At 34.8% G+C, this 72,089-nt stretch overlaps 2 protein-coding genes across 3 annotated transcripts; both read left to right on the top strand.

Annotated features, from left to right (window-relative positions):
- Positions 1-30,456: 30,456 nt before the first annotated feature.
- LOC131158428 (probable inactive receptor kinase At4g23740) lies at positions 30,457-39,277 on the top strand. Of its 2 annotated transcripts, XM_058113290.1 has the most exons (4): positions 30,505-30,676; positions 31,287-31,889; positions 31,986-32,624; positions 38,419-39,277. In XM_058113290.1, exons 2-4 carry the CDS (start codon positions 31,391-31,393, stop codon positions 39,039-39,041), a joined length of 1,761 nt encoding a protein of 586 aa, XP_057969273.1. In that variant the 5' UTR covers positions 30,505-30,676; positions 31,287-31,390; the 3' UTR covers positions 39,042-39,277. The 2 variants fall into 2 exon arrangements, with proteins under 2 accessions (XP_057969272.1, XP_057969273.1); XM_058113289.1 differs by having other exon boundaries at positions 30,457-30,676; positions 31,287-32,624.
- A 4,175-nt stretch (positions 39,278-43,452) lies between these two features.
- LOC131158427 (ubiquitin-conjugating enzyme E2-17 kDa-like) lies at positions 43,453-54,400 on the top strand. The gene is made up of 5 exons (XM_058113288.1): positions 43,453-43,736; positions 43,813-43,897; positions 45,204-45,331; positions 52,910-53,014; positions 54,012-54,400. The coding sequence occupies exons 2-5, from the start codon at positions 43,828-43,830 to the stop codon at positions 54,153-54,155; spliced, it is 447 nt and encodes a 148-aa protein (XP_057969271.1). The 5' UTR covers positions 43,453-43,736; positions 43,813-43,827; the 3' UTR covers positions 54,156-54,400.
- Positions 54,401-72,089: the final 17,689 nt, after the last annotated feature.

Here is a 72,089-nt window from a genome sequence, read left to right as displayed (position 1 = left end):
TCTATAAGTTATTTTTGAAAACCATGAATATTGAGTTTGTGACTTTAGGTGAAATCCTATAAACTCATGTGTCCTAGTATGCACACATTTGCTCAACTATTACTCAGAAATCATGCAAGAAACACACCCGCAAGAGTTACAAAATGTTCCTACCTCACACAGCTCTTATTACATATAATTTAACAATTAAACTTTCATTGGTTGTGCTTGAGTCTTTTTCAAGTGAGTGTCCATTTGATTTTTCTTATTCGAACTTCTATTGGGTCTAATATTTGCCTTTGATTAAGTACTTCATGTATTCGTCACTAGAACCTATACTAAACATGATTTGCAAAAATGAAATGCACTAAGAATAACATATAGGCTAATATCATCAAAACATATAAACCATGATTATGTAGCCCCCAAGGCTAATAATATCCTCATTTTTTATGATGTCTAACCTATTAAGAATTTACTTAATCTTTGCATTTGTGTTTATATTTACCATGACTTATTATGTAAAGATAAGTTCACCTAGAACCACTAATGGGTTGTTATCATCAAAATAAGACAATTAAGAACATGTAACCCTAAGGCTAACAAACTAAATCTTGTTATTAATTCCAATTAGAACATATGATTATCACATGAATTTATGTTAAAAATATCACTAATAACTAAATTAAAAATTTTAGTTTATTTAATGTTCTTTCTAAATTTCTATATGGTTTTTTTTTCTTCATTCTAGGATTCAATCATATTTTATTAATAAGTAATAGTTATAATGCGTGGGAAAATAATATATGATTAATTTTTAATTAAAAATTTAATTCATAATTACAGTAACCTTTATTTTTAATTAATATTCAGTACTTTTTAAAGTTAAAATAGTATAATATTATTATTTTTTTATTAACAATAATCTTATTCTTAATTTATATTTATAACATATGATTACAATATTAATTTATGTTAAAATAATATTACTAATTAAATCAAAATTTTTAATTTTTAATATTATTTAAATTAATAAATGATTCTTCTTCTTTGTTCCAAAAATGAATTATGTTTTAGTAATAATTAATATATTATTAAATAAAATAATATAATATATGATTATATTCTACTCTATTTTTAAAATTATAAAACAACCACTAAATTCTCTTATACTTACAAAATTGATTCCGCGAACAGTTTCACTTATAAGTGGTGAAAAAGTTGTTTTAAATTACTTCTCAAAATTCACTTAAACAATGCTCAAAAAGCACTTTTTGCAATTACTAAGCTAAATGCCGTTTTTTTTTTTTTTTTTTTCCGTAAAAGTACTTATTTTATGCTATAAGTGCTATAAATAATTTTTTTTTTTTAAAGGGTTTCCAAACGGGGGGTAATTGATCCACTCTAGCTCTATATAGAATAAGAGGAAGTGGCTAAAAAGTCCAATCACTAATGTTTATGCACACATGCTTGGTGATGGCTGTTGGGGGTCCTCACTAGAAGAGATGAAGCAGAGGGGGTGGGGGTTGCTGCCCTGCAGGGGAGCCAGATTGACCCCTGGGAGCTTTGGATTTGCCTAAAATCCCTAGAGAACATTCCACACGTGTGGGACACCACAAATGAAACCAACTCAAAACCCTAAAATGAAAGAATAATCTTAGCAGCCATTTATTGAGTGCTGCATAAGCCCACCACGCTTTCGTTATGCCACTCCGATAGTTTATTTTATGTGTTGATAAAATCCATATATCAAGAAAAATAAAAATACGGTGGTCCCGAAAAGCATATCATGATTTTCCGGAAGGATATTTCCGAACTTAAAGTAATTTGAATTTTAAAATTTTAATGATGAATAAAATATGATTTCTTTCATTAATTTATTACTATGTATCACTTTTTTTTTTTTGTTCTTTTTTTTTTTTTGAAAATTGAATGCCCAAAAAAAAAATTCTTTCATCCTTTCTCCCTTTTTTCTTCATATTTTTTTCAAGTTTTAAATAATTTAAATACTTCAAAATATTTTGGATCCAATAATATGCAATTCTTTTGATGTTTTATTCAAATTGTTAATAATATCTAATTAATTTGACTAAAGTTGTTGAACGAAACTTTAAGATGACTAAGGTGGTCAATTGCCATTATGTTATATTTGGTAGCATAAATTTTGAGTTTTTCATTTATCAATTTTAATATTATACAATTTTAGGTCCATTTTAAATATTTTTTTGTCGGTTTTGATGACTTATTTGAAAAACAAATGAGATTACTTGCATGTAACTCCATAAAAATTATTTATTCCTTAAAAACTTGTGTGAAACTCCAAAAATATAAGAGGAATAAAAGAAAAACATATAAAATCCACTTTTTTCCTTATTTGGTTATCAAGAAAAGTAAATATATTTATTCCTTAAGAACCTATTTGAAACTCTGAAAATATAAGAGAAATAAAAGAAAAACATATAAAATCCACTTTTTTTTGGTTATCAAGAAAAATAAGAAAGAAAATAAAATGTATAACTAATCAATTAACAAAATTTTAATTTTACATATAAGGAATTTTAATTTTAATTTTAATTTTTTAATTTTGCATCATATTAGAATAAATTTTCATTTTCACTACTATTTGATGTAGATAATTTTTATTTTTATTTTTATTTCTTTTATCGGTCTTTTTAATTTAATTTGCCACTTAACAGGAACCCTATCAAGAAACCTGTGTATATCCTCATCTGCAAAAGACCCTGCAGGCAAAAAAAACCAAACATTAATTTATACCAAACAGGGCACATGATGAATAAAGGAGATGAAGAGGTCCAGAAGTAGGCATTCTACGTGACCACACACTAGGGCCATTTATGTTCAATCATTTCCCCAAAGGTGATAAGCTAATTTCAAATTTCAATATTCCCCATCTAAACATGTGCTAATAAACTTCCCAAATCAAAATTGAGGTTTTAGATTTTTTTTTTTTTTTTTTTGTTGTGTGAAGCTTCAATATATGCTATATATTGGAGTTTTAAGTATTTGAGTAATTTTGACATCCAATATACTCATGTTTGATTTAATAGATTTTTTTTTTTTTTGCTTATAGAAATAAATTTTAAAGTCGTAGAAGTAAAATCTTAATTTTTATTTGGTTTTATTGCTATGTGTTGTAGTATATCACTCATATTAAGTGGAACACATATGCAGAGAAAGCATGCTAAGAAAAAACAAGCAAGCTAAGCTGCAGGAAGAGGAAGGACGTACGGTGTTCTAAGTGCAGGCAAAAAGGGCATATAAAACCAAATTTTCCAGATAGGAATAAAGAGAATGAAAAAAAATAAAGAGGGTTCATCAAAATCTGCGAATGTAGTGGAAGAAGGATACTAAGAGAGCGGTGACGGGGATATGCTTTCTGTATCGTTTGGTTCAAATCTTTTCACAGATTCTTGGATCTTAGATTCGGCGTGTTCCTATCACATGACATCAAACAAAAAGTGGTTCACCACCTACAGGTTGGTAAATTCTGGTTTTATTCTAATAGGAAATTGTGTTTTATACAAAATTGTCAGAATAAGGAATATCATAATCAAAATGTTTGATGGTGTTGTGAGAACATTGTGTGATGTTAGGCATATACCGGAGTTAAGGACGAATCTTATTTTATTGGGCACTTTAGATTGTAATGGGTTTAGTTACAAGTCTAAAAGATGGATAATGAAGGTGAGTAAAGGTGTCCTAACTATGATGAAAGGGTAGAAATTACCAAAGAATATCTATATACTGTTAGGTACCACTATTGTAGGTGGAGCTACAGTTGTAGAGTCTGAATCAGATAGTACTGTCTTGTGGCATATGTGATTAGGGCATATGGGTGAGCGTGAGATGATGGAGTTTCATAAGAGAAATATTTTGAAGGGTGTCGAAACATGCAAGATGAATTTCTATAGGTATTGTGTGCTTGGGAAATAGAATAGGGTGCAGTTCATAACAGTCATGCACAAGATAAAGGGAATTCTTCACTACATTCATCCATATGTTTGGGGGCCAGCAAGGGTAGTATCACGAGGAGGACATATGTATTTCGTGATTTTTATTGATGATGACTCACCAAAGGTCTAGGTGTATTTCATGCGGCACAAGTCAGATACGTTTGCCAAGTTCAAATTGTGGAAATCTGAAATGGAAAATCAGACGAGGAAAATCAAATGCTTCAGGTCTAACAATGGTACTAAGTACACAGATACAAGGTTCATGGAGTTGTGCGAGCAGCATGACATTAGGAGACATTTCACAGTACGCGAGACACTACAACAAAATGGTGTGGCGGAGAGGATGAGCAGAACAATTGTTGAAAGAGCTCGGTGTCTCAGGTTCAATGCAGGGCTTGCAAAGAACTTATGGGCAGATGCAAAAAATAGGGCGTGTTTCATGATTAACAGATCATCAAAGGCACCACTAGATGAGAAATTTGCAGAGGAGGTGTAGACAGGCAATGCGGTAGACTACTCTGGTTTGAGAGTGTTTGGACGTACAACCTATGTACATGTTTATAGTGAGAAGATGCAACGTACTCAAGAAGAAGAAGAGATACATATGGCAGAAAACTGCAGCAACAATGAGCATGTAGTGTAGTTGGAGTTAGAGACTTATGGCAGAGATGAAAATATTCAAAATGTAGGGAGTCCTAACTCAGGAGACCACCAGTAGCATCACAGTATAGCTATAGACAGGCCTAGATGCACTATCAGGCCACCTCCTAGGTATGGATTTGATGATATGATTTTTTATGCACTCATGACTAGTAGCGGGTATCCTACTACTTTTCAAGAGGCGGTGCACAGTCAAGAGAAAAGTATATGGATGGCTATTATGGTGGAAGAGATGGAGTCTTTACATAAGAACTAGACATGGGAGTTAGTGAAGCTTTCAAAGGGGAAGAGAGCGATAGGTTGCAAATGGGCATATAGAAAGAAAGAAGCGGTATCAGAAAAAGAAGGAGAAAAGTTAAAGGTTCGGTTAGTAGCAAAGGGTTGCTCACAGAGGAAAGGGATTGATTATGATGAGATCTTCTCCTCTGTGGTCAAAACATGTCCATCAGGGTAGTGTTAGGATTGGTAGCGCATTTCAATATGCATTTGGAGCAAATAGACATAAAAACAACGTTTTTCGTGATTTAGAGGAGCTGATTTACATGGAACAACCAGAAGGTTTCAGTCAACCTGGATAGGAATATTGGGTATGAAAACTGAGGAAGTCACTTTACGGACTAAAGTAGTCTCCGAGGTAGTGATACAAGCGGTTTGACTCCTACATGATCTAGATTGGCTATAGGAGATGTAAGTATGATTGTTGTGTTTATGTGAAGAACGTTGATGATGGTTCATTTATTTTTCTATTACTTTATGTGGATGACATGTTGATTGCTACAAAAAGTATAACTAAGGTCAACAAGTTGAAAACTTTGTTGAGCCAAAAATGTAGCGCCCCGAATCCGGTGGGGCTCAGAGTGCTATCTACCTACGTATATCTTTGAAACCATAACTATACCGACCCATACCCAAAGTGGAGTACTGGGACACCTGTCCATATCTCATATTAAACAACATGGCAAAAGCATGCATATATATATATATATATATATATATATATATACACAAACCCCAAATACAATACCCGAGTTCTAATGTCACCATAATTACATACATAAATCCCAAAAAATCCTGAATACATCCCAGACACACATAACATAAAACATGTACACATTAGAGTCTCACCAGCACTAACTTCAAACCAAAAATAAATAGTTCTACCCCGGAGCTCCCTAAACTCGGCTCCCTAGATTTTATGAAATGTTAGAATTATAGGAGTGAGAAACTTCTCAGTAAGACGGAATAGATTATCGCCAGTGTGTGGCAACATGAGTTTTAGTGTATCATAAACATATCCTATAAATGGTTAACTTTAACTGATATATCATGTAAATTTGTACTCGTATATATATGTTTGGAAAATACATACTTTTCAACATAAGCATACTACATCGTAGTAAGTTTCTCTATATATGTAAATCATATGTTATATCTATACATAAAAGAATTTTCCCCTGAATGGACAATCATATAATATCATGTAATAACCCCACATGATCATGTTGTGTGGCCCGTAGGTGGGACTTAGCAATGGTTGGCCTACCACGCTAAGCCAAACATAACGCATCTGTAAGTACGATTGGCCTACCCAACCTAATCCGGACTACCAGGAGGGGTACAGTACTCTTCTCTGGGCACAATCGACTATCCATACACCAACACTCTATCTGAGTAGTATGGTGATACTGACTGATCTGACTAGCAACGATACTTTGCTCTGAATATAATTGGTGCATCAAGGTTCTTATATCATATAATACTGTTTATATCTAAGAAAATTATAACTGGATCGCATTTTCATAAGTCTGTATAAAATCTGACAGGTCATATTTATGTATAAAACTGTCATTTCATATCTCGGCATAAGTCGTTTGAATTGAATTCGGTATTAAGTCATCTAAACGGAATTCGGCATAAAGTCATCTGAACTAAATTCGGCATAAAGTTGTATGAACTGTTATTTCATAACTCTATAAAAATCTATCATATCATAATTCTGTGTAAAACTATACTTTGCTGTATATTTTCATAAAATATTTTAACAGGTTTATTTATTCTGTAACATATTCATTACTCATGCCACACAATTTGAGTGATAATTCATAACATAATAATCTGCCTGGGATAACTATATTCATCTGCTGAAAATAATGGTATAATCATCTCTAGGGTTTTTCTGAAACTCAAATACTCGGTCTTTCCCAAAACATACATATAATAATAATTTCAAAATTTCTATTTCCATATGTCTGAATACTCAGAAAATTATATGTATTATTCTTGTAATCAAATACTACAATTTAATCGGTTAAATTTTCTGAAAATAACTGACATAATCTATTCCCCTTACCTTATCTCTGGAGTGGTGCCTAGGATCCCCAAACCATGAATCTGCTCCAGTTAAACCGCTAAGGATCGAATCTAGGATCCCGAAATGGCATCTAATTGTCGATTTAGCTGAAATTTGAGGGAGAAATTGAAGAAAGAGAGAGAGGGTATTCACAGCGCAGAGAGAGTTATGATTTTCCAAAAAAAAAGAGATGAAAACCTATTTATAAGCTACTACCCCAGACAAAACCATCGATGGTTTCATGATTTGGTTTTTAACCAAACCGATTTTTACCATTTTACCTTTACTAAGCCCTAGTAATTTCAAAACCGTCGACGATTTTCTCTAAGCTTACCAAACCGTCGAAGGTTTGGTCCTGCACCAAACCAGTTTCTCATTTTTCTTTTATTATTATTATTATTATTATTATTATTATTATTATTATTATTATTATTATTATTATTATTATTATTATTATTATTCGAGTCTTTACATCCTCCCCTCCTTATATAAATTTTGTCTTCGAAATTTGCTAAGTAGCACTCTTTCCATCTATGGAATTCTATTAAATGGTAACCTCGCACTGTAAAAGAGCTGACAGCCACCCATATAGCTACCCCATCCTAATTTTATTAATTATCCTCACTTATGGCGGAAGAATACCGTGGTTACATATACGGGCTTTGGGAGATTACAAATAGTCAAACAAAAGTTCTCCCAAAACCATTTAAAATTAAATACCACATACATAGAGATTTAAACTAAACAACTTATCCTAAACAAGTCTTAATCATACAACCAAAATACTTACCTACCTCGTGCTAGGCGTAACTGAATAAGTGTGGGTATCTCTAGTGTATTTCTTCCTCTAATTCCCATGAAACTTCCTCAACTGCATGATTACGCCAGAGTACTTTCACCAATGGGATCTTTTTAGTACATAGTTCATGTTTCTTCCAGTCTAAGATCTGAACTGGCACTTCATCATAGGATAAAGTATCTTTGATTTATAAAGATTCATAACTAATCACGTGTGAAGGATCTGGGGCGTACTTTTTCAACATTGACATGTGAAATACATCATGAATCCTTAATAGTGCCGGGGGTAACGCTAACCTATAGGCAACTAGACCAATTCTTTCCAATATTTTGAATGGCACAATATACCTAGGGCTTAGCCCTATTAGGGACAAGAACAAGTCCATTATATATTCTTACTCATGTTACAATTTTATTGACCAAATGATTGGGAATTATTCTTTTTTACTTTCAAATTTAAATTATAGACTCCAATCAAACGGTCATCCAATTAATGTTCTTTTATTTGTAGGCAAATAATATTTTGCTGGGACCAAGAGCCAAAAATAAAATGGATGAGGGCAGTCATATAGCATACACAATCATATTGGAGGCAAGTCTTTTGCGAATTTCTTATTTAAAATACAATAATTCTATGTAACAACAGCCAAAGTAATTTATTTAAAGAGTAAAAAGGAAAAAAAGGAGTTCAATCTGCTATCAAAAAATAGGTATAAATAGAATTCACTAGCCTTTGTATGGAAATCTCCTAAATATAGACATATATAGGCTGAACTATTTCTTCCGGAGAGATTTTTCAGATACAACTCCTGAACAATTAAGAAAGGGATGGCCATGGTGTTAACTATATATGCTCCATCGAGTTTTTTCTCAGTTTATCTTTTTTTTTTAAATATATTAAATAATACCTTTTTTGGGAAAATAATTTCTGGAGTAACTCTGACATTGTTGGAATTAGTGTGATCCTAAGAGGGGGGGGGGGTGAATTGGGTTTTAAAAACTTTTCGACTAATTTAAGTGTATCCTCAATTCACCACATATCATATCTCATTCAATATTAAACGTGTGTATATAAAAAAATTAAGTTATTTGGTTCATGCATACATGTATATCTCATTCAAAGTAAATGTGTGCATGCAACTAAATATAACAGTAAATAAATAGGCATACACATACTGAATTTAAAGTGCAGTAATTTAAATGAGACAGGGAGAGAGACACAAGATTTGTTATTAAGGTTCGGCCAAAACAGCCTACATTCCCGCCTTGGGCATACCCCCAAGGATTACACTAACCCAGAGCAGAAGCCTTTTACATTCTCTCCTTATGGAGTGAGAAAAACCTCAGTTCAATTACTAGGCTGAGCCAAACTAGTCTCACATATGGGGCTGAGACTCTCCAGTTCAATTTTCGGGCGGAATTGAACCAGTCTCACTTACAAGTTGAGACTTCCCAGTTCAATTCCAGGCTGAACCCAACCATTACAATAAAAACCATTTTCGTACATAATACTATGCTTCTAAATACAAGCAAAATGTACACATTTAGGCTTAAATGCAAACACTCTAATATGATATGAAATGTATGCTTAAAAGAGTAAGAGTGTGTTTCTCAAAATATTTTTCCAATTTTTGAACATAATATGTATGATGAAGACTTCAAAGATTTAAACCCTAAATCAAATATTTCTCCAAAAATAGTTTCAATAAGACATAGGAGAACCTAGGGTTATAGTTTCAAAAACTTTGCACAAAACAAAATATATGCATTTGAAGATCTATGTGCAAATCAAAGCAAGTAAAAGCCCAAATAAAATATATGCTCTCTTTGAAAAGATTTTCTTAAGAATAATAAAGAGAGATTCAGAGAGTAAAAGATTTGCCCCAATGAAAGAGTTTTTGCAATAAGAATGTTTTTGGGGGAACTTTGATTAGGATAAAATTAGAAAGAAAAAATGGCTAATCAAAGTTATTGATTTTGACAAATGAAGGGGTTATAGTTTTTCTAAAAATTATGACTGTTGGGGACCTATTGGTAATTTTGGAAATATTTTAATTGAGTTTTAACCTTAATTACCCTAGTAAAAAATTGGCAACCCGAGAGTTTCAGTCGACTGAGCTATATGTTCGGTTGCCCGAACAGACACAAAAGAAAAAGATAATTTTTGAACTTCGAGTGCCTGAATATGGGATTGGTTTGCTAAATCAAAGGCAATTTCAAAAAACCGCGATTTGGTCACCCGGTCTAAAGTTCGGTATGCCAAACTTCAACTTTCGGTCGCCCGAGGCATACTTGAACATGAAGTTTGGGCGCCCGAGGAAGGTGAAAAGTGATCGCTCAAGGATTCGGTCGCCCGGGGACACTCAGTTCAATTTGGTTTGGTCACCCAAACCAAGTCGAACTTGTTGACCAGTCAGCCATTCAGTCGATCGAGGTGTTTTCAACGCACACAATTTGATCATTCGAAGCCCTTTCAAACTTGAGATTTTTTCTTGATTTTTAGCAAAATTATGTGCAGGGACCTAGGGTCAATCTAAGGTCTAGACTTTTTTATTTTACCCCAAAAAACATGGCATCAATCGACCGAAGATAGCCCTAAGGTCTGTCTACGGTTCTGTCTGAGCATTCAAATCGTTTCATGCATATGCATGCATTATTACATACCAGAATAATAAAAATTAAAATGCATAAACAAATTGAAACAAATGTCTTTTTCTTCTTCTTCTTTGCTCTCCTGTCCTTATGAAATATGCCAGATAATATCGCTCTTCAAGTTCTTCTGGCATCCATCTATCGGTATCTTATGTTCGTGTCGAATTGGAAACATGTTCACACACTAAATGCACATATAAGATACTGGTGGTTTGTTAGCATCAAAATAGAGATTGGACTCAAAAAGCCTACAAACGTAATCTCGCTACTTAGTTGAGTGAGATTTAAACAAATCTCGCTGAACCAAGTAGCGAGATTTGCCATGTGTCACGTCCAAGATAAACATAGGCAAATCTCGCTACTTGGTCTAGCGAGACTTGCTTGCCACACGTCTAGACCATATTGGGCTGCCATTTAAATCTCGCTAGTTGGTGCAGTGAGATTTGCTTAAATCTCGCTGCACCAAGTAGCAAGATTTGCTGTGCATATGAAATTTTTTGTGTTCTCCTTATTTATTTATTTATTATAATAATGATTAATTAAATTATTGGAGGGAATTTATTATAATAATGATTAATTAAATTATTGGAGGGAAGAATCATTTATTAATTTAAATTTTCACATGGAATAAATTACATTTTTGTAATTTAGTTAAAAATATTATTTTTATCATAAATTAATATAACAGTCATACATTATAGATATACACTAATAGCAAGATTATATTTAATTAAATAGGAAAATCTTCTATTATTTTATTGAGTAGAAAATATTTAAATATTAATTAAAAATAATTATTATTGAAATTGTTAACTAAGAATCTTAATAATTCTAATTTGTTTTCTTTTTTTATTTCTTCTGACTTCCTTCCCTTCCACAAAATCTTGGATGCAAATAGAGTCTAACAGTTTTGTCTATTCTACAAATCTACAAAATTATCCAAGAAATGACCCTCATCTGAGAATTTTTTGAAATCTTTAGTTTTAGATTCTAGTGCCCATTTATTTGCATGGTTAAGAGGAACTTATCGTCATCCCTTTTCTTTGTAACAGCTTGCACCATGCAAGACAACCCCCCACCAGGCAAAAGGAACTAGCAAACAACATCAATACTACCTTACTCTACCTTAAGAATACCATTCCAACTATCACTTGGAAATCATCCATCGGCACTATGAAATTTGCATGTCCCACTCACTATCCAAGCTTCATAGTCACTTGCTTGGCTACTTCTAGAGTACGTTGAGCCGTGGAACTGACCACTTTTATACGTCCTAAGTCGTCCAAGTTCAAGTTGAGTCTCTATGTTTCTAGTTTTGAGACAAAGTTATGTGTAGCCCTAATTTCCACCATTGCAGAGGTCTTCTTTCCATTGATTCGCAGATCTAGAAACATAAAGTCATACACTTGGGTAACTTTTGGTTATTTTTCCTGCCTCTCCAACACGTTGAGTAACTGCACTGCACACATCCTCAGGGTCATCCTCATCGTCTCCATCTGCCCCCTCTACAATGGAAGCTTACAAGACATTGAGTGATGACTTGTGATAGCAATCAACAACTTTGTGAGGGCCTCAACATAGTTAGTCAAGGCCCAATTTCATCTAGTGGTGGTAAACCAGGCGAAGGCCCAATCTTATCCAGTGCTACACGCAGAAACTCCTTGGACATTTTCCCATTTCGATCATTTGGTACCGTTTTCAAAGCTGCCTCCAGTGACTGCATTGAAAAGACTGAAAAACATATTTCAAACAACTACAACGGAGTTAAATTTGCAGCATCTACGTCAATATTATCGTACATCGGAGGCTTGTCCATGAACTGGGCGTCGTACGTGGCGTCATTCGTTTCACGGGGGGGGGGGTGGGTTCACATCAATGGGGAACTCATTTAACCCTTCACCCGTTTCCTGCTCATACGTGTCTTCATCTTACAGATTAGCATTGTTCATAATGTTCATTCCCTCGTCCAATGCGTTTGTCATGACTTCTTCGCAACCTCCTCGTGGATACGTGTCAGGAACAAGTGTTTCGTATGTCAGTGGCTCGAACGACGATCTTGAATATTCGTTAAAATCCACAGTAGGCATACAACCAACCTCTGCACTCATATCGATATGACGTGTTTGTTGGGTGTCTTCTTCCACTTCATCTAAATGCTCGGCAAGTGCCTCTAGCTGCCTAGCTACGGTTACACCCATTTGAGAAATGGTTTTGACATACAATTGCACAGCTAAATATGTCAGACCTATGCAGTATGCATCCAACACAATGCGCAGACCATAATCATCAGATATGGGAATAGCCTTATAAAAGACTGTATTATTGAACCCTCGCAAAGGGTATCTTGCGATCACCTGCAATGCATATTGATCTGGATCAATATGCAGATCAATATGCAAATATTTGTATATCTTTGTATACAATTTATTTAATTTACACCTATGGCCAATTCAAATTGGTCAAACTGAAGGAGTATTATAACTAACACCATCTGCTCTGGTTATAATATCCCCTTTATATACAACAATACTATCATCGAAGTACTGCTTGAACTTCCTACCATTTAGATCGGCGCTCGGGAAAGAAAAAAGACCTATGAAAAACAAAATTATATGTATTAGTGTTATGTGTTACTTATAGTAATCAAGAATTAATTTCACTAAGTATACGAGACAGTATAAGCATCCTTTTAAAGCAACTACACTAGTTATCTATTATTCAGATTTTATCATATGACTAGTGCAATCTTCCCTATACTTTCATAAGCATGAAATGTAATGACCCAAAGAATAATGTTATTTAAATAATAAAGAGGGATGGAAATGGAAACAGGAACAGAAGGAGGCAGCAGACTTTGGATAACATTGCATTTTGGATATAAAAACCTAAGGAATTTTCTAATGGCCTCATCAACGAACACAGGGGATTCGTCGACGAGGGTACAAAAGAGTCTCATCGACGAGGACATGTTTCGTCGACAAGAAGATACCGAGAGAATGTTTTGGGAGATTCTGAATTTCTTCGACGAAGGGGAGAGCTCGTCGACGAATTTCCTAGTAGATTCCTCAACGAGATGACGTGGCTCGTTGACGAAGGCCACAGTATAAATAGTCCTAAACTTTGTTTAATCGCAGAAAAATCAACAAAAATATTCCTCTCTCTCTCTCTCTCTCTCTCTCCTACGGTCCTTCCCTCTTATCTCTTCGATTTCGGCCCCGTTAGTTGCCGAATCGATGATTTGAGGCCATCACGACGCTCCTGGCGAAGTTCTCTCCAAGTTTACCAGGGCAAATCATCTGTGGAATCAAGTTGAATTTCTCCCCAGAAATAGGGTAAAGCCTTTTATTCAGTTTTTGGCCTTCTAGTAGTTGTAGAAAATGATGGAGACAAAGAAATAATGATATTCTGTTATGGTGAATGTTGTTTTCGGGGCGTTGAGTAGGAAGCCCTGCAGGTGTTGGACCAGTATACCATAGGGGCTTTTCAGTAGTTAGGTAATGGAAAATATGTTATGCTAGGCAACCATATACGATTTTAGTGCAAATTATATGCTTGTATTAACTTATTATTTAAACTATATATGCAGTTTTCAGAGCCTGGTAATATTAATATTTATTTGTGTGGCTTAAGTTGATAACAGAAACAGTAGTATGTCTATAGAATTTGTGAATACCAAGTTTATAGTTACTAACAAAAATACCATGATATTTGCATGTTTATAGAATGACAAATTTTTTCAGTGTACAGTATACTTAGAAGTATGCATTTTCAGTAATTAGAGAATAACACGTGTATCAGTACCATAACGCCCCAATAAACAAATATTTAGATAACAGTTCAGTTATACAGAAAATAGATTTCCAGTCAGTTTATTTAGAATTTCAGATAAATTCTATGGGGTTATGGTTATTTTAGAAACCATAGTAAAAACAGTATATTACAGAAATCAGCTACTTATATAGTATCAGACCCTGATGGATCAGACAGCAGAACACGGTACTGTAACTACAGATATTCAGTTCAGAGTGCAACCACTTTACTTAGACAGTAAGTGGTATGAGGTCGATTGTGCCCACGTTGGGACAGGCTCTCCATCAAATATGGATTGAGGGGTTCGATCAGACTGTTGGAGTTTCGTTGACTTACCCTAGTCGGCCAGCCAGGATAGGTCTCCCCTTCGTCCTGCACAATCCTATCATGAGGGATTAAATCATGACATACAACCATCTAGGGAAATTTCTTAGATGTTATGAGTACTATTAGGCTTTCAGAAATAGTAGTATTAATATGAAATGTAATTTTATATAGATTGGCATGTTCATTTATGTAGTTAATGGTTTTATTATATGTTATGTAATATCAACACTTTTGGATTCAATTATTTATAATATTCTTAAATCAGATTATTTTTACCAAACTATAGCTTAATAGCCACAGTCGAGTAATAGCATGTTTCATCTTACTGAGCGTTGGCTCATTCCAATGTTGAATTATTTTTCAGGTGAACCAACTACGCGAATGGAGCAGACTCGCAGGTAGAGGGGCTGTTGTACTGCCCTTTTTGAGGGTGAGTATTATTTTTTTTTTTGGGTCGCATGTTTTGTAAACCCTTGGTATTAGTAAGGATAGTTTCGAGAGAACAGTGATGTTTGTATATTGTGGGATGATTTGACACTCTGGTATTGTATTATGTGTGAACTTATTTTATATAATTGGCTTTCCGTTGTTTAGGTTAATGATTGGATTTAAAACTAGGAAAAAAAATTTTTATTTTATTAGCAGGTCATTTTATGAAATATTCCCTATATGTTTTACTCATCATTTCAAAAATATTTTTGCATGCATTTAATTGTTTTCATCTTAGTATATGGTTACTTTTCTGGGAAAAGTTCTACCGAAATTTCGACAGCATGCTGTCTGTAATTTGAACATTTTTCCATTTTTACTATGTCCCTGAAACGTTTGCAAGTAATGTAATAATTCAGTCTTAGCATGTGAGAACCTATAATATCTACCAGTATGCAATTCACATCACTGTATCAACCACGTAGGAGGCATTTAGATCAAATTGTCACCCGATTTACAAATCAAATTGAAAGAATATAATCAGAATATAATTATGAAAATATGAAATGATTATACAATGGTTTCTCCAGTGACGGCCATAGCTTTGTTAAACCAGAGGTTAGGCTTCCAATGCTAGGTTACGGGTATCCGCTATGATATTGAAACCAATAATGAGTATGAAAATATGCAAATGATTATACAATGGTTTCGCCAGTGACGGCTATAGCTTCGTCAAACCAGAGGTTAGACTTCCAACACCAGGTTATAGGTATCCGCTATGATATTGAAACCGATAATGAGTGTGAAAATATGCGAATGATTATGTAATGGTTTCGCCAGTGACAGCCATAGCTTCGTTAAACCGAAGGTTAGGCTTCCAACGCTTGGTTACGGGTATCCGCTATGATATTGAAACCAATTATGAGTATGAAAATATGCAAATGATTATGCAATGGTTTCGCTAGGGACGGTCATAGCTTCGTTAAACCAGAGGTTAGGCTTCCAACGTCAGGTTACAAGTATCCACTATGATATTAAAACCGATTATGAATATAAATTATGTAGCATATTAAATATTTACTATTAAAAAACCCTCCCACTGTTGTTTAATGTATATTTAAATATTTTCTAATTAAAAAATAATAGAAGATTATTTTGTTTAATTAACAATAATCTTATTATTAAAGCATATTTACAACATGTTACTATAATAACTAATATGTCATAATACATAGTAAAATAATATATAGCCATTTTTAAATAAATTTTGAATAAAAATAATAATATTTTTATAATTAGAAACTTAAAAGCTAATTATTTTAATTTTTAATGAAAATTTAATTATTTTCTATTAATTAAAATAACATAATATTATTTATTAATTAACAATAATCTTATTATTAATATATATTTGTAACATTTGATTATCACATTAATTTATGTTAAAAATAGTATCTATAACTAAATTAATTTTTTGATTTATTTAATGTTAATTTAAATTTATAGATGGTTTTTTTTATTCGTTCCATAATTTAATTATAATTTATTAATAATTAATAGGTTATAATGCATAATAAAAGAATATTTGGTTAATTTTTAATTGACAGTTTAATTAATAATTATGTTTACTATTACTTTTAATTAATATTTAAATAATTTTATTAAATAAAATAAAATAATACTATTCTTTGATTAACAATAATCTTGTTCATAATTTATACATATGATTATCATGTTAATTTATATTAAAATAATATTATTAAAATAATTTATCATGTTAATCATGCCCCATAAAAAAACCAATTAACTATATATGACTTTATTCAACATTAATTTATTACACATTCAAATAATCATGAATTAAATAAAAATCCTAACATAAAAAATTAACAATTCCATGCATATGACTTCAAAATTAAAACTAAATTCAATGATCATGAAAATTGAAATAAATTTACACATTCATGATTTATATATTCAAATAAACGTGAGATGAAATCAAAACTATAATCTCAAAAATTTACATATTAATTGATCAAATACTCAAATAATCATGAAAGTAAATAAAAATCCTAATATAAAATAGTATATGATCATGAAAATTGAAATAAATTTACACATTCACATATGAATTTTGGCATCAATACAACATACATACAAGCATACTAAAATGTAGATTTCATATAACACATAACAAATTAAATGAAGAAAAACTCTAACCTTAAATTTGGGGGTTTCCAAATGAAACTTTCACACTAAAACTTGTATCAATCCAACTGACAAACTCTTCAAGAAAATAAATAAATAAATTTCAATTTTATCAAGAGCAAACGGTGAAAATCCACTTACCTCATCTCCTTTGTCTATATAGGTATTTCTTGAGTTAGTAGCCTCCCGTTTGACGAGCAACAGTTACTTGCAAAGTCTTTGTTGCCTTCTGCCTCAGTAACAGTCACCTGCAAAGCCTCTCCTTCTCTCTACAACGTCTATGTGTAAGGTCTGTGCTCTCTATTATGTTTGCGCACAAAAGTGAAGGAGAAATGGCAGTTTCAGGAACGAAGCAAATCTAGATGGGTCAAGTAGCGAGATTTGTCACGCGTCCAACGGCGGGTGGATGAGCCCATTAGTATTACAAAGCGAATCTCACTAGATGAGCCAGCGAGATTTGCCACACGTCCAACAATAGGTGGATGAGCCCATTAGTATTCCGAAGAAAATCTTATGAACCAGAGAGATTTGCCACGCGTCTAACTTTCCCAATCAAATCTCGCTGGACCAAGAAGCGAGATTACGTCAAAGTCATTTTGGAAAATACTTCCCAGAATAGGGTATTATTTATTTATTTATTTTTTTAAAGATAAACTGGGAAAAAACTCATGCTCCATCCATATATGCATAATGCAACTCAAGCGAATTCCTAGCTTCTGGCTATACACGCCGGTGTCCATGGTGTACGTACGCATGATCGATCATCTTCTAAACATGTGATTGTGATTTGAAGCTAACTTGGTTCGACTTTATTTGAATTGGAGCCATATTCCAAATAGTGTGACAAGTCAAGTTAATGAAGCCTAACAACTGTTTATGAAATTAATTGATTTTTTATTATTTTTATTTTTTATATTATATAAGTGATATATATATAGTTAACTTAAACATTATGTATGTTTTTAAAGTTTTTAATATGAGTGTTCCATGTATTTGAGTAATCCACCCAAATAAAGGTCTACCGATCTATTTTACTTAAATACCAAGGTGTACTTAAGAAATCACAACTTCTAAAACTAGAACCCTAGGTCCTTAATATGTAACTAAGAAAGTTATGACTCGTTTGGTTCGGAGGCATAGTTTTGTATTCACCATGTAATAAGAAAGAAGTAGACATCACGATAATAAAATTTAAGAATAGTATTTCCTTATTATGAACTCATAAAATATTTCACATTGTCTTTTACTCTATATTGATAACATAATTCCTTGTATAACTTGTAATGACCCAAGAAATTAATCAGGGTTTCATCGACGAACACAGGGGTTTCATCGACAAAGGTTCATGAGGGTCTCGTCGACTAAGACACGTCTTGTCGACGAGAAGATGCCAAGAGAAGGTTTGTGGTAGTCTGAAACTCATCAACAAGGGGTGCAGGTTTGTCGACAAACCCTTTACAGGACTCGTCAACGAGATAACGTGTCTCGTCAACGAATCTGAGGCTATAAGTAGTTAAAACCCAGATTTTTGACAGAATTTCAGCTCAGGAATCTCATTTTCTCTCTCTAAACGCTCCCCTCCCCTTCTATTTTCGATCTCGACTTCGTTTCTCACCGAATCGAAGATCTGAAGCCATCACAACGCTCATGATGAAGTTTTCTGCAAGTCTTCTGAAGCTGATCGTCGGTGGAGCTGGTTTAAAATTCATCCCAAATTAAGGGTAAGGCTTTCTACTCAATTTTTGACTTTACGACAGTTGTAGAAAGAGTAGCACGCGTAGAAATACTGAAGTTTAGTTCTAGGGAATGTCACTTTCAAGGTGTTGAATGGGGAACCCTACGGGTGCAGGACTGCTTTGTCTTAGGAGCTTTTTGAGGAATTAGGTAAGGGGATAAATTAAGCTAGTTGTTTTATGAAAATTATAAGTAAAATTGTATAGCATTTGATTTCAGGAAAATATATGTAAATAAATATATATATATATATATATATATATATGTATTATGTTGGGAAATACTGCTGAAAATGATGATATGTTCTGGATATATATATAATACCCATTTTGCGTGGCATGAGTAGATTTTATGATAAATTACTATTTTCTGGGAATATGATAATGATATGAATTTTATAATGAAAAATCGACGTACAGACCAAGAATTTGTATATATGTTTTACCAACATACGGGCCAAGCTATGAATATGTTTTACCGGCATATAGACCAGTTATGGATATGTTTTGACGACGTACAGGCCGAGTTATGGATATGTTTTGTTAGCATACGGGCCGAGCTATGGTAAAATATGAAATACCAGTGTACGGGCCAATGATTTTCATTATATATATATATATACATGTAAAATGATGTGATGATATTGATTTGGCAAATATTAGTATGAAATATCCATGTATCACAGTTTGATTATATGCTATATATTATTAGAACCTGATTGGCTTGGTCTAGGCTAGAAAATTGCACGGTACCGCTGCTATGTGTTCATGATCATCATGATATTGGTTAACGCTACTGTACGGAGTAGCGTGAGGACAGATAGTCGATGTAATTTTAAGAAGTGTAAGCGCCCCTGGTGTACGAACCAGGTCTGGCAGACCCATCGAACTTACAAACTGTACTTTTGACTTAGCAGTGATCAGCCAACCATTGTCAGGTCCCGCTTTCGAGCCACACAACCCAGTCATGTGGGGTTAATGCATGACAACAGTCAGCTAACCTACCAGGGTAGTTTTCGTATTATTATTATATGAGATGAATAATGTTTATGATAATGCAATATGTTCTGTCATGCTATGATAATATATGCTTTCCCAAATATCATACAACAGTTACTATACTTGTCTATGTATGTTTTATGTATAATACGGATAAACACATGTTGCCACACACTAGTATTAGTTTATTTCCTTGACTGAGAGGTGTCTCACCCCTTATTATATGAACATTTCAAGAGCCGCTGATAGGAGAGCGGATAAAGCTCCGCTAAGAGAGATATAGCTGACCTGCCCTTTCGGAAGGGTAAGTATTTTGTTATGATCGAATGGGTTTTGTGAGAAGTGACCCTAGAACTCTTTTGGAATGTGTATTTATAATTACAATAGATGTAATAACTCTGGTATTGAGATGAATAGTATTATGTGTATGATATTACGAGATGTTTATGATTTTATGTTTCCTGCTGCTTAGGCTTCCGTATTGTGTTTCTAACGTATCCTTGATACCCATGGGTTCAGGTTGATTATGATTTGCTGGATTTATTATATTGATTTTGTAAAAAAAAAATATATGGAAATTAAGCAGGTCATTACATAACTAATTGTAACTAACTTACTATAACTAATATATTCCAGAAAATGGGCATTTTGCAAACAAAATGTAACCTTAGAGATTTCTTAACTAGACGGCCCTTGGACGCCCATATACTCATTATTGTTTGATTTTAATTGAATTAAACTTGTTTTAAGAACTTGTTGTCAATATGAGTTCAAGTTAAATAATTTTAGACAAATTGATCAAGCTCTAAACAAGTTTCTAGTTAGATTAAGTTAAAGATTAATTCTAATCTGGGCCTTGACCTTTTTAACCATCTCCGCTGCAAAGCCCAAAGAACCTTCACACAACAATTGGGCCTTGGAAACTTGAGTTGGGTACACGAATGCATTGCCGTAGAACCCACTAGGTAGAGGCACCACATGCTTGCCACATGCATTGATGGTGAACGAAATGCGAATGGTCTCATCGGGGCGAAGCGCGAGCGCTGATGTGCGACACTTCCAAAGACAGGCAGTCAACACCTTGAATGTGGTTGAGCTTTGGAGGTGGGGTGGGAGTTGGTCCTTAAGGGCTTGGATATGTTTTGGACCAAAAAAGAAGGGCCTTTGGGCCATCTTATTAGAGCCCGTGTTTGTTGGTGGGCCTGTGTAGGCCTCCTTGTATTCATAGTGCATGCAAGTCACGTGCAGTAGGTCGTGAGCATTGAAGAAATCTCATTGGTACATAGGCAGAGTGTAACTACCTGCTTAACTAATCATATAATAGAACATAATAAAATAGTTAACTCGAACCCGTGGGTAGCGAGGACATCTGTCATACACAGTGGAATCTAGGCAGTAGTAAATGTAAATCACATTCATCAACCATAAATTACATAATACCAGAGTCTATTATATTCCCAAAGATACTGTATTTATATACAATCTCCAAAACATCAAAATAAACCTAGGATCTTACAATAAAAATCTCCTAATCCTAGATCAAACTTACCCTTTTAGTAGGGAAGCTCAACTCACTCAGCGGCGGCCCTGACCCTTCGGTCTCTCCGGGTTTCCTGAAATAATTTAAACTTAGGGTGAGACACCTCTCAATAAGGGTAGATAAATTAAAATCAGCTGTGTGACAACATGAATATTTAATGTTGTAATACATATACCGTACATTTCTCATACCATAAAACATATATCGTAATATGGTTAGATAAACATATAATTTCATACTTCCAAGTAATCATACTAATTATATAATATCTGATATAATCTATAATACTGAAAACTACCTAGGATGTATAGCTAGTTGATGTCATGTATTACCCCCCATGACGGGTTGTGCAGCCCGAAGGCGGGACCTGACAATGGTTGGCTGACCACTATCGAGTCAAAAATGTTTGTAAGTACGATGGGCCCGCCACACCCTAGTCCGTACTACTAGGTGGACGTCTATAACTCTACACTGAAATTCATATCGACTATCCATCTCCCACCCCTTCGTGGGGTGGTTAGTACCAATCTAAATATAGATATTTGATCTATAAGGTACGGTACCGTGCTCCTTAAGCTGAACTAAACTAATATACGGATTCTGATAACATATAGTACATAAACATACACCGTTTATCGTAAATCAAATAATAACATTTTATGAATCCTACATTAACATAATAATTACGGCCTCACGCCAAAAACATGAATAGATGTGACCTTGCGTCGAATAACATGAGTAATTGCCGCCTTGCGCCAACCATCAATTACGATCTTGCGTCGAACATATCATATATTCTGTAATCATAATTTACTGTGTTTATCATGTTATTCCTGAAAATATTTGTAAACATGCTTTATTTTGTAAATCTAACTTAACGTGGTACAATATATATAAAAGAATATTCACGCCACACGAATTGAATGAAACCGTATATTTCGTTCTGAAATCACATTTCTGGTACAATTGCAGTATTTTCCCAAACTCACATTTTCTCAAGTATACTCACATATATAATCACATGCTTTTTAAAAATTATTCTACTATTAAATAATAGTAATTTCAATGAAAAATAACTGCTTTAATTTATCCCCTTACCTGGCAACTGAAAAGCCCCTCTATAATACTGGTCTTACACCCATAGTAAACCTTAAGCAGTACCCTGAAAATGATAATTCTCATAACTAAACTTCAGTATTTATTCGAGTACGTCATTTCCTTCAACTGTGGAAAGACCAAATTTCAAATAAAAAGCTTTACCTTAACTCAGGGATGAATTTCAACTTGCTTCCACTAACGATCCGCTTTGACAGATTTGAAGAGAACTTCCCCAAGAGTATCGTGATGGCCTCAGATCGATGATTTGGCGACTAACAAGGCCGAAATAGAAGGGAGAAGAGGGAGGAACCGTAAGGAGGAGAGAGAGAGGGTTGAGCGTCAAAATTCTGCCAAAAAAATGAAGTTTGACCTTTTTATTCACTAGCCCTCGTCAACGAGTCACGTCACTTCGTTGATGAGGTCAAGAGACAATTTGTTGACGAACTCTACCCTTCATCGACGAAATTCAAAGTCGCCCAAATATCCTCTCAGTATTTTCTCATCGACGAAACATACCCTCGTCAATGAGACCCTATGTTATTCTCGTCAATAAATCCCCTGTATTCGTCGCCTAGTCCTTGATTAAATTCCTTAGTTATTACTCCCATCGCGTTCGTCGACGAAGTCTGCTGCTTCCTTTTGTTTCTGTTTCCATTTCCCTCCCTCTTTATTATTTAAATACCATTATTCTTTGAGTCATTACACAAAGGGATTGGACGTCTCCACCTCATGCCATTTCCCCAATCGTGTAAGAACTGGACCAACCCAGGTCCATCACATATTGTGTGATTGAAGCGAATTGCAAAAATAAATCCACCGCACATCAATCTTGTGACCTGCATTGTACTATACTGATTGTAATTTGAAGTCAACCTAGGAAAAAAATTTTAAATACCCAATTCACCCCCCCTCTTGGGCACACACCATTCTTATCAAGTTAATTTTTTTGAAAATAACTGACATAATCTATTCCCTTTACCTTATATCTGGAATGGTGCCTAGGATCCCCAAACCACAATTTGCTCCAGTTAAATCACTAAGTATCGAAGCTAGGATCCTGAAATGGTGTCTGATCATCGATTTGGTTGAAATTTGGGGGAGAAATTGAAGAGAGAGAGAGAGAGAGATAGAGGGTATGCGCAGGCTAGAGAGAGAGTTATAATTTTCCTAAAAAAAAAAAGTTAAAAACCTATTTATAAGCTACTGCCCTAGACAAAATCGTTGACGGTTTTGTTTTTAACTAAACCGATTTTTACCGTTTTACCTTTACTAAGCCCTGCTAATTTCAAAACCGTTGACAACTTGGTCCTACACCAAACCGGTTTTCCATTTTTCTTTATTATTATTATTATTATTATTATTATTATTATTATTCCGGGTCTCTACAAAAAAAAATTGACATGAAAGCATTGGGTGTGGCCAAGAATATTCTTAGGATGGAGATTCACAAGGATAGAGCGTCTAGAAGATAATAGTTATCTCAGCGTAACTATGTTGAGAGGGTGTTGGAGAGATCTAGCATGGATAATGCAAAACCTGTAAGTACATCGTTAGTAAATCACTTTAAATTGTCTACAACTCAGTGCCTGAAGATAGATGACGACGTTCATTACATGTCAAAGGTATCATATGCCGGTGCAGTGGCGTGTTTGATATATGCTATGGTTTGTACAAGAATGGATCTGGCACAAGCTGTCAGTGTGGTTAGCAAGTTTCTTTTAAATCCGAGTCAACAACATTGGGATGCAGTCAAGTAGATTTTCATATACTTGAGGGGTACTACGAACTACGACATTATGTTTAGCAGACAATAGGATGATCCTTCAGTGGTTGGATATGTTGATGCAGACTATGCAGGGAACTTAGATGACAAAAGGTCTACCACAGGGTATGTATTCACCCTTGTGGGAGGGCCTATTTGTTGAAGGTCCATGATTCAGCCTCTAGTTGCACTATCTACAGCTGAATCAGAGTATATGGTAGTGGCTGAGGCTGCCAAGGAAGCATTATGGCTTTTAGGATTGGTCAAGAAGTTAGATATTTAGTAAGATAGAGTTCAGTTGCATTGTGATAGTCCAAGTGTCATTTATTTGACAAAGAACCAGGTGTAATATGTGAGGACCAAGCACATAAATGTGAGGTTTCACAGGATCAGGGAATTGGTCTCTTTTAGTGAACTACTGCTTGAGAAAGTTCATACTTTAGATAATAGAACAAACATGTTGACAAAGCCTATAAGTACGAACAAGTTCAAGCATTGCATGGACTTGATTAATGTCTTCAGTTGCTAGATGGGAGGCGTCCCAACCTATTGTCCCAAGTGGAGCTGTGGGTTATGTTTTCATTTTTCTCCTAAGGGGTGAATATTCGCCAAAGTGGAGATTGTTGTAGTATGGGATTCATATTTAGTGGCACACATATATAGAGAAAGTATGTTGAGGAAAAATAAGGAGGTTGGGCTGCAGGAAGAAACTGTCAACGGTTTTATCAATAGTTACATCGACGATTTAGGTTCACAAAAAGAATCGTCGATGGTTTTGTTTGGCACTGCTTTTGAATTTTGAATTGGTAAAATCAATAGGTTGGAGATTCGGAGGCAAATCCTCCAGGAATTGATACAGGGGTATTTGGGGAACTTCCTAATCCCTTAGTACATGTAAGGTTAACATATATACGATGTTGTAACCCTGGTTTTGATAGATAGTGAATTTCAGCCGCCGCTTGCTCTTGTAGACGTAGGCACATTGTCAAACCACGTTAATTATTGTGTCATTGTTTATTTGTTTTCCTTATTATCCGTGTGTGATTGTATTTCTGTATCATTCATCGTTACTTGCTGCATTACAGATTCGGGTTTGGTTCCCGTGCACATTAATTTGCACAACACTATGTTTGATTTGGGATTTGGGCAATATTTTATATGTATTAAACTTGAACTATGTGACAATAACATCCCAAGTTTTTTATTTTTTCAATTTTTTTCTAATCCTATAATCTAAGATAAGTATTCCCCCCCCCCCCCAAAATAAATCCTTTTTCTACAATTCAAAGAATCCTCTGAATCATCACTAATCACTAATGGTCAATTTGGATTAAGGATTTCACTTGGAAAAGGAAAGGAAATGAAAGGAAAATAAGAAGAAAATTCATTTTTCACTATATTTTCTTTCTATATCAAATACCATTTAAAATTAAAAAAGTATTCTAATATGATTAAAATTAAAAAAAAAATCAAATAGGAGCCACACACATTATTAATTAAAGGAAGACATAACACTTTTAAATCTAAATTATCTGTCTATTATTATTTTTTTTAAATTATCTATTTTTAAAAGTTTCTATTAACAATAAATTAAAATTTACACTTTATGAGTAATTCAATGAATATAAATTTTATCAATAATCACTCGTGACAACAATAACTACCTATAACTATAAACAACCATACAAGGCTCTTCTTATTTTTGTCCACACAACTGAAAATAACATAAATTGCACTGATATATATATATAGCACTTAAAAATGTTTGATGATTGGATGCTTCCAAGAAAGCAATGGCCAATACAAAAGGGGGCTATGTAATAATCTGGGCCCCTGATTGGTACAGCCTCACTTAATTTAAATTTCTAACTGTCACATATATATATATGTATATATATATATGTATATATATATATATATGTATGAATCACTTTGTAGGAATAGTGAGTTGTTGAAAAGCATTGAAGGAGACATGAGTTGAGCACCCATTAACCTTTTCCTTAGCCTCTTTTTTTTTTTTCCTTTAAAAATTATATATATATATATATATGTATATATATATATATATGTATGAATCACTTTGTAGGAATAGTGAGTTGTTGAAAAGCATTGAAGGAGACATGAGTTGAGCACCCATTAACCTTTTCCTTAGCCTCTTTTTTTTTTTTCCTTTAAAAATTTCTCTTCAATTCCTCTCTCTCTCTCTCTCTCTCTCTCTCTCTCTCTCTATTATGCACTTAAAAGGTTTCAAATAATTTAATTTATTAATAATGATCATAATTTTTGACAAATATTTGAAAACAATAGTTAAGTTATAATATATCATTAATTTTAATTTTTTTAATTTTCTCTTGTGAAGATTCAAACTTTGACTTTCTAATGATGAACTGTGAAATTTGATATTCAAGTTTGAAAATTTAAAAACGACAGTCAAATTATAATATATCATTCATTTTATTTTTATTTATTTTTATGATTCAAACTTTGACTTTCTAATGATAAACTGTGAAACTCAAAATTCAAGTTCAAATGAATTTATTTTTGAACTTTCTAACATAATTTGAATTATTAAAATAAGAAGTATTTGTTTAAAAAGAACTATACTTTTTCTTATAAATTTCTTAATATAATCATAGTAAAAAATTTCGAGAAAGTGAATGAAATATACCTATCAATACAAATACAAATAAATAACATTATTATCCTTCTTGTTTCTTTTTAAAAGGCATTGTTAACAGAATTATAATTGCATTCAAAAACTTGTCTTAAAGTAGAACTATTTTCCAACATAATCATTTTTTAAATTATTAATATATAATTACATTTTAAGCATCACTATTGATGATATTTCCTATTCAATTAATTTTTTTCCTCTTCTTTTAATTCTTAAAAATCATACATGCAAATTGCACACACTCCCTTCTAATTTGTATAGCATGTTAATTTAAAAAATAAAGTACAACAGACACTCACCTCCCTTAATGTTTAACAAAAATACGGATATCTCTCATGATGTTTTAAAAATGTCAAAAATCTCCCTTGCGATTTTCTAAAAGTATACAAACTTCCCTTAAAAAAACTTGTCTTTTTATAAAATATAAGGAGAGATTAACATCTTTTTGACAAACCCTAGGGGAGATTTTAAAACTTTTGAAATTTCAACAAAGGTCTGTATCTTTTGCCCAAAAATTAATTAATGAGACATCAATATATATATTTTTTTCATTATTAAAATCAGAATTAAGGTACTACATGAGTATAAAATCAATCTTCTATTGCTATTAGCCTCTTAAATTATTATTTGTTAAAAATACAAAAAATGACTTTAAATCTTGTTTAATGCTAACTTTTTTTTTTCTTTCATTAATTGGACATGACTATTACTCTTATTTGTTGCCACTATCAATGTATAATTAGAAACAATACAATTATCATTCCTCTCAAAATTAAAAATAAAACAATTACAATGCCTTTTCATATGCTTCCTGTCTTTATACGATTGCACCTAATTTTAAAAATAATTTAATAATACCAAGATTGTAAAATCATATTTATAAACACACTTTTTTTAAATGATATTTATTTATATTAATGAGCATTTAACTAATACCAATGGATATCTGTAAACACTAATTCAAGTACTTGATCATTTTGACTAATATAATACATTAAAAATATTTAAAATATGTTATAAATATATATATATATATATATATATTTTATTGAAGGCATGTTGATGGGGATTGGCATGCGTTATCCCTTTCTTTTGCAGATATTCTGACACGTGGACAACCTTTAGATATCTACATTCTTCACCGACATGGTGACTATGTTTCGTTCGCCGACATGCATGGTGACACATGGACAACTCCCGGATGTCCACAATGCTTGACAACCATTGCAGGAACTTATGGAGACACTTGAAGACCTTATGGATATACTTGGAGACTTTTCAGAATAAAGAAGCCCCAAGTTGTGATTTTGCAATTCTGAGCTCAAGACCCTATTGGGCTCCACACAGCTACTCTAGGCCCCACATAGCTTGGGCCTCCCTTTTAACTTTATTTATATTTAATTAATTACATTATGAGTTGTTAAGTACTTAATTTGTGCGAGATTTATATTAGTTTGTGAACATTAAGAGAGTTGTCTCCCATGCCTCTATGGGGACGTTTAAGTCATTTATTGTTAGGTATTAGGTATTTATTTTCCCTATATATATTACTATTGTAAACACTGGAAGACAGTTTTTAGCCAAGTATTATTATTGATTGAATAAAAATTTTCCTTTGAAAGCTCAGACCTTTGTTCTGATCTTGAGATTGAGTGTCGAGATGCTACGACGTTCTTCTCGGAGATTAGTTGGTGTGAGACCAACACATCTATCCATCATTTCTTCACCATCTCATATCCCCACACTGTTCGTATTCGACAACAACAACAACACCCACACCGGTTCATCACGATCTTGAAATATTTCTTGGTTTGATTCGAGTTCGTTGATCATCAGTAAGATATCCGATTATTCCACACGGTACTATTCATCATAATCCATTCCCAACTTTGTTTGACATCCTTGTTTAAGTCCCCATAAGCCTCTCTTTCCCAAAACCCTTAAAAATTCCATTTTTATCTCCATTCCCCACTGCTCTGTTGACTGACCTCGAAAGCCTAGTCGACTGAACCCATTTTAATTCTCGGTATCCCACAAACATTTAGTCAGACGACTAACCCACAAAGCCTAGTCGACTGATCTTGTTCTGCTAGCCAAAACTCTGATTTTGTGACCCCAAGCAACTGACCTTTCCTCCCCAGGCGACTGAAGTTCCACATAACTTAAATTCTCAACATTTTAACATATATTTGCTTGTCAATTGTGCAATATGATTGTGATAACATAAACTTATTTTCGTGAATGATTGAATAACCTTTTCATGAACATCACTTGATTCTTTTGTGAAAGAACCACTTGGGATTGAATTTCGAATTAAACTATAGATCTTTTCAAAATCCTTGGACCCGTGTGATAAAACATGATTTGTTTGATTAATGTTTGGTTGATTCAATTCTAATTTTAAAGTGTTTCTCATGTGTGTCGATTGAGGGTTGAAACCGTAGGACTCGGTTACCTTGCCCCATCCTACATCACATGTGTTTTTATCAAACATGTTTTGAAGGTAGGGGTGAGCATAATTCGGGGAAACCCGAATTAACCGACCAATTTCGGTCGGTTCGGTTCGGTCAAGAAATAGGGTCGGTTTGGTTCGGTTACAATTTTATCAATTTTCGATTAATCGGTTATCGATTCGATTAATATGAATTATCAATTCGATTAATCGAATTAACCGAATTGATAATTAATGATTCTAGTGATTCTACTCTTATAGTATAATACCAAAATATATTTTTTATTAATAAAATTAATAGATGAGATGCTTAATTAAGTTCGAATTAGTAAAAAAGTTATAATTATATTATATTTTTAATAATTAATTTCAAATTATTTCGGTTAAATTCGGTTAACTGAATTACCCGAAAAGGTAATTCGGTTGGGTTCGGTTCGGTGAGCTTCCTTTGTTCGGTTATTAAAAATTATTAACCGAAAATTTCGATTAATTCGGTTAATTAATCGAATTTGACCGAACTAATCATTTGCTCACCCCTACTTGAAGGGACTTAACTCAGCTTAATTAAGTGATTGCAACCTTTTTATAATTTTTTCTTTTTGTGAAGCCCTTTTAATAATGGAAAAAGCATTAATTATGACCAAGGGAAATCACAAAAAAAAAAAAAAAAAGATCAAGTATTTCATCATTATCCTTGATCTATAAGCATCATGGTCTTGATGACTCCCGCGGTCAACGCTGGTCAAGTAAAGCGCCTGCACTGCACAGTATCACAGAATCATCTTCCAGTGGGCCCCACAGCCCATACTCTCATCCAACGGCAGGCGGGCCACCCAGGAACAGGCAAATGTTAGTTACTGCTATTCGTAATCGGACGGCTGTTGCATGCCAAGTCACTTAGGAAGCGGGCCCGTGCCCGCTTTGCGGGGATACGACGGAATAGAACGATGTGAAATTATTTCCTTTTCGGGGGGGCAAATTAATAAAAATTGTCCCACGTGTCACGCGCTCGTGCCTCACCCACGATGCCCACGTCTCTCTCTCTCTCTCTCTCTCTCTCTCGCCTTCCCTCTTATCTGTGGTTACAGTGCAGAGAAGAGAACCGTTAAAGCTCCGTGAACTGAAAACCCTACTAAGCTTCTTCAGGACTTCAATGGCGTGGCGAGGAGTGGTGTTTCTGCTTCAAATGCTCTGTTTTTTGAAGATTTGGATACTGTTGCTTGAAGTGACGGTACAGCTCTCTCACTCTCTCTCTCTCTCTCTCTCTCTCTCTACATTCTGGAAAAATCATAGCTGTGTTTGCTTTTCCACACTTTTTGTGTGAGCATTATGGTTCGTTTTCATTGGATGCTGCATTAGTGCCGAGAAACCATCATTATCAGTACGATTGTAGAAATTTTTCTTCAAGGAACATAATTTAAGGTTTTCTGTTTTCTTCATCTGAACTCCAAGTTAGTAGTGCGAAGTAGAAGTGGGTTGAAGAGAAGGACATTGTCTTGGTCAGATCTGTTTTCCGTTTTTTTGAAATTTTTGGAGGTATGAAACTGTGAGCTGTAGCTCTTCAGGTTTCCGCTGAGTGTGTTGTTTAATTCCTCTGACATTCTCGATTTTGGCATGGACCCAGAAAAAAGTTAAGGAACAAAGAACAAAAAGAAAGCTCGATTCCTGGTGAAATTCACTTTAAAAAAACACCCTTTTGACCAAATTGCCAAATTCAAACCCTGCGACCTCCATTTTCCATGCCCTGTTTTCAGAAACGCCCCTTACTTTAACGACAAAAATCTTGGTATTTGATCTTATTTCTCTTTTGTTTTCTTTTTCCGTCTTTGTTTTTTTTACAGGTTTTTTAAAGCTTCTTCTTCGCTCAATGCGCGGGAGCAAATTCTGCGAAGCAGCTCGGGCTCTGGCTTAAATTGTTAGATATTTTAACTCGAAAGTAGGGGAAATGGAAGCTATATTATTAATTTTCTCTTTGATTTTATTCCTGGGAACGATTTTCTCGCCAGGAGAATCTGACCCTTTTGGGGATAAACAAGCATTGCTAGACTTCGTGAACCATGTGCCTCACTTGCATTCTCTCAATTGGGAGCGAAGTTCACCCATGTGTAAAAACTGGACCGGAGTTACTTGCAGTGACGACGGGTCTCGGGTCACCGCCGTTCGATTGCCCGGTGTTGGATTCCAGGGGCAAATTCCACTTAACACGCTTAGTCGCCTCTCAGCACTGCAGATCTTGAGTCTCAGATCCAATGGAATAAAAGGGCCTTTCCCCTCAGATTTTGCCAATCTTAGAAACTTATCCTCTCTGTATCTTCAGTACAACAATTTTTCCGGGCCTTTGCCGGATTTTTCTGTTTGGAAGAATCTCACTATCGTCAATTTATCTCACAATGCCTTCAATGGGAGTATCCCTCTATCAATCTCAAATTTGAGTCATCTTACAGGTTTGGATCTCGCAAACAATTCACTTTCTGGTGAAATCCCTGATTTCAATTTACCCACTTTGCAGCAGTTGAATCTATCTGACAATAATCTCACAGGCATTGTGCCCAAATCTCTACAGAGATTCCCTCTTTCAGTCTTTGCTGGTAACAATGTTACCGCAGTGAGTTCGCCTCCTGGCTTTCCTTTTGCTCTTCCATCCCCTCCCCAAACGTATTCAAAAACCCGGAACAGCGGAAAGCTTGGCGAGACGGCCCTGCTGGGAATTATAATAGCTGGTTGTGTTCTGGGGCTTGTGGGATTTGCTTTTCTGCTGCTTGTTTGCTGTTCAAAGAGAAAAGGTGAAAATGTGTTTTCGGGGAAGTTGCAGAAGGGAGAAATGTCACCAGAGAAAGGAGTTTCTGAGAGTCACGATGCGAATAACAGGTTGGTTTTCTTTGAGGGTTGTAATTATGCATTTGATTTGGAGGATTTGTTGAGAGCATCTGCAGAGGTACTGGGAAAGGGGACATTCGGTACTGCTTATAAGGCAATCCTAGAGGATGCAATCATGGTGGTGGTAAAGAGATTGAAGGATGTAGGTGTTGGGAAGCGGGAGTTTGAGCAACAGATGGAGATAGTTGGAAGAATTAAGCATGAGAATGTGGTTGAGCTACGGGCGTATTACCATTCCAAGGATGAGAAGCTAATGGTGTGCGATTATTATTGTCAGGGGAGTATTTCTGCATTACTACATGGTATGTTACTTTGTATTCTTTGCCATTTACAACTTAGTTTTTTTTTTTTTATTAATTCTAATAACCTTGAAAACAAGCTTCTGCTAGCTGTGATTTTCATTTATGTTGCATTTGGGAACATGAATTTTGGATCATAAATTGGAAATTGTGTTGATCTGGGTCAAACTTCATACAACTTTGTAATTTGGTACTTGAATATGTCCAAAATCAAACAATTTCAAGTTCACAGTCCCAAATTTGTATTCCCAAACACTACGTTAGGAAGTTGTGATGCAAACCATTATGTACAAACAGTGAAACTTTTTTACAGGCCATCTTTTCTATCTTTCCTATGTATACCGTTCGACTCTGCTGAACCTAGAAAAAAATGTCCAGAAAAGGAAATTTAGGACACAGTTTATTTGTTATGGTATGTAGAGTCATTTACAGCAGGCGATAAATGTTATTTTGAACATGTTAGAGAAACCCAAAGGAGCATACCTTCCCTTTTTGTTTGAAATGGGTTTTATCCATCAATGGATGATGGCTGAGGCAATCAGTACATCTTGGCCTTGCCTGACATAATACATGTTGACCATTTCGGAAATGAAAGTTATGTCTCATTGAATCATTATGGATCTGGTACGACGCATTCCACTTTTTCCCTTGTGAATTTATTCTTAAATTTCTTTTTGACATCTGAAATAAAATATAACTGTGGAAGAATCTTATATCAAGCAATTTAAGTGCAGTTATTGGTTTTGAGTGCAAAAGCCAGAGACCTTTGTAACATTCTCTTTCATCCTCCTAACCGGAAGGTTATTCTGGGATGTGATATAGAAGTAGTGGAAACCCATAGAGTGTCTTATGCCCTGTTGGTTCATTCAAAGCATGGAGAAACTTTTCTGAGCATACACTTAAGTCATGTTGTTGGCAGTAGGAAGGTTATTCTGGGATGTGATATAGAAAGTAGTGGGAACCCATAGAGTGTCTTACGCCCTGTTGTTTCATTCAAAGCATGGAAGAAACTTTTCTGAGCATACACTTAAGTCATGTTGTTGGCAGTTGGATTCTTGCGTTTCTTAGTTGTCAAAAGTAACAGATAGCTCAGTTGTTTTGACTCAGGATGTTAAAGGTAGTGGTAGGTGTGATTCATGGATGATCTAACAATTAAGAGCAGACTCAAAATTTGTTTGTTTTGCTTTTGTTTGTGTGGGGTTTTAGTGCATAAATATTAGATTTTTTAAGTTTGAACATAAATCCTGTTGGGTATGCTGCCAAGTTAGTATCTTTATCAACTGATATGATCCACTGTGCCTTATAAATTATAATAAGCCTTTTGAATGAGCAGCTTCAGCATTCTTATATTAAAAAAGAAAATGCATGGCACTTGAAGCCATCTTACCAGTCCTAGCATGTGATATATTGCTTGCCTCTCATCGTTTTAGACTATAATATAATTTGTTGTGTTTGCGCGGGTGTTCTAATTTATCATCTTTGAACACGGCTAAACTGCATTCAAGAGTTCACTCGGATAGGACTTATTTCCCAGGAAGGGTGGTAATTGACAATCTTCCCACATTAGGAATTTAAAATGAGGTTGGAAAAAATTGCTGAATTCTGTGAAAGAATTGATGATTAAATAAGGAAGCCTCACATGTCCAATTCTCAGAATTTGGTTGGGGTGGAGTGATGTCCCATGTGCACATTATGTGGTGAGTTTGTTTTTACCATCAATTTTAAATCATTTCTCCTTATGAATTACTCCCTAGTTGACTTTCTTCCTAGCAACTTAAAATTATTATTATTTAATTCTTTGGAATTTCCAAGCTGACCCACATTTAAGCCATGGGACTCAGTTGGTATGTACTAATTGTTAGAGATGGAGCCAGAAACACAACTGGAGACGCATTGTTACTGAGTCAGAAAACGTGTGGAATTTATTCTCCATTTAATCTATTCTTTTAACTTCCAATTTGTGATTAAATTGTATTGATTATCATTCAAAATCCAAGCCTATATAAAGAGGCTGTGGAAGATATTATAAAGACAATAGCTCAAAATAGCACAGCAGTGCAGAGAGAGCACAGAGAGTGCAGAGAGAGCTGAGAGGAAGAAGGGAGGAAGAGAGAGAGGGAGAAAATTGTAATATTTTTCCGGCGAGTTATTGGATAGTTGGTGTGTGCTTCGTGGACGTAGGTCGTTCTTGACCGAATCACGTAAATTTCTTAGTGTCACTTTCTTATGGATGCTTATAGGGTCCTAACAAGTGGTATCAGAGCCCGGTTGGAGCAGAAAATCCAAATCGGAAGTGATCCCGAAATTCAGAGCTCTGTCCAGTAGATCAAAACTATGTTTTGAGGCCACCATCGTATTCTTCTCGCCCAGACGAAGAGAAGGGTGCCCACCGGAGCTCGAACGGAGTTCAGAAAAGCCCGCACGCGCCCGCACGCACCTTGCTGGAGCAAGACGCCTCTTCACGCACCGGCGAACATCTCCTCACGCGCTGCACGCACCGCACGCGTCATCTTTGCCCGTTCTGCCTCGACCCGACTCGAAGAGAACCTGACCCGACTCTGCAAGTGACTCAAATCCGGGTGAACCCGAGATCCGGTTCCTGACCCGGGTCTGTCGTCAGCGCCACGTCAGCGCGCATACCGCGCACGCACCAGCAGGAGTGCTATATGGCAGAGGCGCCATGTCAATAGGCCACTACCACTTCATCAAGTGGGTCCCACTACCACGTCAGCGCCACATCGGCAGGCGGACCCCACTGCCACATCAGCAGGTAGACCCCGCTACCACGTCAGTAGTTTGACCAGGTTTGACTGAACTTTTCGGAGTCGTTTTGGGTCTGTTTTTCGAGCGACTCGAACCATTTCTAGGGTTTTTGATCATTTCGGATCCATCTGTGCTATCCATTTGAGCTAATTCCATCTCTAGATTAGCAAATTGATATGTCGAATGAAAAAAGCTCAAAAATCGAAATGTTCAATGGGAACAATTTCGGTTTCTGGAAGATGCAGATAGAAGACTATTTGTTTGGGAAGGAATTACACTTACCGTTGACGGGTAAGCCAACATTCATGAACGAGGACGAGTGGGAGTTGTTTGATCGAAAAGCCCTCGGAGCCATCAGAATGACGTTGTTGAAATCTGTGGCGTTCAATATCAAGCATATAACATTCACAAAGTCTCTGATGGATGCGCTCTCAAATATGTACGAGCAGCCTTCAGCGGCAAATAAGGTACATCTCATGAAAAGACTATTTATGATGAATATGTCTGCAGGTGAGAGTTTCAGCAGGCATCTGAATAATTTCAATGAGTTGTCTGATCAACTCGTCTCAGTCGGGATAACGTTTGATAATGAGATTCGGGTTTTACTGATTCTCAGTCAGTTGCCTGAAAATTGGAATGGTGTCGTCACTGCCATCAGTAGCTCCGCAGGAAAATCAAAACTTGTATACGATAAGGTCATCAGTATGATTTTGACTGAGGAAATAAGAATGCAGCCGAACCATAACTCCAATTCGAGTTTAGCCTTGAACATGGAGAATTGAGGCAGAGGAAACAGGCATGGACGATCAAACTCGCGGTAGATCTAGGCTTAGGCGGTCTTAATTCGGAAATCCCAAAGGTACTCAGGACACAGGTTCCCAGAGCACTAAAGTTATTGAGTACTAGAACTGTGGAAAGACTGGTCATTACAGGAACCAGTGCAGGAGTCAGAAGAAAAAATTCGAGACGAGGGCAAAGACAGAAGCAAATATTGCTTCTGAAAATGATGAGATGTTGATCTGCTCTTCGAAGATCAAGCAGGAGTCTTGGGTCTTAGACTCCGGAGTCTCATTTCGTACCACATGCTGCAAAGATTGCCTAGAGGAGTACACATCAGGTAATTTTGGTAAGGTGTACCTTGGCAACGATCAACCTTGCGACGTAACCGGCAAGGGAGTTGTGAAGATCAGTATAAACGGGTCAGTATGGAAACTGAAGGATGTCAGGTATATTCCAGACCTAAGAAAGAATCTGATCTTAGTTGGTCAGCTGGCAGATGAGGGATACACGACGAAATTCATTGGCGATGAATGGAAAGTCTCAAAGGGTGTACTAACGATTGTGCGAGGTAAGAAAAGCGGAACACTTTTTCTAACCTCCAATGCCTCAATGTCTATTTCAGTTGCTGCAGGAAATGACGACAGCAACATCTGTCACCAACGACTTGGTCACATGAGCGAGAACGGACTTAGGGTGATGCACTCAAAGGAAAAATTGAGTGGTCTACAGCCAGTGCAGGTTGACATGTGTGAGGATTGTATAGTCAGGAAACAGAAGAGGGTTAGTTTCCAGATAAACACCCATGAATGTGTTGGGACACATCAACAGAATATTGAGAATCCTCAGGTGGAGGAACCAATGGAGTAGATCGTCGCACCACCATCTCCTACTCCAGTTCCGGAGCTTAGGAGAGCTACTCGGTCACATATACCAAACAGAAGGTATATTAACTACTTACTTCCTACAGATGGAGGAGAGCCCGAATGCAATGATGAAACATGTCAGGTGGCAGATATGAGCAAGTGGGAGCTTGCGATGAAGGATGAGATGAAGTCTCTCACCTCCAACAGAACGTGGAAGTTGTCCAAAGGCCTTCACAACAAGTGGGTGTACAGAATCGAAGAGGAGCATGACGGCTCCAGAAGGTACAAGCCTCGGTTGGTAGTCAAAGACTTCGAGCAGAAGAAAGGGATTGACTGTACCGGTATTTTTACACCAGTTGTGAAGATAACAGTCATCAGATTAGTCCGCAGAAATCGAACAGACAAGAAGGTGGCGACTACGGAGAAGCTGAAGTTGTATTCAACTTCAGTTGGTCTTCATGCTTGAAGACACATGTTATGAGCACATCATTTATTCATGATACTCTGGTTGAAGAGGTGTCTCTGTCTCCAAGTGGGAGATTGTTAGAGATGGAGCCAGAAACACAGTTGGAGACGCGTTGTTGCTGAATCAGAAAACGCGTGAAATTTATTCTCCATTTAATCTATTCTTTTAACTTCCAATTTGTGATTAAATTGTATTGATTATCATTTAAAATCCAAGCCTATATAAAGAGGCTGTGGAAGATATTATAAAGACAATAGCTCAGAATAGCATAGCAATGCAGAGAGAGCTGAGAGGAAGAAAGGAGGAAGAGAGAGAGAGAGAGAGAGAGAGAGAGAGAATTGTAACATTTTTCCAGCGAGTTATTGAATAGTTGGTGTGTGCTCCGTGGACGTAGGTCGTTCTTAACCGAACCACGTAAATTTCTTGATATCACTTTCTTCTGGATGCTCACAGGGTCCTAACACTAATTTGCTAATCCATGTCTGAATCTCAGCCATGGTTAGAAACTCAAGCTTTGACTCTACTGAAACCCAGAATAACCGAGGAACTAGTTTTGATCTTCCTTTAAGTTCAACTTTTCTATTTTCATCCCCTTTCAAAGTTGCAAAATGTAGAAATGTTCTTATTTTTGTATTTACCCCAATAGATAGTAGATTACTATATTTTAAAAAATTATACATGGGTTCTGCAGATAGTTGACATATCTGAACGTCTATAATATTATTTTTGGTGGGCTCAATGCTGGAGAATGCGTACCTCATCTTAATTAAGAAACATTGAACCTTGTGCCATTGTTTTCTTATTTCATTTGCGTAATCTTTCGTCAGTGACGAACATAATTTTCTAGGACTATTTTTATGATTTACTACAGGGCTATAGCAATCTCTAATCCTTTTTTTTGTTTTTGTTTTTTCTTATTCTGCAGGTAGAAGAGAAAATAGGGTCCCTTTAGATTGGGATGCCAGAATGAGAATAGCCATCGGTGCAGCTAGAGGCATTGCTCGTACCCATGCAGAGAATGGGGGTAAATTTGTTCATGGAAACATAAAATCATCAAACATATTCCTCAATTCAAAACATTATGGGTGCGTTTCGGATCTTGGTCTGACACCAATAATGAGCCCACTGGCCCTACCCATCTCCCGGGCTGCTGGGTACCGAGCCCCAGAAGTGACAGACACCCGGAAAACATCACAGGCTTCTGATGTCTACAGCTTTGGCGTGGTTTTGCTGGAGCTCCTTACTGGGAAGTCCCCAGTTCATACCACAAACGGGGATGAAGTTATACACTTGGTTCGGTGGGTTCATTCCGTGGTTCGGGAGGAGTGGACAGCGGAGGTGTTTGATGTAGAGCTGATGAGGTACCCGAACATAGAGGAAGAGATGGTGGAGATGTTGCAGATTGCACTAGCATGTGTGGTGAGGATGCCTGACCAGAGACCCAAAATGGCAGATGTTGTGAAAATGGTAGAAAATGTAAGGCAGATGGATAGGGAAAACAGACCTTCTGAAGCGAAATCTGAAGGTTCAACACCACCAGAACTCTAGGAAAGTGAAACATTTATCTTTGTTTCTTTTCCTGTCATATGTTAGGGGTAACTTTCATTTCATTTCATTTCATCTTGAAATATTGTAATTTTTCCCGTGGATAAACAAAATTCTGGGATAAAGTTATATCAGCCTGATCTTAGTAAGGCAGTCTGGTCAGGTTATGAATTGGCATGTCCATGATTGTTGATGCTCGCTACAAGCATTTTTGTGGCCAAATTTGGCCTTCTACCCTATCTCTCTCTCTCTCTCTCTCTCTCTCTCTCTCTCACAATTTTGATGGAGGTTAGGTTTGATTATTGGAGTCTCTCCAAGTACCTTATGCAAGAAAGGGCATTTGCTTGGGGAAATTGCTCAAAGCCTACTAGGCATCACCCAAAGCTAACTAACCCTACACTTAAACCACACCTAGGGATGACTTGGCCGACTTGGGCGCCTCGAAAGCTTGTGTTTAGGTTTAATATTGCTTCAGCTGCATTGTTGTTAGTTAATCTCATTACATTTTAAAGTTTGAACTTGAAAATTTTAACATATTTATTTTTAAAAAATTGCTACTCTGCTCAGGGTTGCACAACTCCTTGGTAAAAATCATATATATTCTTGGCTTTAGTGAAAAGCCAACTATACATGCTCTTGATGGATCTCTCAAAATATGTGCAACTCTGATTCTTTGAACTTCTCTTTGACCATCCATCAATATTCAATTTGGTTAGTGAGAATCTCCATGAATTACATGATTCCACCTTGTTTAGCCTTTTTTTGTTAGACTTTTTCTAACTAAAGCCTCTCCAATATATTTATTGCAGAAAAAGCAACCATGTAATGAAATAAATCCAATGATTACAAATTTATGTATAGCTAACATTTGATTTTTCTTAATTAGTTGTATTAGAGTAAATTTTTATTTTTAATGATATTTGATATGGAGAAAGTTACACTAAAAATATATTTTCTTCTAATTTTTATTTTGTGTCAAATATAATCCTTAATCCAAATAGAATCTCAAAGTTAAGCCTTCGCTTGATTTTAACATTTTATTTGATTAGATGCAACCAATTAATCAACAAAATGGCACTAATTCTTGGTCGATTAGGTATTTATACTAGGCTTAGGCTACACAATGCAAGATATGTTGAGCTGTAATGAAAACGGAGCCTTGATGAGTTGTAGAGAGACAACCTTGATGAGCTGTAGAGAGCCAGCTTTGATGAGCAGTAGAATGCCAATTTTGATGTGTTGTAGTATCGGTGCTAATCTTAGCTCATCTTATTGAATCACCTTATTGAACCTCATTACCATCTTTCATTTATATCCATCCCCATCCATCTATATAAATAGAGATGTGTGTGCGTGAAATATAGTGTGAGTGTAATTGAGTTTACGGTGAGAGAAAGAAAGAGAGAGAGAGAGATTTATATCCATCCCCATCCATCTATATAAATAGAGATGTGTGTGCGTGAAATATAGTGTGAGTGTAATTGAGTTGACGGAGAGAGAGAGAGAGAGAGAGAGAGAGAGAGAGAGAGAGGTGCGAGAAAGAGTGAGTTGAGTTGAGTGGAGTGCAGTTGCCTCCTCCTCCTCTTGTATTTTCTCCCTATTTTTAGTGAAGATTGGTGTGCTTTGTAGACGTATGTCAGTTTGGACTGAACCTTATTAATTCTTGATGTTCATTTTGCTTGTTTATTTTTGCTTGTGGTGTGATTGTCTGGGATTAGCATCAACACTACAACACATCAAAGCTGACAATCTACAGCTCATCAAAGCTGGCTCTCTATAGCTCATCAAGGTTGTCTCTATATAGCTTATTGAGGCTTCGTTTCCATTACAGCTCAACAAGATAGTCCATCTGCCATTTCATAACCCTTCCAACCACTACTAGAATTTGAATATAAGACCTATTATTGAACCATGTTAACACTTTTTCATGCTAGAGGGACATATTTTTATGAACATTTTGTGTAAATGACGTACATATTCTTTTGTAAATAAGTCTGTATGAAACACATTCAAACACAACACAATGAGATTTGTATGTTGTAAATCGTATGTGACATCCACTAAGTTTTTCTCTTAATCATAATAAAGGTACTATGTGTTGAAGGAGGAGCAAGTTAAGTTATTTTAGGCTAGCATACCATAATAAAGACAAAATATGTCGAAGAGACTCTTATTAAAATAGGCTTAAGAGAAGGGGCTACTACTTTGGGGGAAAATCACACTAGGCCCAATAGGGATCACCAAGATAACTAAGGTCCACACTTAAGGACAACTCAGGCGCTTCAAAAGCTTTGGAATTAGGTTTGGTTTGGCTTTAGTTGCACCTTTGTTACTCGATCTCATCATACTTTAGAGTTTGAACTTGAGATCAACAACATAGGTTGAAAGAAATTGTTGCTCATCATCCACCCTTAATATGCACAGACTAATGCGGCAAGTAGAGAGAGTGTCACCTTTGTGTGCGTCTCATCTGTGTCCTACTCTATTTAGTCGTCATGTTAGTCCCTAAAAATCACGGTCCTATGATGAACAATATGACTCCTATTTGAGGCACCATCCTAGATTTGAAGTGAAAAAAGCATACTCTTAACGAGCCTTTCAAAATATCTGCAATATTTAATTCAATTAGGTCCAATGAAAATATCCATGAATTACATATTTCCACTTGCTTAGCCTTTGTTTTGATGATTTTTTTTTTCTAATTAGAGCCTCTTTAATGCATTTCTTAAACAAAATGCAACCAGTAAACAAACAAATAAACCCACTTGCTACAAAATTTACATACACCATTAACACCTAATTTTTTTTATCATATTAAAATAATTTTTATTTTTTAATAATATTTAATATAGAAAAAAAAATACAATAAAAAATGGATTTACTTCTAACTTTTCTTTCCTTTTCTTTCGTAAAGCCTTTAATTCATATTGAACATAGAAATTAAACTTAAAATATTAAACATAAATATCTCAACACTCAAACTATTAAAATATTTCTCTCAATAAGCATGTAAATCTTGTGTAATCTTGCTAATAGAATGGCTCACAATCTTGCTCAGGGAGCTTGCAGAGCAAACATGGGAGGGGAATGTTGTTCTATAGCTTTGCTTCCTTTCCTTTTGTTTTATTTCTAAAGGCTGTTGTTCTCTTGGTTTGTTCTCTCTCTCTCTCTGTTTTTTTTTTTTGGTTTTTTTTCTGTGTCTGTTTGGTTTTGTTTGCCCAAAAGAAGTGTCAAACACTTACCTACATATATCATTACGCCAATTACAACTTAAATTTTTTTTGTGAAATGGTTGTTGAAATAATTCCTCCCTTTATTTTTAAAAGGACTGAGATAATCCCAGGAGCGGCTTTTCACAATATGGGCTCCTAAGCGAATGATTTAATTAGAGATTTTTAATATTTTATTTATTTTTTTTATTTAAAATTAATTTTTCTAGATATATCAAATAATTTTAACTACATTGCATGTGCACTCCACCCACCAAATACGTGAATTTCATAAATAATGTTAATATTATTATATTAAAAAAAATTTGGGAGCCTCAAGGCAAGTAGCTCAATAGCCTTAATGAAGAGCCGACTTTAAATAATCTCTTACGTTGTGTTTGAGAGTATAGATTTCGGATCTTAGATTTGGATTTGGATGAATTTTAAAAACTTTTAAAATAATTTAATATTACATCTTATCTATATCCAATACAACTCCAAATTTAAAAGCTCTCCAAACATAGAATGTTTGAAATTCTATATCCATCTGCAACAAAAAGCACTAATTATATATTTGAGAAAGGTCTTAAATTTGAATTTGCATGGATTTAGATGAAATGTAATACAAGATTATATTGACCTAAATTCAATACCCAAAATTCATGATCCTAAACCCAATATAAGACTATATTAAAAGTATCAATTCTAGGGTTTGAATTTGATTCGTGTGGATTAATTTGGATAAAATTTATAATTATATAATTCAAATTTCAACTTTTTGTTTCGACAAATAGTTAATATACCACTCGTATATTAGTTAATAAGTTTTAATTTAATTAAACTTTAGTTCTTAACTTTTCACTTTTAAATATGGAACTTCTAAATTTAAAATTCAAAATAATAAGATATGAGGTTTGGAATGTTATAAAAAATAAATAACCTCATTATGTAATTAACTTTTTAAAAAAAGAAAACATTCACTCAAATTTGAATTGACAAATAGGATTAATTAGTGCTTATAAATTATTCTTAAGCTGCTTTTCGTTTAGGTAATTAAACGGTTAACAAATTTTTACCTTTTTAAAAAAATTTAAAAATAATAAAATAATTGATAAATATTTTTTAACATAATTTAGCAAAATTAATGAAAATGAAAATAGGTTGTGAGGGAGAATAATCACATGGAAGCTGGCGCACCGGACGACCTGGGGACCAGGTCCCGCTGATCGAGGCGGAAGAGAACATCATCCTGTCAGCCGGTAAAAACGCGTCCATGGAAAATAAAATAAAAAATAAATAATAAACATGGGGTCCGCAGCAAGATGGACCAATCATATCGCGAGTCGCAATATAGTAGACCCCGGACGTCGTCCTGTGAGCGACGGGGAGAGAGACTCAGAGAGCTTCGATTATATATTCATCTTCCAAATTTCTGCAAATTTCTCCCTCTTTACAAACGCTAACCAGAGGAGGAGGGTCTCGCTCTCAGGTATTCTCTCTCTCTCTCTCTCTCTCTGCGTGTGTGAATCTGCGGCTGATCTAGGGTTTGGATTTTGGAAACCTAGGGATTTCATTTCGCGATGGCTTCGAAGCGGATCTTGAAAGAGCTCAAGGATCTTCAGAAGGATCCTCCTACGTCATGCAGCGCAGGTACCATTTTTGATTCGAGATCCGTACGCTTCTAGCTTGTTTATTCCCGCTGTATTATTTGTTGATTTCTCTTAGTGCTTTTGCGTACTCAGTCGGTTAGGGTTTCATGAGATTCCGTGCGATTTGTGCTTGTTTCTCTCCATTTTTGGGTGTATTTCTTCGGCGCTTTTTTTTTTTTTTTTTTTTTTCCAATTTTTTGTTGTTGAAGGAGTTTTGATTTGCGTGTTTGAGTTAGGCAAAAATTATTGTTGAGTTTCCTGCTCACACGATTTTGTTCTGAAAATTTTTACGAAGCATAAAAAATTAGTGGTGTCTTTATGATCGCTAGATTGTTGTGTTTGTGCGGATTTGTGGCAGTAAAAACAGAGAGAACGTCTCTGCTATGTTTTATCTGTTTCCACTAAGCCTTTGTGTTTCTGAAATCATCAACTGCGACGTTTAAAAGTATGCTTTCTGATGGAGTGATGGGGCTAATTGAAAAAGTATCTTTGGAATAGTTTTACAGTCTGGAAAACATGTAATTGAAGGGGAAGGATGAAGTCCCTCTTAGAATTGTAGTGAAACATATTGAGATTGAAATCTTAAGGATCCTTTTTGTTAATTGAGAACTGTTCTTCTTGGCTATTGCTTCTCATCTAAGAGTGTATTTTTCAGTTTCTGTGAATAACTAAATAATGCCAAATGTGGGGTAAAGGATTTTTTCTCTAATCTTAACCATTACATGTATTTTGCTGTATCTTTTCAAAATCTTCACTACTGTGATGTCTATCGTACATTCTTTATTTAAAACTCCAATTTAATCGGCTTTTCTTTTGGCTCAAGCATGTCTAGTTGTTTCATGGTAATGCAATTCGAATTTCATTGGATGGCTTTCATTCTTATTTTCTCAATCTGGGAATTTTAATTACCGAGATTAGATTTAGAATATTGCTTATCTTCTGATTTTGCGGAAGTTTTGATGCATAACATGATTTGCAATTCAACAGCCTTCTAGGAAGGGGATGTATCATATATGTGTGGCTCGCTGACTTGAACTTGATTTCTTCTCTCATTTTTATGTTTTTTTTGGTGTTTTGTGTCCTCCCATGTCCTCCTGTGTGACCTGGAGGGCATGGGTTCGAGGAGTCGAAACAGCCTCTTGCAAAAATGCAAGGTAAGGCTGCGTACTATAAACCCATTGTGGTCCGGCCCTTCCCCGGACCTCGCATACGTGGGGGCTTTGTGCACTGGACTGCCCTTTTATTTTAGTTTATTCTTCTCCTGGTTTGCCAGATTCATGTGCATTTGTTCTTGTTAATATATTTAGGCCCGGTTGCTGAAGATATGTTTCATTGGCAAGCTACGATTATGGGTCCTCCAGACAGTCCATATGCGGGCGGAGTGTTTCTAGTCACCATTCATTTCCCACCAGATTATCCATTTAAACCACCCAAGGTACTGGGTCAACTTTGCTCGACTTTTTTGTAGGATGAATTGATATATTTCTCATGTTAACTTAATTGCTTATTGATCCTAAGTATCTATTCTTGCTTTTAGTGAATAGTTTATTGTACTTTTTTAGTGAAGAGAATAGAAGCATCATAATCTTGGTGGGACTTGAAATTGAATGTAAAATTTTCAGTTGTACCTGAGATTAAGGCATATTACTTGATAATAATAGTAGAAATATCTGTTGATATTTGATAATGTTAATTTTGTGAAAAGAGTGGGATTGTGGGGCTGTGGTTGTTAAAGTTGGGATCCTGCATGTGATGGCCAGAAGGGTTAGCAGGATTGAATCAGGGATTGTAAGATTATCCTATTGATATAGAATAGATATAAAAAATGCATTTTACATGTTATTTTCATAGATTTAAATGCCATAAACCTGAAGAATTATCTAGTTAGTTTGCAAGACTAGGAAAATGACTAGGAGCTTATATGGTAGAGGTAGAGCCTTCATGTAACAATGAGATCACATGTTCAAATTATTGATTCTCAAATCAAACCATCTACTAATGAAAAAAGATTAAATACTTGCAGAACAAAGGGGAAAAAAATCTAATTTTTAACACAAATTAAACAACTACTCAGTAGTCAATGAAATATTTAAATATAAATATATGTGGCCAAAATATTAAGCTAGCTCATTAATGTTTGTCTTAACATTCAAGCCATTATTTGGTTCATTAGTGTGGCCAAGATCATCCTGGAAGACTTCCTCAAGCCCATCATTAATAATACCATAGTCACCATTGTCATTATTATCATCAAATGCATTAGTGCATTGGAAAACATATATATGTATATATGTATGTATATCCTCAACCTAGATATTGACGTTTGAAGTTTTAACCACTTAATGAGTAACGATCTAAAGACAAATTTTTACTCCATAAATTTATTAATATTAAATCACTTCCAAAGTTGTCCATTCCTCGTGCAAGTTATACAAGATAGACATCAAGCTATGTGCAAGAAATTTGGTAAAAAATTCTAAATATAATGTATGGATTGGTCATACAATCCTACCACAATCCAATCCAAATCTTATTGATCCTACCAATATGTGATTCAACTTTGATGAGGATCGCTTTGGTGAAGTAGGATTATCGTATGATCCTACGATCTGATATGGTTGGGATCGCGATTTTAGCAAACATGCTTGGGACATGTTAGGAAGAGCATATAAATTATACCATAACTAACTTAGGTTTACCATTCTTAGGTTGTTCAGAAGGTGAACAATGCTATTAGTGGGAATGTAGCTTATTTTTTCATTACTAGCAATTAAAATGAAATTGGATTCAACTTTGAATTGCTTTTACTCAGCTTCATGTTGTAATGAGCCGATGCCTCATGGGCCATGTCTCATTTGTTCTAACACCAAAATCGGATTGCTTTGCCCTGCATGTTCAAAGTTTGTTCTTTTTCTTGAGAATTTCATCTCAATAATATTAGGAAGTCTACTAAGCATCCTAAGGAAAATTTATGCTCATTTGAATGGAATTAAAAAAAAAAGGGGGGAGGGGGGGAGCTTGGTGCACAAAGCTCCTACATATGTGGGGTTTGGGGAAGGGGCTACCACAATGGGTCTATAGTACGTAGCCTTACCTTGCATTTTTGCAAGAGGCTGTTTCCACATCTTGAACCCGTGACCTCCAAGTCACACGATGACAATCTTACCGTTGCGCCTAAGCTTCCTTTCTGCTCATTTGAATGGAATATCGTGATTAAAAATATGGGGAGTAGAAGTTCAAAGTACCCCTTTAAGATCGTTTACAATTCCTTCACCATTCCAAAAAGGAGGTTTGGGCATTGATTCTTTTGTGGATTCAAAAAAGCTCTCCTAGGTGAATGAATGTGGTTGTCTATGTTAGAAAAATATTACACATGAAGGTGATTGCCTGTGGTGGTTAGAAGCGGATGAATATTGTCATTTGAGAATGTCTCGTGTTTATCATCTTGGGAGTGTATTAGCAAAGGTCGGGAAGAGTGTGTGCAGCATGTAAAGTTTTGGTGGAGGTAGAGTTGATATCATCTCCTTCTTACTAAGATGAAAGGATTGGCAACTCTTTGCTTTCTCGTTGATTTCCATATTTGTACAAACTACCAAGTAATTTGGAGGCTAATGTGGGGATTGCATTAATAGAAGAGGAAAGATCCTTTTTTATGAAAAGTGCTGACTGGGCATTGAAAGAATTTGTTATTTTGTTCTATCCGATGAGGAGTTGAAAAAATTGTTCATAAATGCACCAGCAGGGGCTGCCATATGGAGTTTTTCATTATTATAATGTTCTTCACTACATTTGGAAAGACTGAGTTCCCTTGTTGAAGTATTTGAAACTCAGAAAACCCTTGTGGTCGTCCTCCTTGATTTTATCTTTAAATAATTGGGCAGGTTTTGATAAATTAGTCTATTGTAACTATGAAATAGAGATGATCAATTACTTCTGTATTCTTCTTTTAGTCCTTCATGGGAATGACGGGGGTGTAAGTGTGCATCAAGATTATGAGTTCAGTGTATAGAGAGAGAGGAGATAGGGCAAAAAGTGACTTGTTTGGGATAGTATCCTGCATATCAGCACATGGACTCTGTGGTTGTAGTGAGACTGGCACACATTTGAAGGGAATAGTATCGATTGAAGAAATATGTAGAAGGATATTTGTTTATTTTAATTATTTTTTTGTCGGGGGGCTAGGTCTGAGCTGTAAGAGAGGCCTTCATTGACTTAGTAGACTCATATTTTGTGGTTCTTGTTTTCTGTGTGCATTACCTGTTCATGTGTCTTGCTTCATTGGCCTTTTTAGTGTTTTCTTGCTTTTTTTGTTTTATGTTTTGTTTTTTATTTTTTTCCGCTCCCTAGAACAAAAATTGATAGAGATATGGTCATCTTCTTTTATGGTCTTGTTGAATAACTGTCATTTTTCTTTAGAGGTGGATCATCAGTCTCGGTCTTCGGATCCTTGCAATTATTTTAGTGAATTTTTAATTAGATCTAATTCTTATTTTCCACTCTGTAAATCCATTTGGAAGGCCAAAGTCCCTTATGAAGTGAAGGCTTTTAATTGGTTGGTTGCGCTTGATAGAATTAATGACAATAACTTGCTGCAGATTAGGAGGCCTTTGAAGGCTTTCTCCCCAGATGTTTGTATACTTTATTTTAACTATACATAATCTGCTTCACATTTATACATTGTGATTATGCTTGGAGGGTATGGAATAAATCATTTGGTTTGTTTGGACAATTTGGGTGAGTTCAAAGATGGTGGGACTTCTGGCAGTTTCTTTTGTTGGTTTTGGCAGAAAAGGAAAAGGAAAGGGCAACGATCTGCAAATGTGCCTTCTTTGCAATATTTTGGGGGCTGTGGATGGAGCATGATGAATGTAGTTTTTCAGGGAATAAGTCATTGTATTTTCTGGTTTGGGAGAAGATACATTATCTAGCTTCTCTTTGGTGTGTGGGTCATGAGAATTTTAGGGGGTTTGAGTTTTTCAGATATTCAGTGCGACTAGCAGTATTTGCTTGATTCTTAGATTGTATTGGTTTCATTCATTCTTTTTAGTTTTTGTCTCTGTTTTTGGTTGGATTTTTTCCAGCTTTTTCTAAGGATATGTCTTATTCTCCTGGTTGCAAACTCTTAATCTATGAATAATATTCTTCATTTGCTTTATAAAAGAAATGGATCCAAACTACAATTCTCTACCATTAAAACCTCTCCTCCCCAACAAACTCCTTTTTGGGGATTCTAACACTGGCCTCTCATGTGGGGTCCAGGAGATGAATCAATGTGCCAAAGGCATAGTTAATTGTTTTCTTGCTTTTATCTATTAAAAAGAGATGGAAAATCAAAACAACTAAAATTAGCGAAGTATGAAATGTTCTTATTTTGATAAAATTATTTTTGTCCAAATGTTTTATTTCCTGTTGGTTGGCTTGTTGGATCTGGTAAACAGAAGAAGGTGAAGGTTTGTTTGCAGACTGTCTTTGCCGCTGTTTGTGCTATTTGTTTGGAGAGGAATGATTGGATTTTTCATGATTGTGCTTCATCTATGGATCTTATTTTGGATAGGGTTGTTTTTGTGGCATCATTGTGGGTGTTTGCCTTTGGATGTTCTGTTAGTACAGCCTCTTTGATGTTCAGCAGGATTGATTGGCCCTCTTAGCTTAGTTTTTTGTTTCCCCATTTTTAGTAGTTTTTTTTTTTTGTTTTGCTTTGGTAATGTGCGGATTTCTCACCCCCTTGGTGTTTTCTTCTTCTCTGTTAATGAATTTTTTTCTATAAAAAATTATGATTTAATATTACGGGACTTGGTGTTGAACTGAACCTAATATTTCAGGACTTGTTTAATTGACTAGAATTCTTATATTTCTTCAGTAAATGGGGATTAGTGTTGATGGAATGGTTGGTTTAGTGGTGGTTTGATTTGTTGCTAGGGCTTGTGCTAGGTACAAATTGTGAAGAATGTTTTGCTGTAACAGTTAACTGATGAAGGATTCTTGAAAAGTTGAGGATTAGTAATCTTTTTTGCAGCTGGCATGCCAGGGCTTGCGCTAGGTAAAATTTGTGGAGAAAGTTTTGCTGTAACAGTTAGTGATTGTGGTGGTGGGAGATCTAAGATCCTTAATACACATACGGGTTGAACAGTGGCACATGATTTATGCTCATACATCTGCAATCTGCTATAAATTCCTGTACTGAAATTCTTAGTTCAAGAATTCTTAGGGAGACTGAATATTTTTAACATTTTGAAAAAAAAGGCTTTGTGAAGGCAAGGTTTGAGTCTTGAACTTTGGACATTTCCGAGAAGACTTGTTGATGCCAGTAAGCTGGACGGTAGTCTTTTGATAATCAAAACACATTTGTTATATTTATACCTTATTGTCATATACTATTTAATATACACATATTTATGGCATATTATGTAAATTAAACAGATTAGATATATGAATGCTATGGATCTTATGCTGCTGACTTGATGTTCAGGGATCTTTTGTGATTACACAAAAAAATAACTCCAAAACAATGATAATATTCCAAATACACTCTCCCTGTGTTTGGAGAAGCCTTGTATTTGGATAAGATGTAATAGACGGCATTGATATTTTTCCAAATCCACTTAAATCTAAATCCAAGACTTGAAATCCATACTTCAAAAAGCAGCATCTGTATATGTTTTTTTCTCCCCTTAAAGCAAAAGGAATAGGAGAGGGTGACCAATCATAGAAACCCTCCCTGAGTGTGACCATGGGAGCCTTTACCTGCTAAGAACCAATGCTGAGGAGGTCTTTAATGGACAAGCCTATAAGTTGACCATGGGCCTTGCTGTAATTAGGTATTTGCAGTGGGAGCTGTGATGCTTCCTCATGATGGTTGAGCCATATTTTGACTCAGCCTCACTGAAGGCAAAGTGGTATAGAGATGGAGGTAATAATTAAAGGTCGTGAGTTAGAATTCAATGACGCTCATTTCCTTCCAAAACCACATGAAAGTAAGCTGTGTTGTTTTATTAATGTTTTGGTCGCACTACGTGGTTGTTCTATTACTTCTTCATTATTTTATAACTTTTATCAATGAAATCTGATGTTTACAACCATATCATATTTTCGAAATGGCAGTTCTCACTTTCTTGCTCGTGCTTCCACTCTAGATATGTTAGGTTGCTATGCTAAAGTTCGTAAATGCTTGGTTGGTTATGGAGTATCTTGGATTTTCAGTTCAAATAGTTGAAATTTCTATTCAAAGTTATGTGGTAATTGCACGAAGGTTGAATGCCATTTATTGATTTTTTTTCCCTTTTTTGGGTCCCGAGGGGGGGGGGTTGCGGTTTGTTAGAGTTACACATTGAGCCCTTGTGGTTTTTTCCAAAGGTAATTGGGTTCTATGATGTTCTATGGACTCAAGATAGAGAGAAGATCTGTGGACCCTGGGAAGAAATTATGCTGATATTAAGTTTGCCTTTTGAATTAGTATTGATGGAATGTCTATCATAGTTAATGGTGGTTGTCATAGAATAAGTTGTAGAGATGGAGAAAGTATTGGAGGAGGTTGCTGCTGGTGTTGTGATGCTGAAGTTGATACAAGTTTGTTTTGTTGCAGTAGTGGTTTTAAATGGAAGGTACTAGAGATGGTTTAAGTTTTTTTTTTTTTTTTTAGAATGGCATATCATCTCTGTGGTAGTGATAAACCGTCAGAAGAGGTGCATATGATGTTTAGAAGTTCTGGAGGTGGTTGGTTACAGTAAATTTGTATCAGAGTTTTGCATAATATCTTGCAGTGATGGTGATGGCTGTAAGTCTGCCAGAGCTTCAAGTATACATGGCATGAGAGAGAGAGAGAGAGAGAGAGAGAGAGGCTTGTAATGATGTTATTAAGGGTCTTATGAAAAATGATTTTAGTGAGGATAGTGCTAGTGAGTAGTGGTGCTGGTAGTCATGGTGTTCTGATGGTATAGTCTGTTGAATGTAGTGGTGACAGTATGGATGGTGAGACCATGTTTGGTCAGCTGTAGTGATGATTTTTTAATTTGCAAAGGGGTTGCTAGGAATGTAATACATGATATGGCTCTTGATGCAGCAAAATGGCATATGAAAACATTCCAAAAGTTATACATGAGCGATTGATCGACTGGAGTTTCAATAATAATAATGGAAGCCCTCAATCTAGTAACTGGGGAGCAGGGGGAGGCTGTCATGGAGGCTGTTAAGTCAACAGTTCCCTGGATTTATGTAGCTAACCTTATCTTTGAGGAGCTTGTGAGGTAGAGGAGGCATTGTTGAAAAAAGGTTGGACTATTGGTGGTGGAAAATTTTTTAGATGTGATTGTAATGCTTTGATACTGGAACTGCTCTTGATGACTGCTTGGTGGAAATAGAGGTGGTGGATCATGGTGTTAGTGGAGCAAATGACATGGTGCATATTGGGTGGGTGGTAATATTACACATGGTGGTTTGACTGTTGATTTTGTTATCACCACAGAAGGTCATACTCGTATCCACCCAGGAAGCCATGCCAATGGGGCTTTGACAGAGCAGCCCATAGTGGACCGTGGATCCTTCCTCGGGGACCAGATGTCGGGTCTGCTGATACCTTGAATATTTATTGCCTTATGATTATTTATATCTAGATTATTAGGGACGATCAAAACTTAAAACAGTTCTTTTCATTTGAGAAAAAAGAAAAGGGGGGCTTGTGGGAATGGAGAGGGGGTTGTAATGATGACTGCTAGAATTTTCAGATATAACTAATACATATGCAGACTCAGCATTGATAACTTGACTTTTAGATTATCATAAAATGATAAGCAATTTTGTGGATGGATGCTTGCTGAATGGATGTGACATGTCAACTCATAGATTCTAAATACACTTGCGTTTGATTGTTCCTTTTTGGCCATGTTTGCATTTTGGTACCATTTGTTTTTCACTTATACAAGTTATTCTATGGTTGCATGATGGGGCGTTGGTTCACTGAAATTTCTCCAATAATTTATATGAAGTGATTTGTTTTCCTTTTCACTTTGGATGACAGGTTGCATTCAGGACAAAGGTTTTTCACCCTAATATCAACAGCAATGGTAGCATTTGCCTTGATATTTTGAAAGAGCAGTGGAGCCCTGCCCTTACCATATCCAAGGTGGTGGTTGTACAGTTTGTACACACCTTTCTTACTTTTGCATTTCGAGCAACCATTGCATTGAACAAAACTCAGACTTTTTTGTGCGTCTTTAAAAAAAAGAAAAGAAATGGGTTGTGAGAAGGGGGGGGGGGGGTTTGTTGGTTCTGTAACTTCAAAAAGAGATGCACCAGAAGGGAGAATAAGTGATTAAATAGATTTTCTCTTCCCTTTCTCCATTGTTGCCACTGGTGATGTGACATGTTAGTTTGGGTGGGTTGGGTCAGTCAACTTGAGCAATTGCCAAAGAATCCAATACGGACTGGACTCTTTGACTTCATGAAACCAAACCCAAATCACATTCTACTCCTTCACCCTCATCTTGAAACTTGGATTGACGTTGAGGCTTGTTGGGGTTATATACCCAGGTTGGTGCTGGTTAAGTGAGATTGGGTTATTGTTTAGATGTGGTGGAAAGCTATTAGAAATAAAGGTGAATAGTGGGATTGGACCAGAAAAGTGAGACTTTGAAGACTTGTTTAGTTGTGAAACAATTTAATTTTCTGTTTTCAATTTTGTAAAGAAATATAAAACCCACTTCATTTTTAAGTTTCTCAACATTTACATGGGAAACTCGAACAACATTCAAGTTCTCCACATAACTGTTAGAAAATGAGGTGGAATTTTTTCTATATTTTTGAAATGTTGGAAATTGAAAATGTAAACTCATAACAAGAAAGGGGGCCTAAATGACTTTGAAATTACTGAGGGGGGGAAATAGCACTAGATGGGCTCTGGTTAACTGAATGTAAGTGGGGGGAGTGAGGATCGGGATTTTCTTTCCAATTGATAGGTGAGAAAATGTTTGCTTGGCAGATAATCACTCTTGAATTTACTCGACAGTGATCTTTTTTTTTTTAATCCCAAAGAGAGTATGCTTTGGTTCAGATCTCCCATATTCATTCCTAACTATTTTGATTTGAGTATGAGCCATTACCATGTCTCATAATATTTGCAGGTGCTGCTCTCAATCTGTTCGCTGTTGACGGATCCAAATCCCGACGACCCTCTGGTGCCAGAAATTGCCCACATGTACAAGACGGACAGGAGCAAGTACGAGACAACGGCAAGGAGCTGGACCCAGAAGTACGCAATGGGTTAGTGTGTGCTCTGGTGATAATATGCGTGTGTTACAGGAAGGGCTCCTTTCCCTGTGACTTTGGTCTTTTTTTCCCTAATTTATGTATGAAATGAATGAAAGTGTGACCTGTCTCTCTTGCCTTTGTAAAAAGATCAAAAAAGGGGAGAGGTTTGAATGTGTTGCCCTCCTTGGAACACTTCTCCTGCTTTCTTAATTTGCTTGTATGGGAATTTTATCTTTGGATCTATGAAACGCTACTTCTCAAATATCCTAGCTCTTCCCACCCCTTGCTTGCACACATAATACTTTTGGTTGTCGAGAACATGAACCTTTAGCCAAACTCGTAGGGCTTGTTTGGGAATGATCTCAAGAGAAGAATGACTCTTGATTGGTGATGAATGTTCTTAAGTAGCCAAATTTAGGTGCATCTGGAAAAATGGTTGTGGTATGATCATCTAGGTGAGGGTTTTGTTTTCTTTTGATACAAAAGGGAATATGAGATGGAAGGCAATAAAGCTGCGTGTTTGGGACGAGGAATGTGAATGAATTTTGTGGAACTCGCGTTGGTGGCAATTCTCAGCATTTAGATTCCCATAGGAGTTTTGTTTTGTATGCCTCAAAACAGTAGTTTTTTCCATTAGGATGAAAAGCTTGCCTGCCTGCCTTTGAAAATATTCCCTTTTGTACATGAGCAAAAACATGTTTTTATCTTAATGAATTCCTAAATGATATAATCATCTGAAGGAGTGAATCATGCCCATTGTTAGGTTTCGCAGTGGTTCAAAAATGAGCTTTTGAATTGAGAAAACATTGGATTGTTTGTTTTTTTTTTTTTTTTCCAGGAACATGTAAATAGGCCTTTATTTTCTTTGGTCCTTGTGGTAATTTTACGGGGGAAAAGAAAAGAAAAGCAAAATAAAGAGAATTTATTTATTTATTTTTTAATGTTTTTCTTCTTTATTAGATGGTGTCAAAAATAAAAGTTTGGTTTAATATGACTAAAGATTAGAAAATATCAGATATTAACAGTATGTAAAATTAAAATTTTATTTATAAATATGGTATAGTGTCATTTTTTTTCTCATTTGATCATATTTTTTCATAGTCAGACATGAAAATTAGGATTTTTTGATATATATATTTTTCTAACATTTTTCAAATTCTAAAGGGACCTAACTGAATAGGCAAGGAATTAAATAATTTTAACTATGCATTTGGTCTGTGAAATAAAATAAAATCCAACAAAATAAAATCAAATTTGAGACTTAAATATTTTCCTCCCATAATTTTAGTTAAATATTTTATTATATTCAATTTTCAAATCAGATCCGTTTTTATACGGGAGGTGGTGACATTGGGATAGCAAATGATATATTTAATAATAACTGTTATTTGTCACTTTATGAACGTGGAGGAAAAGCAGAGTGGCATGGAAAGAGAATCCTTTTTCTGTTTGGATACCTAGAATTTAAATCCCCAGCCTCTCCCAATATCAAATCTTATCCAAGCGCACCTATTAATTTATGTATTTATTTATTTGAACTCAATACTATTTTTTTTTGTTTTTTGTTTTTTTTAAAGTATTACGAGTATGATTATTGGACTAAATATTTTTGGGTGATTTGAAGCACCATGTCAAAAACGTTTGTGGCCATTTTAGATCGCTTTATTTTGACATGCGAGTGCGTAAATGAGGTTTTTTTTTTTTCTCCTTAATTATTTCTTAGATATTTGTAAAAGATTAAATTTTATATGTTTTTTTTTTGGATTACGTCTGGGTGTCCACCTACCGTCAACGACGTCCGTTTTACGGTCCGTCGCACCGGCCAGTGACTATTCCCACGTCCTGTAGAATGGCCTCACACACCACAGGGAGGTTAAATCAGGAGCTCAGGCGCTGAATCGAACCCGGGTGGGGAGGAAACTCTGACGCCATGAAGCGCACACCCGAAATCCGCTCAACCACCTGAGCTGCGCCCTGGGGAATTTTATATGTTTGCATGTATTAGAGTAAGAGTAGTTCGACATTTATATAAATATTGGGTGGTTTAGGAAGGTTACAATGATAATTGAAAAATCATGGCTACAACACTAGATTATTTTAAGGATCGTCTGATATCACTGTCAAAAATTATAAAAAACGAAAAATCAGAAACAAACATTAAAAATTAAAAATCACTAATTTGTTTGGTTAATATTTATAAAACTAATATGAATTTAAAACTTATTTTAAAATGCTCATTTTTGTCTTTAAGTCAAATAATATTACAAATATATGATTAAAATTATAAAACTGAAATATACACATTAAAAAATAACTATTCTAAAAATAAAAAAATATTAAAATTATTTTATTTAATCAAAATTTACTTTACAATAAAAAAAATTATTGGATATGGCAATTGAAAAATAGTAAAAATGTGACTTCATTATTATTTTTAAAATTTATGTATATTTTTATTTCAATTTTATTAAAATTTAACTGATCATCTTATTTTAATTTTAGTTTAAAATTATATGAAATGAATCATTAATCCAAAACAACTATCTCTAGATATTAAACTTTTTGGCAACAAGTTGCCAAAATAATTGAAAACCATAAAATTTGGTTTTCAGTTCCACAGTACAACACCGATAATAGAAACAAAAAGTTGGCAATATAAATTAACACATTTTTTATAATATGCTTTTCACCGAACGAAAATAGAAATAAAAAACAAAAAACAACAAGGATACTAAACAATATACACGTTTATTGCTTAGAAATATAACAAAGTCGTGTGAAATAAATTCAAATTTATTGATTTAATTTTAAATATATATTTCATTCTCTTTTTTACTCTATTTCATTTCGTAAACTAAACATAATATATATGAAAAAAATGAAAAATTAAAAAAAAAAAAAAAAAGGATGGTAAGAATGAGGACAAATGGACAGACCAAAATTGCCCAACTCATCTCCATAGGATTTGGTCAACACATTTAAATGGTAAAAATGAAGATAAATATTTATTTATTTAACATAATTATATTATATCAGATAGCCCTAATACCTTTAAAATAAGTGTACATGTCTACTACATGTTTTCAATCCACACTATCTTTCCTTTGACCATGCTTCCATGTTATTTGGCTTTTCATTTCTTTGGAGCAATTCATTGGAAAAGTGGTCTTCACACTTTTCAAAAAATAAAAAATGAATACCCATTCTTACAAAGATTTTTAAAATAGTGATGTCACGTTTTGTAGTTTACTTAAATTAATTAGGTCTGAAAGTATCGATCGAATCACGAGAATGATCCATTGTGAAAAAATTGTAGTGCTAAATTTAAGTTTTTTGTGATTAAAAATGTAGCTTATGTTTCTTCACATATATGATATAAAGATGGTGTGTGGTATTTGTTGTAGTTGGAGCCAAGAGATAGCCAGGAGGTAGAGCTGAGTTGGAAACGCGATCCATTTATCTCTCTATTTATCTTGATTTTATCTTGATAGATGAAACCTCCCATTTGTAATTTAATATATTTAATTGTGATTTAAATATCAGCCCTATAAATAGAGACATGAGGAATGTAATATGAACACAAAAGAGAAGCTCAGAGTGCATATATGTTAGGACCGGAGGAGCCTATGGGTGGATTTGATACACATGGGTGAACACCAACTTAACCCAAAAGCTCAAGCTTATTGGGTCTTGGGTCCAACCATGTATATAAGCTCCCATCATCCACTCTAATTTTCTAATGTGGGACACGCTCACAAGTGGAATTTTTAACAATCTCCCCCTCACTTGTAAGTTCCAATTACTCCCCCTTGAACGAAAATCGTCTCTCTACTGGGAGTAAGCTCAATTCTTCAATAGTTGCTCAAGTGGGCCTTACTACTGGCATCTTACATGTGTCAGATTGCATTCCACGTGCTTTCGAATCAATCTTACCTCTCACGTCTTGACCCTATTCGGATCCATCCCCAGCCTAGATGATCCTTATTGGCTTCAGCCACACACTTGGTCCTCCAACTGTTAGCATGTCAGGAGAATTAGTTTCCCGTCTCTCTCAACTTTTTACCATGTAGCTCACTCAGAGTTACGAATCGTCGGTTCTAATACCACTTGTTAGGACCGGAGGAGTCCATAGGTGAGTTTGATATACATGAGTAAATATCAACTTGATCCAAAACTTCACGAGGATTGTACTCTTCGAAGTCACCGCAGACTTGACTTGATTGAGTCGGCTCTGTCCAACTCATAGTGAGTTTCGAGAAGTCTCCCTCAATTCCACACAAGTCAACTCACCTCTCAAATCAATTTTATTCAAGCACTGCAAATAAACAAATAAACAAAAAAAATGGCAGAAATTCGTTAACAGAGGATCCTTTTTTCCGCATAATTAATTAATTAATTAATTGCACGTGTGAACCTCATTGCGGGTAAATTAAAAAAATTAAAATGGAGGAGACGTGCAATGCACACGTTGGGGAGGACCTGGCCCCTGAAAATCTGCATCCTTAAACCCTAATTTAATCACTCAGGTATGGACGCGAAGGGGGCTCTGTCTCTACTGTAGACAGGGTTTAGGGTCACAGCCTGGCTGTGCTGTGACCTAAATATCTCAGTGGGTGGGTGGTGAGGTGGCGTGCTGACCTGGCCATTTTTGAGTCGAGTTGCCACAATAGGTGCCAACAATAAAAAATGAACATTTATATTAGAAATATTTCCATTGTTAGAAAATTTAATACCAAATTAAAGAACTTCTTTCATTTGGTGACGGAGGATTATCAAAAAGAAAATAAATTAATAGATTTAATTGTCTAGTCATGTCACACTTTAATAATCAGTGGTTTTTTTAGAGTAGTTTTCAACTTACGTGTATTTTTTGAGTTAATAATCCCTATAATTGTCCAAAATTTAAGTATTTGATTGATTTCTTAGAGTGTGACGTGATTAAGTAGTTTAATTTAATAACTTTAAAATAGTATTAATCAAATAAGTAATGATGAAGAAAAAAAAATCTATACCGTCGCACTACTTATTGCTCAAGAATATCATGCTTGAAAATAGTAAGTGTGCCAAATATTAATTTTTTTATTATTTAATTAAGATACTATTAACAGTCTAATACAAACTTGTGCATTTTTGTTTCTTTTTTTATTTCATAAATTTTACAAAATATTTTATAGCACTTTACATTAATTATTTGTATTTATCACATAAATATCTATAACTAACTCACAATTAATAAATAATTATTAAATACATATGAGGGCAAAAGACACTGACCTCCATTAAGGTTTGACAAAAAGATAAAGATCTTTTAAGAGATTTCAAAAATATCACAAATCTTCTATGAGGTTTCAAAAATGTTACAAACATTTCCTAAGATTTGCACAAACCTCACTTAAAAAAAACTTATCCTTTTGTAAAAAAAAAAAATAAATAAATAAATAAGGAAATGTTTGTATCTTTTTGAAAAATCTCAAGAGAGATTTTTGAAATTCTTGAAATTTCAGGTGAGGTCCTTAGAAATTTTGAAACCTTAGGGGAGGTCATTGTATTTTTTTGTTAAATCTGACGAGGTTAGTGTCTTTTGCCTTACATATAGATCTTTAATTATTAACTATTTTATAACACTTTGAAAAAAAAATCAAAGAAAATAATTTAATTAATTACACAAATAAAAAAAATTGGTTACTTATACAAATAAATTAAATAAAAATAAATTACTAGATTTCTTTTTTCTTTTTAATGAAGGGGTTGCAGTCAATGACCATGATAAATAAAATAATAGTGCTCTAAGTAGTGCCAATGACAACCTGATACCAAACTCTTTTTTTTAATTGTTATTTTAATTTTTTTTAATTCCAAATGCTTATTAATTAATTTATTTATATTTTAAAAAATCAGCACTCCAAATGCTGCTGTGTCCTTGACCAATATCACCTAAACCCACAAATTGAGGCCATTTAGAATCACCTTTTTTTTTTTTTTTCCCACTAGAGCCAACCAAAACCTATTTTTAAAAAATATATATATATATATATATATATAAGAAAATACTTAGTGTCACGGGCTCATGATGATACGAGTCCATGTGGTAGGCTGTCACTTGATAGAGCATTATGGGCCCATACTACTGTATCCATTGAGGGCCTGTCACATGGGTTCGTATCATCAAAGACCCGTGGCGCATAAAATAAGTTATATATAAGAGTATATGTGTTAATTAATTATTATTTGCTTCTTTTTAGATGATTGCCTGATGGGTTGTAGTTGCAGTGGGCTCTATTCAAACTTTTGGATAGTGTCACTAAAACCCAATTAACAAAAACAAATGTAAGATTGGCAAGCAAAGGTTCGTTTAGGGTTTATAAAAAGTGGAAATAAGTTGCTTTCAGTTTGCATAATTTTGTAAAAATGGTCTTGAAAGTCTTTGTTGAGGAATTATTAGAAAAATATTATTGTAATTGTAATTGTAACAGATATTAAATATGTAATGACCCTAAAAATAATATGCATGGAAGTGTAAAAAAAAGTAATTAATTAATTAAATAATAATATAATATAATATAATATAATAATATTATTTCATATATATATATATATATATATATATATTGACTTTTTGAGTCCAATCCCTGTTTTGATGCTGACAAAGTACATGTTTCTTATGTGTATTTTTAGCATGTGCACAAGTTCATTAAGTTAACACACACATAAGGAAATGGAGATGGAAGTTTGCAGGACTTAAAACCTATACGATCAGAAGCATTCCATGAAGTCAAAAGATTTAAAAAGAAGATAAAGAAGACATTTAATTGTAATTGTAAATGCATTTAGTTTTCATATTTGGTCTGTAATAATGCATACACCTTGCATGATATGAGTTGAATGCTCAGATGACCGTAGTTTGACCATAGGGAACCAAATAATCTGCTTAGGGCACTTAACATTTTCTAAGAAAATCCTTTTTCTAAAAGACTAAAATCATACAAAAGGTTTAAAAATAATTTAGAGTCAAATTTAGAGCAAAAACGAAGGTTGACCGACGTTGGAGTTTTTGGGTTAATTAAATGGCTCTAGTCGACCGACCCAATAAGGTTTAAATCACTACAGTCGATCGAACACTCTGTAGGCCAGAAAGTCAAAAGTTTGATTAAGTCTCGGTTAACCGACCAATTTGCCTTATAAACACTTCGGTCGACCGAACAAGTCAGAAGTCAACGTGTTGATTTCACTCGGTCGACTATATTGAATTGAACGCACTGTCCTCGGTTGACCGAACCATTAACTTATGACACCCCAATTACTTGGTTGACCAAACCTTGTAGTTCAAATTGGCCTTGGTCAACCGAATCTCAAAGATGGTCAACCAACCTTTTACCTTAGTTAACCGAACCCACGAAAGGTTCAAAATTGCCCTGAGATGGTCGAAAAAATCCTTAGTTCAAAATTGTCACAGTCGACTGAACTTATAAAAGTGGTCGACCGAACCTCTCAGGTTGGCTTTTTTTTTAATTGTTAATCATCATTAATTTTTCACTTAATCTTTTCTAAAATGGCGAGCGTATCCCCAACAGTCATAAATTTCCTAGAGTCTATATATACCCCTTTCATTTGCTTAGTTAGCAACTTTGAATAGCAATTTTTTTCTCTCAAATTTTTTAGTTAATCAAAGTTTCTCGAGCTACTTTTTCATTGCAAAAATATTTATGGGGCAAATTTTATACTCTCTTAAACTCTCTTTACCACTCTTTGAAAAATATTTTGAAAGAGAGCATTTTATTTTGTTTGAGCATTTCATTTTTCAAAATCATTTACTCTTGAATTTTTAGTTTGAAAATTATTTTTGAGAGTAGGTTTAGAGTTCTTCCCATATTATTTCTTTGATAAATATTTTGTGGGAAAAACTTTTCATAGCCTTTGAATCTTTGCACCTCTAATGCAAGATTCAAATGCTCATATAGTATTCATCGCACAAATATCTTTGAACTTAACTCCTAAATTCTCCAAATATTTTTATTTGCAAAAATTTTCATTAGAGAACATATTTATCATATATATATATTCACGTATATTTTATTTGTGCAAAAATTAGTTGAATGCAGAATCCTAGGATCTCCAGTTATTCATTGAAAAATACTTTTGGGAGAATATTTTATTAGGGTTATATCTTTGAGTATTTTATCATACACATCATTTCTCAAAGATTGAAAATATTGTTTTGATAAAACATCCTTTCTCTATTGAGCATAACTCATATCATATTAGAGTGCATATTAGAGCTTAATGTGTACATCTCTGCTTATATTTTTAGAAGTATGTTTTATGTACAAAAACATTTTTTCATGTACTGATTGGGTTCAACCCGTAAATTGAACTGAGCATTCTCAGCCCCGTAAGTGAGACTGGTTCTGTTCAGCCCGAAAAATTAAACTAGGGAGTCTTTGCCCCATAAAGGAGACAAGTTGGGTTCAGTCTTATAATTGAGTTGGGGTTTATCTCGCCCCATAAGGAGATGTTGTAACGACTTTTGCTCCGCCTATTTAAGCGAGCAGGGTTAGTGGAATCCTTGAGGGGTATGCCCAAGGCGGGGACGTTGGCTGATTCGGATGAATCTCGATAACAAATAATGTGTGTCTCTCTCTCCTTATCTCATTTAATTACTGCACTTTAACTTCTGCATGTGTATGCTTTCATTTATCGTTATAATTATTTACATGCACACCTCTATTTAAATGAGATATGTTCAACGTGTATATCTGCATTTATCGTTTTACTAATTTACATATACATGTGAAAATGATATATGATATGTGGTGAATCAACGTAAATGTTTAAATTAGTCAAGAGGTTTTAAAACTCAATTCACCCCCTTTTTGAGATTATACCAATTCTAACAATATGTATAAAGGATCCTGAAGCTGGATCTCTCTCTCTCTCTCTCTCTCTCTCTCTCTCTCTCTTAATTTTCTCTGCTCCTCTAAGCCAAATTTAAAAACGAACATCATTTTTGGGTCCTAACTCCACTCCTCAACGTTTTGAGTAGAGAAATTTCATCATTTGGACATCGTAGGCACCACTTCAGGGTTGAGGTAAGTGGACTAGAATATGCCAGGTCTATTTTAAAATATCCCCGATTAAATTTGAATATGTGAATTTAATTAGATTTATGTTATTTAGAATGTGCCCAATTTAAATTGAGTATGTGAAATTAATTATCTCTATGTTTATATTTTATTTAAAAATATGTCTGATTTTAATTGATTACGTAAATTTAATAATTTCTATATGCCTAGGTTTTTGGAAAAAAATTGGATTTAAATTAAATTGCAGGAATTTAATCATATTTGGGTATTTAAATGTTTTAAGAATTAAATCTAAAAATGGGGAGTTGTTCATACCCGCATTTTAATTAAATTTACCGATTATATATATATTTTTTGAAAATTTCGTAGTCAATTTTGTGAAAATTATAATTATTGAATAAATTGTGTAACATGAGTTTATTTAATTTTGTTGTCTAATTGAGCAAATTGGAATTTTACGGTGTTATATTTGAGATGTATTTGATTTGGAATATTGATGAGATTTATGACGAATTATATGTTGAGAAAATGATGAAGTTATGATGTTGTTATATTATGTAAATTTCATTATATGTTCTAAGAACCTTAATGGACCAGTAGATGCTCGGTACCGTAACTACAGAGAAGAATTAGTGCAGCTACACTGTTGTGAAAGTGTTGGCAGTGGATAGTCAGTTTGGCCTGAGAAGGGTTGTACCCACCTGTTTCCGGATGAGGATGTGGTAGGCACACTGATCTTACAAATATAAACTTTTGACTTAACTTTGGTCGGCAACCAATGCTAAGTCATGTTTTCGGACCGCATAACCCGTCATGGGGGTTAAACATGTCTTTAGTTCAAAATGAGAGGTTTTTTATACATATTTGTAGATTTATGTAATTGAGACTATTATTGAGCCGGAGTTGTTATCTAAAAAAAATAAATCTTATTTTTACTATATAGGTGTAAGTTACATTTTACAAATGTCATTTTTATTTAAAGATAAATTAATGGATGTATTTTGGCTTACAAAAAAACTTATTTTAACCACACATTGATAATAATCTATTCCGTCTTATTGAAAAGTGTTTCACCCAATTATTTTCATACATTTTAGATACCCTGAGGTGTTTAACTGAAATCAGAGTAGCACAGTGGAAGCTTGGGTGGGATTAGAAAGAGTGGTTTAGATTAAATGTTAATTTTGTTATTTTGGGTTTATCTTGAAATTTCCTAAGGATGTATTAAATTTGATATTGGAGATATTGTTATGATAAAAGGTGTTTAGTACTCTGGTAAATATATTGGAGGTCTTCTGCTGTATAAAATTTTAGGGTCACTATAGTTGCTATTAGAGCAAAAATTCGGGTTATCACAGTTGGTATTAGAGCAAAATTTTTGGGTTATCACAGTTGGTATCAGAGCCTAGGTTTTAGATTCTGTAGACTTTAGGAATGATTTTTACCAAAATATAGGTATGGATTACGAAGAGAGTATGAATGGGTAGGCTAGGTGTTGTAAGGTTGGCAGGGTATAGGATGCATAGTGGAGTAAAATACACTAAGCAAATTGGAATTTTTGATTTTGTCTCGCAGCTCGAAAGCAGAAGTCCATCAACGGTTTCCTGGGATTTCTTGAAACAGTCTATAGTTTCAGAAAAGCCACAGTGAACCATCGACAGTTTTTCTCCAAGAATGCTGCATTATGTTTTTTTCCTTGTGTAAATTAGTTCTTTAAAGAAATGAGCCACCATTCACAACACTAGAATATTTTAATTAGAATTTCGTGCATTTTGGAAGGTGCACACATTAGAGTTTACTCTTAGTTCTCTATGATTCCTTTATGGTTTAATGTGCATGGATCTGAGAGCAACTGAAAGAATTCTGGAGGTTACCCTAGGGTTCAAATGCTTAGAAATCCTAGGGTTTCTTTAACGGTGAGGTCCTTAGGGAAAACTAGTTATCCTAAGGTTCTATGAAAAGTTATAGTTCTCTTGTGCATGTTGTTCTTTCATGTTTTCCTTGCACTTAAAGCAAATATTCAATCTTTTCATATCCTCATAAGTCAACCTTGAGTCTTTAGATCCCTTTCTAAGGATAGTATAGAGTCAAAATTTAATTCAGGTTTGCAATAGAAATATTAAGGAGGTGAATTTAAATTTTGTTTAATCAAAAGGTAAATAGAAGATACTTTTCAAGTAGCCCATGAGTCAAGTATCCAATGAATTTAGAATTTCAAAGATTGAGGATTATTTAAATTTGTTTAAGGAAACAAAGTAAGAATCTAGAAAGAAAAAAAATAAAATAAAAATAAAAATAAAATAATGAGATAGATTTAATTTAAAAATCTAGAAAGAAAAAAAAATAAAAATAAAATAATGAGATAGATTTAATTTAAATGGGACCCACATTGTAGTGATCCAAAAAAATAAAATAAAATAAAATAAATAATAAAAATAATTATTAATTAATTAATTAAATATTATTTAATTGAATTAATTAAATTAAGTTATGTGAAGGTTAAATATATATATATATATATATAGTGTTATATATACATGTATATGTTTCAGTATGAGTTTAAAATGTCAATCCTTTAAATTATGCTTTTTGAGCCTAAGACTGTTTTATTAGATATTTATATGTGGAATTGAACTGATGAAAGTGAAATATTTTTCAGAATAATTATGTAAGAAATTAGAGGTATTTTTTTTCTAGTATGTGAATGTTAATTGTGGATTGACTTATTTTATAGGTAATATATATGAATTTTACTGCTAAATAGTGTGACATAAGTAAATAGGAATGTTGTGTGAAAATATGTTATATGTATGAGATATACAGGAAATGAACTGAGTATGAAAATGTTATATGAAATATGCTGCATGTGAGTGTTAATGCAATCATATAAAACAGCTGAAAAATGTTGGATAAAATAGCTGAAAGCTGGGTATAAAATGAAATGAAATGAAAATGGAAATAAATAAAACAGAAATGAAATGTGAAATGTGAACAATGTAAAATAGGAAAGAGTCACGTAAAGTGAAATGAAATGAAAAATAAAAAATGGAAACATGAACAGTTGAGAAATGTAGAATAATGACAAACAAAATAATGTATATTTTAAAATATTCCTGATTAAAATAATATACATGGAAGTCTAAAATGAACATCATTTCCGGGTCTCAGTTCTGCTTCTCAACGTTTTAATTGGAGATATTTTGTCGTTTGGACGTCGTAGGCACCACTCCAGGATTAAAGTAAGTGGACTAGATTATGTCAGTTTTATTTTAAAATATTCCCAATTAAATTTGAATATGTGAATTTAATTAGATTTATGTTATTTAGAATATGCTTGATTTAAATTGAGTATGTAAAATTAATTATCTCTATGTTAAGATTTTATTTAAAAATATGTATGATTTTAATTGATTACGTAAATTTAATTATTTCCATATGCTTGGGTTTTTGAAAAAAATTTGGAATTAAATTAAACTGCGAGAATTTGATCATATTTGAGTATTTAAATATATTGAGGAATTAAATCTAAAAACGTGGAGTTGTTCATACCTGTGTTTTAATTAAAATTTTCGATTATATATATATTTTTTTGAAAATTTATCAGTCAGTTTTGTGAAAATTATAATTATTGAATAAATTATGTGGCATGAGTTTATTTAATTTTATTGCCTAATTGAGCAAATTGAAATTTTACGGTGTTATATTTGAGATGTATTTGATTTGGAATATTGATGAGATTTATGACGAATTATATGTTGAGAAAATGATGAAGTTATGCTGATGTTATATTATGTAAATTTCATTATATGTTCTAAGAACCTTGATGGACCAGTGGATGCTTGGTACTGTAACTACAGACGAGGATGTAATAGGTAAACTAATCTTATAGACATAAACTTTTGACTTAGTTTTGGTCGGTCAACTAATGTTAAGTCCAGTCTTCAGACCGCACAACCCGTCATGAGGGTTAAACATGTCGTTAGTTCAAAATGAGAGGTTCTTTTATACATATTTGTAGATTTATGTAATTCGGGCTATTATTGAACTGAAATTATTATATGAAGGAAAATAAGTATTATTTTTGCTATATAGGTATGAGTTACATTTTACAAATGCCATTTTTATTTAAAGATAAATTAATGGATGTATTTTGGCTTACATAAAAACTCATTTTTACCACACACACTGATAATAATCTATTCCGTTTTACTGAGAATTGTCTCACCCAATTATTTTCATACATTTTAGATACCCTGAGGTACCTAACTGAAATCAGAGTAGCGCAGTAGAAGTGTGGGTGGGATTCGAAAGAGAGGTTTATATTAAATGTTAATTTTGTTAATTTGGGTTTATCTTGAAATTTCCTAAGGATGTATTAAATTTGATATTAGAGATATTGTTGTGATAAAAGGTTTTTAGTACTCTGGTAAATATATTGGAGGTCTTCTGCTGTATAAAATTTTAGGGTCACTACGGTTGATGTCAGAGTAAAAATTCAGGTTATCACAATTGGTATTAGAGCAAAAATTTTTGGGTTACCACAAAATGTGATAATGTTATTAAAATAACTTAATTTTATATTAGTGTTGCTACAAGTGATACAACTTACGAGTGTTGTCATGAAGGTTTGGCTAGGTCATTGGGTAGTTTTGCTTTTATACAATGTTAATAAGGAAAACACATTAGAAGTGACTAAGGTCAACTTCTGATAATTTGCCTGATGTTCAATAGAGTTGAGAACGAATCAAGCTGCTCGTGAGCTACTCAACGTTTGCCTCGACATGACTCGATTGAACTCATTTAGTGAGTTAAATGAGCCAAATTTAAACTCAAATTTCAAACTTATCAACTAAACGGGTGAAACTTGAGTTGAGTGATACTTGACTTGTTAGGCTCACAAGTTAACTCATTTATTATCTTGCTGAGCTAGCTTACAAGCCCTTTGTTTACTAGCTCGTTTACTAAATTACTACTTCGTTACTAGCTTTTGAACTAACTCAACATTAAACTTGTAAACTAACTCAATATTAGTCTCATCAAATATTTGATTTTTCAACTTTAAAAAATAAACATTTTCTCTAATTACCTTTGTTATTCATCAATAAATTTAATTAATTTAGTGACTTGACTCTTTTATTACTTTGAAGCAAGTTTTAATTGAGTTGAGTTTGCGCTTGAACTTAAGTTTTTGAGTTATGTTGAAGCTCAACTTATTTAATAATGTAAAACAAGTTTTAATCGATTGAGCTTGATTCTCCCATCACTCTCTCTGAATGGGCAGCCCCAACTCACCATCACTGCATCACCTTCCATCAGTCCACGATCCCCATCACCCTCTTCTTCACCAGGCCACGCGACCACAGCAACCACACTCCCTCATCATCCCACTCATGATTTTCCCAGCCTCCCTCTCTTTTTAAACTCGCCTTCTTTCCCGCCCAGCTATCACCGTTGCCCCTGGCCTCTGTTCCAGCTAGCCGAGACCCCTACAACCACTCCAGGACCCGATCTCTCCACACTGCTGCAACACAACCCTCCGCAGACCCCTCGCCGTCACTCCTTCTCACCCGTCGTCACGGTCTCAGCAAGCACCATCAATGCCACGACAGTCGTCTCCTACGCCGGCAACCAATTTGTCACAGGGTCCTCTGCTGTAGCTTCGTCAGAACCCCCCATCCTCTCCGACGTTCCAGCTCCGACCGCTGACATCCACTCTTGGCCAGCCACTACCTTGCTGCCAGTGCGCCCTTCGTCGCCGCCACAGCCCTAGCCACAGCAGCCTTAACGCTCGGCAACTCTCTGCCGCTTCCTAGCGCTGCCGCTGTGTTTCTCCCATCGCCATCACCGTTTTTCTCTACAAAGCAAACGCCAAGACTTAAGGTTTGTTGTTTTTTTAAGGAGACACACGAGGGGTAACACAATGATCTCTGCAAAAAACTGCGAGTCGTCGCCGTCGAGGACAGATCACGAAAACTACAAGCTGTCACTGCTCAGGGAGTCTCCAAACAATGCAGGACAGTTTATTTTCCATTTAGAAAAGTTTGACTTTAATATCAATATTTTGCAATACAGTGTCGTCCCCTGCCAATGGCCGCATCGTCGGCGGGGAATGCCGTCCAGGCTAGTCTCGAGGTGCAGTCATATGTGCAAATTATGAGTAAAAAAGTGGAAATGCCTGCGTTCAAAATTCCCATGAGATTGCTCGTTAATATCAATGGAGAATTGGGATTTATTTTCTCAGAAGCAGAGATGGTTAAGGCTGAGGGAGAATTTTGTTTTGCATTAGTAATGAAATTTTGGAGGAATCGGCCATCTATTGATAAAATTCGGATTTTGATTGTGAAAATGTAGGGTTTGATGGAAATTCCAACGATCAGTGTTATGGATGATTATCATGTGTTAATTCACATGAAAAACAAACGTGACTTTCTGCATGGTTGGGTAAGGGAAGGTAGAATTATGGCAGGCAATTCTTTTCTGATGTTCAAGTGGACGAAGGATTTTGATACCAAAAAAGAATCCCCATTGGCCCCTCAATGGATTTTCTTATTGGGGTTACCAATGCATCTTTACCGAACGGATTTTCTCCAAATAATAGCGACTCATTTTGATCGTTATCTTGAAACTGATAATGCAACAATTAATCGTACGAGAGCATCGGGGGCACGTATTTGCGTGGAAGTTGACCTAACAATGGAGCGAGTAAAGGGATTTCCTCTTATTTTATCTTCGAAAAAATGTTTTTGGCAAGAGGCCAAATATGAAAAGATGAGATTTTTTTGCTCTAAATGTTGCAGGCAAGGACATACCTCGATTGTTTGCAGGGTGGGAGAGAAGTGAAGGGAGGAGGAAAAATATAAAGAAAAAAAGATATGGAAACCAAAGACTAATGACGGTGAAATAGAAACCAATTTTGACGTGGATAAAGGAGCAAAGAAGGTGGTGCAAAAAGCAGGACTCAGTAATGTGCATATGACGAAGTAGATTAATGATAGGGCCCTGAAATAGCGGAAACTCCTGTAGTTTAAGAAAATGGGGATCATGCAAGGCAAAACTTTGATATACCGCAGAGAGTATTAGAAAATAATGGGAATGAAGATTCAATAGAGAGGAATGAAAGGGAGTGTGAAGAAGTCAGATGTGATGATGATCCTTAAGTTTCAAACGATGAACCTCTATCTCAAGAGGAAGTGGATCATGTGGATAGTTCTAAACTGACTGAAGGTCGGGCCAAGGTTTGCAACAGGAGGATTTGGCTCGGGGTTTTTCGTCTGAGAGTGAGGAATGTGAAATATCAGGTTTAAAAGGCAATGAAAAAATGTATAAGTCTGATACAGGGCAGGGATGGATTTCCGTAAAAAAAATCGGTGAGGAAATCTCAGAGGGTTCTCATCTGACCGCATAAATTAAATTTATGTCGAATACAATTCTTTTCTGGAATATTGGGGGGTTGGGCAGGTCTAGAAGCAGGTTAAAAATTCTAATTAAAAATTTTAATGTTGGGTTGTTTACTATTTTAGAACCGTTCGAGGCTGAGGAGTGGATGGTAATGCTGGGTAATTTTTTGAATTACCACCATTTTATATCTAATGAAAATCAGGGTGGTAAATTTTGGCTATTTTGGAAGGATAGAGATGTCTTTGAGGTGATTTCAATCACGATTCAAAAGATTTCTGGGTGGTTTTTTAAGGATGGATAAAGAATTTTGGTGAGTTTTGTCTATGCCAAATATTCTTATGTTGAAAGAAGAGAGTTATGGCGGCAACTAGAGGTGTGCCAATAAGATTTTCCTTGGTTGGTCATTGGTGATTTTAATGTGATTCGAATGGATACTGAAAGAATTGGTGGAAATCCAAGACCACTGTTACCTATGATGGAGTTTAATGACTGCTTACATCATTGTGGTCTCTTTGATTTAACAAACATAGGCTCACGAATGTCATGGTGTAATGGCCATGAAGGGGTGGCTCGTAGTTGGGCTAAGCTTGATCGTGTTCTTATTAATAATAGTTTTTCCAACCTATATGGTTCAGCTCAATTCAAATTTCTAAGTCGAAAATCATCAGATCATAGCCCTATGATGGTGTATACAAATACGTCTTTCTCCCAGTATGGCCCTACCTTATTTACATTGTTAGCTTTACCGTGATCCCAAGAGGAGGGGTGAATTGGTATTTTTAAAATTTATTTCCTAGGTGTTCCTCCTAACAGCAGTATGTTCACAACCCTATGGTTAATCTAGTGCAAATAATGTAAATATACCAGAAATTGAATAAAATTGTTTAAACAATCACACAAGCACCAGAAAGCAGTAAAGAGAGGATGACACGCAGATATGTTATTGAGGTTCGGCCAACTGTCTACGTCCCCGCCTTGGCTAACCAGCACAAGGATTATCACGATAACTTGCTCACTTAAACGGGTGGAGCGGCACCTATACAAACCAGGTCAAATTACCACAGGGCTGACCTCAACCTTTACACCAATCCTTACCGGGCTGGATTACCGCCCCCTCAAGCCACGCCTGGAATCTCTCAGATATACAATCAAAGGTATAATACAAGAGTGCTTTCACGTAAAGCAGATTTGTACCACAAATGCGTACAAACACAAAGCACCACAGATGATTTAATAATGTAAGCTTTGTGTGGTCTAAATATGTTAACTCTCAACAATGTTTTCTATCAGTGTAGCAAGTACGTGAGAGTGTCAATAATAATCTGTGCACTTCAAAATATTCAATCAAGCGTGTTCACACAGAGTATTAAACAAGCCTCAACATTATCAATCAATAGAATGTGTCAATCATACGAATGTGTATATGCTTGGATTGCAAAATAGATAATCTTTGTTTTCGGCAAATGATATATA

The sequence above is a fragment of the Malania oleifera genome, chromosome 6 (genome assembly GCF_029873635.1).
Source record: "Malania oleifera isolate guangnan ecotype guangnan chromosome 6, ASM2987363v1, whole genome shotgun sequence".
Taxonomy (NCBI): Eukaryota; Viridiplantae; Streptophyta; class Magnoliopsida; order Santalales; family Ximeniaceae; genus Malania; species Malania oleifera.
This window is presented reverse-complemented; position numbering and strand designations above follow the sequence as displayed.

Bases quoted from the DNA above. Each gene is read 5' to 3' on its own strand.
- LOC131158428 (XM_058113289.1), top strand. From the start codon at position 31,391: ATGGAAGCTATATTATTAATTTTCTCTTTGATTTTATTCCTGGGAACG. The intron at 32,625-38,418 runs GTATGTTACTTT...CTTATTCTGCAG, and splicing joins TATTTCTGCATTACTACATG to GTAGAAGAGAAAATAGGGTC.
- LOC131158427 (XM_058113288.1), top strand. From the start codon at position 43,828: ATGGCTTCGAAGCGGATCTTGAAAGAGCTCAAGGATCTTCAGAAGGAT. The intron at 45,332-52,909 runs GTACTGGGTCAA...TTTGGATGACAG, and splicing joins ATCCATTTAAACCACCCAAG to GTTGCATTCAGGACAAAGGT. The intron at 53,015-54,011 runs GTGGTGGTTGTA...TAATATTTGCAG, and splicing joins CTGCCCTTACCATATCCAAG to GTGCTGCTCTCAATCTGTTC.